Source organism: Magnolia sinica, chromosome 10, assembly GCF_029962835.1.
Source record: "Magnolia sinica isolate HGM2019 chromosome 10, MsV1, whole genome shotgun sequence".
NCBI classification, from domain to species: Eukaryota; Viridiplantae; Streptophyta; class Magnoliopsida; order Magnoliales; family Magnoliaceae; genus Magnolia; species Magnolia sinica.
Genome location: NC_080582.1, coordinates 5,311,555 through 5,383,643, shown reverse-complemented (window position 1 = coordinate 5,383,643; position 72,089 = coordinate 5,311,555). Strand labels below are relative to the sequence as shown.

At 39.9% G+C, this 72,089-nt stretch overlaps 1 protein-coding gene, 2 long non-coding RNA genes and 1 pseudogene across 3 annotated transcripts; all 4 read right to left on the bottom strand.

The window, feature by feature from the left end:
• Positions 1–11,470: 11,470 nt before the first annotated feature.
• Positions 11,471–13,015, bottom strand: LOC131257831 (uncharacterized). The gene is made up of 2 exons (XR_009177657.1): positions 12,578–13,015; positions 11,471–12,044 (listed from the first exon to the last, which is right to left on the bottom strand). It is a non-coding gene; the product is annotated as an uncharacterized LOC131257831 (long non-coding RNA).
• Positions 13,016–15,348: 2,333 nt separating this feature from the next.
• Positions 15,349–16,447, bottom strand: LOC131257830 (uncharacterized). The gene is made up of 2 exons (XR_009177656.1): positions 15,836–16,447; positions 15,349–15,734 (listed from the first exon to the last, which is right to left on the bottom strand). It is a non-coding gene; the product is annotated as an uncharacterized LOC131257830 (long non-coding RNA).
• Positions 16,448–34,637: 18,190 nt separating this feature from the next.
• LOC131257636 (coronatine-insensitive protein 1-like) lies at positions 34,638–42,674 on the bottom strand (annotated as a pseudogene).
• A 19,510-nt stretch (positions 42,675–62,184) lies between these two features.
• LOC131257828 (coronatine-insensitive protein 1-like) lies at positions 62,185–64,422 on the bottom strand. The gene has a single exon (XM_058258738.1). The coding sequence runs from the start codon at positions 64,211–64,213 to the stop codon at positions 62,438–62,440; it is 1,776 nt and encodes a 591-aa protein (XP_058114721.1). The 5' UTR covers positions 64,214–64,422; the 3' UTR covers positions 62,185–62,437.
• Positions 64,423–72,089: the final 7,667 nt, after the last annotated feature.

Below are 72,089 nucleotides of genomic sequence, written 5' to 3'. Positions count from 1 at the left end.
TGGCAAGTTCTCAGAAAGGGTTATTTCTTAGTCAATGCAACCATACACTTGATATTCTCAAAGATAGTAGACATTTTGGGGCTCAGCCTGATACCTTTTCTATGGAATAGAATTTATGTTCGACTGATGATTTTGACACTCTTCTTCTAAATACTTCCATGTATTGGCATTTTCTTAGACATCTCATATACTTGATCACCACTTGACCTAGCATTGTTTATGCAGTTAACATTTTCAATCAAATCATGAACAATCCACTCCAACCCCATTATGATGCAGTCATCCGAGTGTTCCAATATTTCAAGTCTTCTTCTGATAAGGCCATCGTTTTGCCCTCCACTAGCTCCCTCTACCTATTAGCTTATTATGATTTTGTTTGAGTTACTTTACAATGCTTGAGAGCAGTCCCATATCTTGAAAAACAAAAAACAAAAAAACAATCCATTGTATCTAGGTCATCTATCGAAGTAGAGTATTGTTGTATGGTCACCAACCCCTTTTTTTAGGTTTCAATTTCTCTAATTTTAGGTTTTTATCATCACCATCTATCTACGATGCTCAAATCTCTTAAACAATGAGATTTTATCCATTTAATCTCTGATAGACTGGACCATTTGTTGTTTTTTTTTTTTCTATAGTAGCTCATTTTTATGAAATGGGACAATAATTAGAGTCATCTACTATGGACACTCTCTAAACCATCTTCCATCTATTGTCATGTCCTTTAATTTAAAGATTGGATTCCCTGAATGTGGCCATACATCTATAGAATGAGAAATCAGGATGATATTCATGTTCTGACACAATAGTAACTGATGATAGTTAAAGTAGGCCACAAAATTTAAACTTGAAATTAGGACTACATAAGCATTCAAAACCCTCCAAATTTGCTTGGGGCCCATTTATGGTTGGATTTGCTTCACTTCTGGGACATTATTTCCCAGGTTGGGCAACTCTTTTGTCCCTGCATATATCATGGTGACCCCACACGCAAACTGGTTGTACTATTTTTGTTGGGGAATTGCAGAAGCACACAGAGATGAATCAAGCAAAGTACTCTAATCAAACAACCAAGTACAAACACACACACACACACACACACACACACACACACAAAAATTTTGAATTTTACATGGAAAAAAAAAAACCATGGCCTAAAGCGATAGTAATGCACTATGAAAGCAGAAACTTACAAAAGATAGAGATTACCGATTTGAACAAGACTCAAATCTTCCTCAAAAGCTAGGTTATGCCTTTGAAACCCGAGGAACGAATTTGGAAAACCTACAACACTTCTCATATTCTCCAAATCTCAATTACACCTATATATATATATATATATATATATATATATATATATATATATATATATATATATATATATATATATATATATATATATATATATATATATTATGGAAAAGGTACTATGCGCTCGACCTCACGAGTCCGTCCCATGAGGTCGAGCTGTGTGGACCCCATCGTGATGCGTTTCGAACATCTACCCCATCAGTCAGATGCACCATTCCATCGTGGGCCTAGGTCTCAAAAATCAAGTCAATCCGTGAATTTTGTGGGCCACACCACATAAAGAAGTGGGGAGGGGCCATGCACCATTAAAACATTCATAATCAATTTTTTTGGGCCCACCGAGATGTGGTTTGCAAATCCATCCCATCCATTGTGTTTCCCACTTGGATGAGGGTTCATACCAAGTTTTAACAGCATTCAAAACTCAGGTGGGCCCCACCAAGTGCTTTTATATGTTTTAACGGTGTCTTCACATGTTTTTAGATGGTATGGCCCACCTGAGTTCTGTATATGGCTGATTTTTGGGATATCCCATAATTTAGAGGGGACCCATCAAATGCACGGTGTTGATGGTCGACACTCATCACGGTGGGGCCCACACAGCTCGACCTTACAGGAGCTTATCGTGAGGTCGAGCGCATAGTACCTTTTCCCATGTGTGTGTGTGTGTGTGTATAGCATCACATAGTATCACAATCAAAATAGGAAACAAATCCAGCACTTACGCAATTCTGCGCGTGTGATCGATGACACATTTGATGGGACTTCGATGGCATTGAGTAAAACACCAAAACATTCCGATCTAACGAAAAAACATGGATTTTTCGGATTTTTTCGATAGCATCGAGCATCTGTCGATGGCATCAACATCTAATTGATGGACATCAACAACAATCTCCACCATGTCTTCAATCATCATTCTTAATAGCTTCTTTTCCTCATCTTTAATTCTTCCTATCATCATAACTCCACAGTCACTTCTCGTGCACACTCCACCTTACATTTACACCTACGCCAAGCCCAGAGAAGTTGCGTAGAACTGAACTTTTTTGTGAGAACCACCTTCATAAGTATGTTAGCCAGATTCACGCTTGTGTAAATCTTCTCTAGACTCATGCCTCATTCCTTAAGTACCTATCGGATAAAATGGTAACACACATCAATATATTTAGTACGTGAGTGATAAACAAAATTTTTAGCTAAATTGATCTGCTTTCGCTATCACAATTAACTGGCATAACCTCTTATTGAAGTCTCAACTGATTTATCATCCCCCTCAATCGAACATCTTCATTGAAGGCTTCTGTCACCGTCATATACTCAGCTTCGTTTTTCTACTTTTCAAAGTGCATAGGCTCGTGACACCCAAAGCAAGCTATCCCAGGAGGAGGGTTGTTTAGAGAAAGACCTTTTTTTTTTCTAACTAAGAAGCCACCTAAAATTTTATTGAAAAAAAATGAGTTAAAAAGCTCATTCCAGCAGGCCCACAAAAAGGTGGGACCACACCTATCATATATACTCTATATGCTATATAATAACAGACCAGATGCACCCTCAACCCCCTACCACATGCAAATCAAAGTTAGACCTTACTCTTCCTAATATCACCAATCCAAGCCTATCCAAAGCTAGAAGACCCCGATTCAATGCCAGGATCCCCCTGTTAGAAAGAAAGGTCATGTTGGAATATCCATTGCTACCATTTGGGCAAGGCCATCTACCACTACATTACCTTCCCGCGGGACATGGGAGAATTTGATATTCAAAGTGTAGCACAACCTCTTAACTTCACCAATCCTGACCTGAGAGCTGCTTCCACAATAACTCTGGAATTCATTTCAACAATAATATTAGAAAAGCCTCTTCCCCGACAAAGTTGGATGTCATCTACTATCACTTGTTCTTCTGTTATGGTGTCGTAAACCTGGTTGTTGTACTTGTGCAAAGCAAAAAGGACTTTCCTTTGGTGATTTCTACACACCCCTTCCCCTCTGCCTTCACCTAGGTTCTCTCTAGAGGAACCATCAATATTAAGTTTTAACCAATTAACATCCGGCTTGAACCATTTCACAATTTGAAGGCTTTCTTCATCTCTGTTTAAATAACAAGAAACTCCTAGGGAATGTAATGAGATTGATTTAGATAAGGATAGCCTTCCTTTACCTAGAATATGATTACTTGTTTCGGTCAACCATTTTTTTTTTTTTTTTTTTTACCTTAGCAACTGCTGGCTCCACCTTCTTATCTTCAAACTTGGCAGGAGCTAGGCCTCTAAAGCTCAAAAATTTAGAAGAGGAAGGGGCCCTAAACACCCATAATTTAATTCTTTAGGAGATAAAATACCAATGTTGGAAATAAAAATAAAAATAAAAATCTTATACACAGTGGAGGATAGAGGAAAATGATAATGAGATAATCAAATCTATCGGGTTCAAGACTCGACTTAAATAGTCAATTTCTGCAGATATATTTGTTGCCCTTTTTCTGGTAGTTGTAGCAAGTGTAAACGAAGGAAAACTACAAATTGTCTTTAGGATACAATGAACTCTCAATCCAAATTTCAACACAAAAGTTTGCATATTTAAGTGTTGAATATATCTCTAGTTTTGACATTGATATGCCTTTAAGACGTTTAGAAAAAACATGGCGAAAGGTCATATTTGATAGTATTGCATAGAAGATGATTTTATGATCTAGAGAATGAAGAGTATATCTTCTGGATTATAGTATCCATGATTTATATCAATTGAATGGTAATGGAGTTCTTCAAAAAGAGATGCTCATGTGTCTCTTCAAGACATCCATACCCATTCACAGCAAATAATTTTCTTTTATGAAGGGACATAACCCTTTGTTCAATGGTAGTTATTTTTGTACCTTTTCAAACAGAAACAGTTATCCAATAGTATAAAACTGTAGCCACATGTCCTAATAATCTTAATTCTTGCCATGAGTGACACTTGGCATAGGTGCCACATGGACAACCATGTAACAGTCACTCTAAATCAACACTAAGGTTAAAATACTTCATGGTAGACCCTATTTCAATTCAAGTTGCACCATGGCTCAAAAAGGTTTGCATCAGTGCAAAAAATACTAAAGGCTCTTTTAGCTCTATGGGCACGTGCGAAGTGCAAAGTGTGCCTAATAAAGCGCCCAATCAGACCATGCTGCGCGAGCACCGTCCTTCAGGAGATTTGAACTCTGATTACATAAGAAAAAACCCGATTACAAAAGCAAAAATAACTTCTCTTACCAATTATTTTTAATAAAACCTTTGTCTATATCATCAAAAGGGGATAGCACCAGGCTGTACAACTCTAATACTAAATATAGGCTAGGCCATCAACTCAAAAGGGGCCCGCCTATCATGTAGGACTAGGAAAAGAAAGACAAATAATAGAATGGGGATTAGACCACACGAAGGTAGCCCAACCCAACCTTGTCCAAAAACTTCTCTTACCATTTGACTCTATACTCTATTTATAAAAAGTTTTTATTAATCAATATATTTATTTACTTACTTAAAAATATTATTTTTATAAATTATTTTTTATTATTAAAACACAACCTATACCATGTGCGTATTAAAAATCATGCTTAAGAAAATCCGCACCTATGATGATGCAAGGAGACTCTTGCAAACCATGTGATCCAGGTCCTCTACATCAGTAGCTTTTCAGTTTACAGGCCAAAAGGCAGGGGACTTGGGAGAAAATTTCCTTTTAATTACCCAATGGTGGGAGCACATCACCATCTGGTGTAGACCCGACCACATATGACAGTTCCTGGGGCTTCATCCACGCCATGCAACATATGGGCACACGTGTTATCTCACCCATCCCTTTGTCGGGATAATCAAAGCAATGCAACATGCATGTGTCACGAACGTGCCACCCAGCCCTTGTTTAAGTGGCAGGTTTGGCACGTGTGAGTCACTTGAATGCAAAGTTAATGCGCTTGGCAACACCTGACTCGACTAAGTTGATTACTCGACTTGAGTCGTCGGGGGTGAATCGGCCCAACTCACCTTGTCAGGGGCGACTTGGGCTGTCAAACTGGATTGGGTCTGATGAGTCTGAGTTGACTCAGATGAGTTGTAGGCGACTCAACCGAGTCTTAAAAACCATTTGAATGAGCAATTTAAAGACGTTTGATGGTCAGCATATCTTACATTTCATTCGTTTCACTGAAGCTTTATTATTATTATTTTGCCTTCAGGACCTGCATTGCGTGACTTGCGTCATCGAGCCCGGGGTGAAAGAGTACTTTCCCGGATTCCCAGTCCCGTTGGGAATGACCTTCGCAATCAAGGTCCAGTCAAAGGACTCTAGGAATTATATGGTATTATACTACTACATGGCTTGTAATACTAAAAGAACAAATACATAATAAGTACCATTCCTTGGCATGGCCTATAGGTGATATGGTGTATGCTTCTAAGACAATTGAAAAAGATTGGAATAAGAAGGAAGAGGCAAAGGAAGCTTATCAGTTCATATAGGTGGGCCCATGTGACGGGTTCACTTTGTATGACCCATTCTCTCTCTCTCTCTCTCTCTCTCTCTCTCTCAAGTATTTTAATACATAAGATGTGGCTCATTAGATGGTTAATATTAGAAATTTTGAAATAGTTTTATGCGCAAGATTTTCCCAGTTCGTGTGCCATCACTGATCAATAAAGTTAATTGTTTGAATCACTAGGCATTAGATGACAGAGATATGATCATGAAGTAGGCCCTACAAATGTAATTGTACACAGGATATTAAAGGGATTACATACACTTGGACACTTCCATACGTATGGTATAAAGTTGGGAATGAGAATATCCCAGGTTCCCAACGATCGAGTTTCTAGTGAAAACTCCATAAAGAAATCCCCACACATAACTAATTGTCTAACTCCCTCGTTTTCTCTCGAATCTTATAACCGAATTACATTGGTGTGCAAAATGCTAGCAAGAGACCCGCACACATTTTATATTTGGTATGTACTTAATCATGGTAGACATTTGTTTTCATCTCTATGGTGAGCATGGTTCTAAACTCTTCTGGTTCACAGTTTCATCTCGATGGTGAGCATGGTTTTAAGACTCGTCCAAGTTGGGTTTGACTCGGATAACTCGACTCAGTGGGACTCGATCTGGTTCTACACCACAAATCACCCCTAACTTGGCAGAGTAGGGCTGATTCAGCCTAGACTAGGGTGAGATGTGCCTCGACTTAGCGAACAAGTTAAACCAAGTCACCTAGTTGTTTTAACCATGATGGTGAGTCCTAAAAATATAGATGCACAGTTCTGACTAGGGCTCTGCATCGAGCCGAGTCGAGTCGAGGTGGCCAAGCTCGGCTTGACTCTTGCAAGCTATACTCGAGTTCGAGCACAACATTGAAGCTTGGCTTGTTTGCCAAAGCTTTCGAGTCGAGCTAGTAGTTCGAGTCGAGTCGAGTTGAGTTTACCTCGGTAGGGTAAGGGAAAGAAAAAGAGGGAATGGGGATGGGTAGGGACGGGTAGGGTCAGGTAAGGTTTTTTAGTAAAAACTTTTAAGTTTTAACTTCTTTTTTTAAACTTATATATATATAATTAAAATATATTACTCGAGCCGAGTCGAGCTCGAGCTCGAGCTTCGAGTCGAGTCCAGCCGAGTCGAGTTGAAATATACCATGGTTGAACTTGGCTTGAACTCAACTCAAGTTTTAAGAAACAAGCTTGACTTGCCTTGAGTAGGCCTTTCAAGCCGAGTCAATCCAAGCTGAGTCGAGCGAGCTTTTTGAGCTAGCTTGACTCATGTACAGCCCTAGTTCTAACTTCAGCCCATCTCGTTTGAAATGGATTGGCTACTCCCCTGCCACCAGACTATGACTGGTGGTCAGTGCTCCGTGGCCCCACCATGATATATGTGTTTCATCCATGCCGTCCATGTATTTTTCTATATCATTTTATGGTATGAGACAAAAAATGAGGTATATCCCAATCTCAAGTGTACTTGCAGGAAACAGTGTTGAATGTATGTCGACCATTAAAAACTTTTTGGGGGCCATAAAAGTTTTGGATCAAGCTGATATTTGTTTATTTGCCTTCATCTAGGTCTTTATGACCTGATCAACAGATTGGATGTCATTTGCCTTCATCTAGGTCTTTATGACCTGATCAACAGATTGGATGTCAAATAAAACGTACAGTGGGCCTTAGGAGGAGTTGGATATCCAATCACTATTGTTTTCCTGCTGTGTGTTCCACCTATAATTTATATCCTTCTCATGTTTGGGACAAAGCCCTAAATTGATCTGTAAAAATGGATGAATGGAATGGATGAAACACATACATCATGGTAGAGCCCACAGGGCATCGACCATCACCCACCGGGCTGGTGGAAGGGAAGTAGCCAATCCGTTTCCTCACGTTTAGTTACAGTTGGATGGACACTTTATAGATCACAACCAAATCAATGCTGATTGATGTGGCACTGGTGGATTCGATCAGTTTTTATTTGCTAATCGTGCATCTCATTGTGATCTGTAGCTTATGGCAATTTCGATCTCTATAAAATGGCTTGGATGGACTGTTTCCTTCTTCAAACAGTAACTTCTTGCTGTCATCATGGTGGGGTCAACTGTCTGGAACAATGGTAGCAAAACTCATATATTATTCTCTTCTTAGTGAAGGCCTTTTTATTTTTAAGGGATTGCATTGCGTAGGTGGGGAATGGAGTTCTCGGCAGATAGAGTATCTGCAGGCCCACCTTGATGTGTGTGATGACCCTCTCTATCTCTGCAGGGCCCACCGTGATGTGTGTGATGACCCACTCTCACAAGTTAGGTCCAACCGTTTCTGGACCCTACCTTGATGTTTGTGATAAATTCACAAAGTACATCAGTTTTTCCATGTCATTTTAGGACATGGGACCAAAAATTAAGTAGATTTAAAACTTAAGTGGGCTGCACGATTGGAAACAGTGGTAGGAAAATGCCTACGGTTGAAAGCTCCCTAGGGTCCATCGTGATGTTTATATGGAATCCATACCCCTCAATGCCTACCGTTGAAAGCTCCCTGAAAACATGAATATATTAACCTGATCCAAATATTTTCTTACCCTACGAATGTTTCGTGGACGTTCAATCTTACTGTTTCCTGTTGCACGGCCCACTTCAATTTTGGATCTACTTCACTTTTCGTCCCATGCATTTCGTACAAACATCACGATGCGCCCATCTGAGTAAAGAAGGGTTGGAATGTTGTCTCCTGTGGAGTGGCTCACCTGATATTTGGATTGGAATGAACTGTGGCCAAATAGGAAAACATCGTTAGAATGTACGGAATGGATTTTATACACGCACTAGTATGAGACGTTTAAATTGCACTGTACAGTTACCTCAACTTATTAGCGCTTGAGTATATCTGGCCTTTATATATAAAGGTGAGAGCACACCACCGGGCTTGCCCCCAAAAGCAGGAAAGCGGATTGGCCGGTGGATCACACACTAGCGATATTTCTGGTGTGGGTACGTGTGTGCGAAGACGAGCGCGGACGCGGAAACGGACTGGCTACTCCCCCTTCCACCAGCCAGGTAGCTGGTGGTTGGTATGCTCCACCATGATGTATGGGTTTCATCCATGAAAAAACAAAAATCAAATTGATCCAAAACCATTATGGCCCTCAAAAAGTTTTTAATGGTCAACCTTCATTCAACACTGTTTCCTGTAATGTGGTCTACTTCAGACTCATTTTTGGTGTCATATCATAAATGATCTAGAAAAATAGATATACGGCATGGATGAAAGGCATACATCATGGTGAGGCCCACAGAGCACCGGGCCTATGTATTTATTATATTCACACTGTTTATCTATTTTTAGAGATCATTTTAGAACACGAGCCAAAGAATGAATCATGCCTAAATCTCAATTGGACCACACCACAAATAGCAGAGGGGTTAAAACATCTTTAGTGTCCACCATAATGTCTATTTTCCATCCAATCTGTTCATAAGGTCTCAAAGACTTGGATGAAGAGTAAAAACAAATTTCATATTAATCCAAAACTTCTGTGACCCCCAAAAGGGTTTCAATGGTAGACGCTTAAGCACCCACTTCCTTTTGCAGCGTGGTCCACTTGATATTTAAATTTGTCTTATTTTTCAGCTCAAGCCTTATGACGAGCTCACCAAATGGATGGACAGTTTGGATATAACACATACCTCATACTGGGACCCACAGAACTTACTGACGTCAATACACTAGATAGATAGCTGGTGTGTGGCACATCAGCCAATCGGCTTCCAAAAAAACAGGAGCTCGCCTGGCATATACGCCATGGAATCGCCTGTCATATACTCCATGGAAGCGGATTGGCTGGTGTACCACACACCAGCTAGCTGGTGTAGGTGCTGATGCTCCTCGAGCTCTAAGTTGAACGAATGGTTCAAAGGAGATCAAAGTTACATGGCCCCATAGTGATGTATTTATTATATCCACACCGTTCATCCATTTTTCGAGATCATTTTAGAGCCTATCCAAAAAATAAATCATAACCTGAGATCAACTAGACCACACCACAAATGGCTACGGGGTAATGATTTTCACCGTTAATTTATAGGGCCCACCATAATGTTTATTTTCCATCCAATTTATTCATAAGGTCACAAAGACCTGGATGAATAGGAAAATAAATTTCATATTGATCCAAAACTTCTGTGACCTCTAAAAGGGTTTCAATGGTAGACGTTCAATTCTCCACTTCTTTTTGCAGTGTGGTCCACTTGATAGTTAGATCTGTCTTATTTTTAGTCTCAATCCTTAACACGAGCTCACCAAATGGATGGACGGTTTGGATATTACACATACTTCATGATTAGACCCACAGAACTTGCTGATGTAAATACACTAGCTATATAGCTGGTTGTGCACAACAACAACTGGGACTTTCAAAATCCCCAAAAAGCGCTAGTTGTTATAATAGTGACGTTAATCAAGCGCCGATAAATGGGTATGTCGGGAAAAGTATTGGCGGTGCTAGGTGAGTTTTACAGGCGCTTTTTTGAGCGCCACTCATTGTAGTTTTTCCCGACGCGAATAAGCGCCGGCAAAAGTATTTTCTGAATACTTTTTCTAATGAAAAAGTGCCATAAAATTTCTACACAAGTGCCGCTAAAAGCTTTTGTATAGATTTGAGAGGCCCTAACATGCTAGTAATTTTTTTTTTATTACATATAATTCAATCAAAACCAGTATTTTTAAAATATTTGAAACATAAAAATGATGCCATACAAATAAAACTGAATATTTAACAAAATTTATATTACTAGACAATATATATATATATATATATATATATATATATATATATATATATATATATATATATATAATATTTATTACAATAAATTAAAAATGGTTTTGAATATAAATAAATAAATAAAAACAAATCCATCTGTCAAACAAAGTTCTTGCCCTCTCTTGGACTTTCAAGCTCCTGTTGCTAAGGAAATGTTTGACACTTTCCACAATTCCTGAAGCAGTTAAGCTCTCATCTAGAGGCAGCTTCTCAAGTGCTCCTAGCACTGCACTGATTGATTCTTCCACAGAACTGTCACTTGTGCCACCACTACACTTTTGAGCTTCCTGGAGCCATTGGTTGAGAAACCTATGCCCGTCTAACTGAAAAAAATGATTAAGGCAACCATTCTTCTCTATCGCTGACAAGGTACTTGCTACAATTGACATCCTTGAGGGCCTTTCAATGCACAAACTTGACCATGTTCCCACATCTGAGAGCTTCATTAATGACCTTCAATTAAAAAACATTAAAAATCATACACATCATTGGAAACAGGCTAGAAAGTGAGAAAAATAATAATAAAAAGAACAAGGACAGGTAGAAAAAGCAATAAACAAAAGTGTTAATCTAGCATGTGTTTTGCAACATTCATTAAAAGTAGGCTGATCCACTACAAAGCCTTTTAGCTTGAGTTTGACCTACAATTCTAGGTGTGGGCCCATTTTGATTTGTGTGTGACATCCAATCTAATTAACTACTTTGGACCTCTTCATGTTCTCCTGGGCACTCAAAAGAAACTCAGGTGGCTGTGGTGTGGCCGACCTGATCATTCAATAAGTTAAAATCATCAGGATATGATCCATCCACATTGGGGCCACGTGTACCATCTATCCAATCACTACCATTTAAGAAACCAATATAAAGTCATATATTAATCTATAGCCCTTAATTTAAAAGATTAGAAAGTTACACTTACATGTAGAGTAAACTCCATTTTCTTGTAGTCATCCCAGTTCAAGTACTCTTCTTTTCCTTCAACATTTCTTATACTTTCATGCTCTGACTGTTTCAAAAAAAAAAAAGGGTTTCTTTCATTTTCTCTCTTTTCTTTTTATAAAAAATTTCAAAGAAGGCCATTGAATTTCAACTTTTTTATATGGAGCTTGAAATGGCTAAAAGGGGAGGAGAGAGAAAGATGGTGTCTACCCTCAGTTGTTGCAAAGCAGCTGGTGATTGACCCAAGAAGAGAACTGCCAATGCCATGAGGAGGGAGGTGGTTTCACACCCACCCAACAAAGAATCCAGTACAAAGCTCACCCTTTCATCCTCAGACAGGCTATTTGCTGATAGGAGTATTTCAAGGAAATCACTTTTCTTATTACCAGCAGAGTTCTCTCCCTTTGATCTTCTCTCTTCAACTATAGCTTTCACTGTAGAAGATATTCTTGCTCTAGCCTGCATACACACGCACACAGTCAGTCAAAAGTTCTGGTTAGAAAGTAAAAGGAGCAAATATCTAATTTGAAATGACACCAATGGTGGTAGTTCACTAACAGTCTCAAAATGGTGGTGATCCATGCACCCTACACATGTGATGCATGTATCAGAATCAGGATCTTTCAAATTAAGTGGCACTTTTTGGTATAGACAACAACCTCAATATCAGACTGATCTGATGGTTAGGATCATTTGGGCAGCATCATTTTGGACTCTCAATCAACCATAATATGCCCATGGATTTCCTTACATATATGCCTAGTGTGGATAATTCACCACCCTTCAAAAATGGTGGTAAACTACAACCTTAGTCTTGTCAAATGATAAAGGAAAATGGAAGAGAGATGTTTACAACCCTGTGCCTTTCTTGCAAACACCCCATCTTTCTATTTATTGATAGTAGAGTAGTGCACTATAGGTACTGTAATAGTACCAAAACTAGAAGAAAATGGTGTGTGTGCATCAAAAAGATGGGTGTAAATGACACTTACCTAAGAAAATGGTATCTATGCATGAAAAGGGTCTGAAATATTTCTACTGAAATATGACTGGAAGTACCTGAACAGCTCTTACATATGGAGTGCCTGGAATATATAGTGGAAAGGAGATGAGTCCTTTCATGAAGTGAGGAAATCTTCCAGTATTTTTGAAGTTTGTGGCTCTTCTGGTGTCAACCCAAGAGCTTGTTTTACTATCACATTGAATGTGAACTGAAGAAAGGAACCAAAAAAAAAATCAGTGACTTGAATTTTATTATAATCACATGAGAGTAGAGGAATTGTACATCCACCCCAAAAAGTTGATAGCTCACCCCAATATGAATCATTTGACCACATAAGGTTTTGGAAAATGGGATGTACACACCATGCTTCTGATATATATACAAATATCCTTTTTCTATTTTTGGCATATGAGTGGTACGACTAACTACCATTCTTATACCATAAGCATGAGAAACCAAAACTATGGAAATGAAGAAGAACATAACAGAAATGACAGTAGTCTTTTCAAAAAAAAAAAAAGAAGAAGAAGAAGAAATATGTCTTATCGTACCGCAAATGGGATGTACACACCATCCTCGTTCACATGCATTCCTATATCAAGGAAATACCAAGCTTACTGTCAACCTGTGTTAAACAATCAGCTGAAAGAACCAAAACAATAAAAGATATATGTCTTATCTTACCGCAAAAATTCAAGGAAAAGCCAGGACAAGAAGACAAAATGAAGGGATCATCCAGTGCGAAATCATGTCCTTGTGACAAAGGAAGCAAAGGGTTTACATCTAAGAAACAACAATCTTAAATAAATAAATAAATAAAAAGTGTTGAAGGGTTGAGAATGAAATTTCAACAAAAAGTGTCCATGAATCAGGGATCAGGGTTGTTCGACCACTCTGATTTTGGGGCTGTGACTTAAAAATATCTGCTGAGGTGGAGTCTGGGTAGAAGTCTAGCAGATGAATCCCATCATCAGAGGAAGATCCAACTGCATTTATCTGCACAAGAAGACATAAGACATTACAAGATATTTTTTGCTATAACTGAATCCCATGGTTAATTATTGCTATAGTTCTAAGAAAACCACAAACACATAAGGTCATCGCTTGCTAAGTGTAGCTCTAATCACAATATTCACATACATGCGTAGGTGGCTAACATTGATCATTCATCATTCGCTAAATTAGGATTGTCCGAGAAATGTGTGTGTGCGTGTTTGTGTCTATATATATATATATATATATATATATATATATATATATATATAACAAGAAAGATTCAATAAATGCCAACCCAGCTGCATCACCCACATTGGAAGCAAAAAAAAAGAAAAAAAGAAAAAAAAACTGCATCAGCCTCAAACAGCCACAACACCTGCAGCTTGACAAAGGGAAGACCCAGTAGCCAACGTGGAGATTCACCATAGCAGCCAGATCTTGAAACAGAGACAGCTACTGATGGACTGCAACCAGAATTCGAACCCCATTAATCAGGCTAGAGACAGTCACATCTACCAACCTACTGTGGCTAATGCAATCACTGCACTTGCAGCATGACAGGCATATGGATGTATCAAAACAAACCCTTGGCCACCAAACAGATAACCATTTCTAGGATTCTGAAGAAAAAAAAAAAAACCTTGAATTTGCTCCAATTGATCCCAGATGTGCAACAAACAACCACTAGTCTACTCACCTGCTAGACGCGTAGATGTTGCTTTGGAATGCATGGTTCGAATTTGTGCTGCAAGCCATGTGTACTATAGGAGTGCAGCCACCATCACCACAGTTGTAGATTATGATATTGTTGCCAGGAGTGCAACTTTAAAAATGTGAATTGAATTGCGAACATTCAGTTTTAAAAAATGGAGTGCAACTTTAAAATTTTCAAAGAAAAGCAAAGGTTTCCTTTATTATTATTATTTTTCAGCAAACTTGGCAAATAATCTATATGCAAAAAGTTTCTTGACAGGAGGCAGCTAAGTTCCATGCCAGATACAAATAATCTATATGCAAAAACAGGATTTGGAACAGCTCATTCATAACATGGTCTTCTGCACACATAGCAATCCTTCATCATTATTTGCTACGGACCTTTTTGCAACACACTCAGCACCAGTCTTACCCCATGGGATCTCTTCAGGGTTCCTAAAGATTTCCACAGAATCAAGCAAATTTTAGTGACATGAGATTTCAATTCAAGGCAAGAACATGTAAAATGAAGAAACTACAGAGATATAAGCCACCATCAGATCAGCTGGGCTAAGTCTAGTTGGATCATCCAACTCAACCCATTGATAACTTATAGGGGTAGAACAAGTTGACTAGGGCTCAATCCAAGCCCAACCCATTTACTTAAAATTGTTAAGTCCACATAATTAGCAAAACTATGTATCCCGCAAACAAACAAGACGAATGGATGAGATGAATTCAATCTGCAGTTGATAGCGATTAAACAGGAGAACTAAGCAGCATTTTCAATTGCTTCAATGCATTTCAACACACTCCAAACCACTCAATAAGCTTCAACTCAAACTTGCCCAATTCCACCCAAAGAAAAAGAAAAAAGACTAAAGTGATCAAATATAAGGTGGGATACATATGTATCAGAAAATGAACAGTCATGTTGGATGCAGATATATTGTAATCAGAATGCTCTCCAACCAAAAAAGTAAGAGCCGCTAATAGCTTAACAACCAAAATCCCATTACTTCCCAATCAAGCTACAACCATTTAATCTTAAAACCCTTGCCTCAACAAGTAGACATGAAACAACAAATGTTACTGGATCATATGAATCATCCAATTACTTGAAAAGGTTAGTTATAATAAATTTTCTAGGTCAAACCAATGGGGCATCACTCAATTTTGGTCATCCCATGTGCTAATTACCTGCAACATCCAATAAATATTCAGTAACAAAAGTCAAAATAAACCAAATGCATTAGGACCCCAAAAATCTTCAATCCATCCAAAAGGCAGAGGCATCAAGTAAATCAACCAGCATTATGATCTCATCTTCAAACTCCGGTGAAAAAAAATCAAACTCTTTACTTCAATAATACTTGCATTCTTCAGAGAAGATTTGGGGTTGCTTCTCAGCAATGGAATCTAGCAGTTATATGTCCTTCGCTACCTGCTCATCAACACTGCAGGTGAACATAGATTTTGTATTAAATTGACACTGAAATTGACAAGTTAAAATCAAAGATACAAAAAATTGGGAGTGGGTTGTTCCTGAAAGGCAGACCTGCATAAAATCATTCACCAAAGAAACGAATATTTTACACCACCTTCAAGCAATTGATGAATGGAAAAAAATAAAATAAAAATCCTTCTATGCACTTCAATTATGCCCTGCAAAAGCCAAAACAAGCTTAACTTAACCAAAATAAGTATATTGTGTAGTTCACTACTGCCAAGACACAATCTCAAGATTAGATTGGTTGAACAATCCTAATCTCTGATTCACAGACATTTGTTTGCCAAAATAGGACAGTTGAAGATTTTCCATTTTCACACCAATACTCCCTGGTCAGTCACTAATCTTTGTTTGAATTTCTTTTTCTTTATTTATTTACATCACCATCATCATCATCCTAGCCTCATCCCACCATTTTGGGGTTGGCTGTATGATCATGCTTTGTCAATCATATACCAAACAGAAATTCTCATGATTTCATAGCTAAAGTTTTATGTCTGTGGTCTCCTTGTGTAATCGTGCTCTGGTCCATGGTGCAGGCATAGCGATGTGCTCCATGCCTCCTCACCTATAGCAGGTCCTGAAGAGCCTTAGTCCCCTATAGTTTCTGGCCTGATTGTTTCTCCTCACTGGGGCAAGTGTTTTCAGCATGATGGGAGAATAAAAGAGATGCATGTTTAAACAAAACATGAAAACAAAACCATTAAAAAAAAAAAAAAGACCTACCAAACCATTAAGAAAAACAAACATAAAAATTACACACATTTGTTTCAGGAATTTCGTCAAACATGTGACATGCTTATAGCTCAAATTCTATACAAGCATGCTTTGTGTAAGAAATAAGTGGCCTGTAAAATCCCAAATCCAGTGAAGTAAAAAAATAAATCCATTAGTAATTAAAAGAGAGGAAAAAAACCACCTGACCAGTCTCTTCGGTTTAGGCAGCTGTAGAGTTGGAATGTGAATAAGGTTTTAGAAGATTTCGAGAAATCAACTAAAATCTCTAGGGTTTTGGGAGATTTGGAGAAATCGGGAGATGCATGAAAGGAATAAGGTGCAGGAGAGAGAGAGAGAGAGAGAGAGAGAGAGAGTGAGAGAGAGAGATAGTACCGATCGAGTGTAGCGGACATAGCAAACACGTTCGGGTGCAGTGGCATCGAGCGACGTTTTCAGGGGTAGCGATCACAGATCGCCAGATCTGAAGGGATTGCTTCTTTTCAAACAAAAAGGAAGCTGGAGAGAGAGAGAGAGAGAGAGAGAGAGAGAGAGAGGGACGGGATCGAGGAGGAGGGAGGGAGAGAGACAAAAGAATAGGGCGCTACATCTAAAGGGGGAGAGAGAGAGAGAGAGAGAGAGAGAGAGCGTCGGGGGCGGTGAGAGCGAGAGAGTCGGGAGAGGGGAGAAAAACAGGGCTAGGGCTTTTGGTACGGTATATATACCCGATCGCTAATCGATGCCCATTTTAATTAGCGCCGGTAAATTAGCCACATAAATCGTTGGCTAATCCACTTTTTGTTGTAGTGGTGGTACAACAGCCAATTCCATACCGGTTCAAGGGTAAAAAGCAATCTACAACGAAAAACCAAAAAGACCCAGCCAAGGAGGCAGAAAGCACTCAAACCAGAAAAACTATATGGGGATCAAAACGGACTAAAATTGGACAAGAAAATCAGTTGCCACCGCATGCAACATCTCCTCAAAACTGCTACCCGTCAAACCAGAAAAACCATACAGTGATCAAAACGGACTAAAATTGGACAAGAAAACCAGTTGCCACCGCATGCAACATCTCCTCAAAACTGCTACCCGCACCTTTGTTGAACCAGCAGCAACAACTGCTGGTTTGGCAAAGAGATTTTTACGGACACACTATTACCTGTCTGTAAAACCCACTTTTTACCCATCTTTTCTAACTTTACTTTTCCAAACTAAACCATTTGTATGGACACACTATTAGCAGATGAAAGTATCCTTATGTTTGGTAGCACTGTGAAAGATATAGCTACAGATTATAACCGTAGCCATTGCAACCATGCATTTCAACGAGCTAAACTTATAGCTACGGATTATAACCGTAGCTATTTGGAGGCAAGCCTGCCATTCAACAACTCGTTGTATTTCATGTTTGCTGCTTCCAAATAGCTACGGTTATAATCCGTAGCTAAAGTTTTGGTTAGGTAATTTCATTAATTTCATGTTTGCAAATAGCTGCGGTTTTAATTCGTAGCTATAGGTTTCAAGGGCTACCATGAGTACATGGGTATTTTCATCTACAAATAGTGTGTCCGTACATAATGGTTTAGTTTGGGAAAGTAAATTTTGGGAGAGTTTAAAGAAGACGGTGGGTAAAAGGTGGGATTTACAGTTGGAAAAGGCTCTCAGAAAAATATACCGCACCTTACCCTAATATTGTGTTTTTTAGAATAAAAATAAATTTCAAAAATAAAAGTTATTTTTAAAAAGTAAATAAACATATTAATTATTTAAACTTTTCATAAATAGTGTGTATAGCCAGTCAATAAGAGAAGGAGTTTTTCCTTATGCAATCAGGATTCAAATCTCCTCGAGGACAGTGCAAAGCACCATCCGCACACGCACGTGGCGTGAGTTGTAGGGCTGCTTGGGCACTTTTTGGTGCTTTGTTAGGTGCACATGTGCATCGTCGTAAGGAACAAAAAGAGCTTTAGTCTTTGAGGCACACGGTTCAAACTTTTTCGGCCATGGTACAACTGGAATTGAACTAGGATCTACCCTGATGCTTTATTACCTTTTTGTTGATTGAGAGTAATTGTGAGATGATTGTACATGTGGCACCTATGCCACGTGTCACTCATGTGGATATAGTTTTTTCTGTTGGATAACTGTTTCTGTTTAAATAGGTACAGAAATAACCGCCATAAGACAAAAAGTCATGTCCGTTCATGAACAGCTATTGTTTATTGTGAATGGTTATGGATTTCTTGAAGAGGCACATTAGCATCTCTTCGGGAAGAAATTCATAATCTCTCAATTGATATAAATCCTGGATACTATAATCCAGAAGTTAACACTCTTAATTCTTAAGATTATATCATCTTCTGTGCAATTACACTTGATCCAACCTCTTGGTAAGTTTTTTCTGAATGTCTTAAAGGGATATCGGTGTCAAAACTAGAGATCTGTTCAACACTTAAATATATAAATTTTCGTGTTGAAATTCGGATTGAGAGTTCATTGTATCCTGAAGACAATTTGCAGATTTTCTTTGTTTGCACTTGCTGGAACTTCCAGAAAAAGGGCAACAAATCTATCTTGAGAAATTGACTATTCAAGTCGAGCCTTGAACCCGATAGATCTAATTGTCTCATTATATTTTTCTTTTATCCTCCATTGTGTACAAGAAACACTTAATTTCTAACACTTAGGATGGAACAAGCACCACCAAAACCCCTAAGAAACAACATATGTTGTTGCAGATTGCATCATACCAACATGTTTAGATAGCTGAAAGGTGGTCCTCACTCAATCCAGTAGAAAATCAAACATATTTTACATCTCTTACTCATGCACAACGGCAAGCCAGCCCTCCACAGGCCACCAGGTGTGCCCACATGCTTCATGGGTATCAAATCTGAGCCGTCTATCAGTGGGTCCATCATGTAAATTTCGATGTCTGATACTGAATGATGGACCAATCCTTTCATCTACTAGGTGACACAAGGAAGGACGTGTTGAGGTCGAGCACCGTCTTCCTAGGGGGATAATTACTTCGAATACACGAAGCTTCTCTGGTCTTCCTCAGGGGGATGGATAATTACTTCGAATCTATGGAGCTTCTCTAGACTTCTAACATAGATGCCTCAAATTCATGAGGAAAGATAAAAACTAGAAGTAATTCTAGAAATTTGAAATAAATTACTTGATACTCAAAAACGAGTTTACAACCCTTTAAATAATGTTGTGAGCCAACGGAGAAGTTTTGGAAACAAGATACAACTAAAACAATCTAAAATCATGACTTACTATAAATAGTAAACTTAATATTTATAGATTGACATGATTTATACTAGACCTCATGATTTTCGGCCAAAAATAGTAATTGTCCTATTTGGCTTAACCATGTTGTTCTTCTAATTTTTATAAGCACTTTTCGTGTTGGACACAACTCCTAAAGCTCAACGGATGAAGAGTTACAATCAAAATAAAACTTACTAAAAATAGTAAAAATGAAAATAAACTGGAATTTCGACTGCTGATCAAATGGAATCTCGTAAATTTTGTGTGGGCAACCTAGCATTGCAAGGTTGGTTGGCTAAAGTAGCTTCTCCTACCCTAAAATCATATATGACACGTCAAATGACTCATTCTAGTTTGCGAGATATGCCTATTTTAAGGTTCTGGTTGTCCGGATCACTTCCGTCTCCGAACGGGTCTTTTCCAGTCCATCTTGACCATGAGATTGTCTGGACCCGCTCTACATCAGTAGGCCATTGGTTTGGAAGCAATGGACAGCTTGATTTTGGCCAAGTAGCCTATATGGTGGAACACAGGTGCTGTCCCACTTAGATCTTTCATCATGTACCTCCTGGTGGACCACTTAGATCAATACAAAAGTGGGCCACATCAGTACAAAGTTAGAATCCGGGCATACTTCAATGTAGACGAGCTGAGGAACATATAGCTACTTCATAAGCATGAAACAAAAGTTCTAAAGTACTATAGGATCCACAATCAAGACTTTGCATAATATGCTTGGGTTTTTTACAACCAAGACTTTGCATAATATACTTGGGTTTTTTACAATGATAAGTGGGTCTACACGGTTGGTAGATGGCTCCTTCCATGGATGGAATATGCTTTCGATTTATGAACCTTAGTTTATTGAAAGAGGTCCCTTAAATGTCTTTTATTTTCAGTAGTTCGATAAAACGGGGAGGGCATTTTCTCATTTTCAAAAACTAATTAAATTATCAAATTGCGGTGAAGGAAATCTAATGAAAGGTATTGAAATGAAAAATACCTTAACTAATTAGTTATGTTAATGATTTTTTTAATTTAGAAAAGGTATTGAGATGAAAAAAACAAAATAATAAGGTAGTCCTTTTTTGTAAAAATCTTTTCTTATTTTTTATTTTATTTTATTTCACAATGTAACCGCTCAGTCATGCAGTGGAGGATTTATATCACATGTTCTGCAATGCATAGCTTGCATCTCATGTATGGGCCCACTTTGGCCGTTTACTCGTCTATCCATAATTGGATCATCCTCTACTCGAGTAGAGCGTGGCTAGTGTCATAATTAAAACCCTCCATGGCATGTTGTCATGTTTCATAATATAAGAAGTTTGGTAATGTCTGTAGATTTGGCGACAAAGCGGTGTTGCCAAGACATGTAATATACAAGGACGTTGGTGCTAGCTTACTGTTTAGCAAGAAGATTGGTCTCCTATCGCTTGGCATTAGGCCTAACGGCCGCAGGGCATGTGCAGTTGTTAACATAAAATGGTCTTAGTTTGGATCGAGGATGGGTTAACGTAAATGTTGATCGATCTTTTTGAGGAATCCTAATAAGGGTGGAGGGGGTGGAATTTGTAAAGACCACTTAAATGAAGTCATCTTTGCATTTCATAAGTTCTATAGTATGATAACTAACACTGTAGCTGGAGAGACAGCAGAGGATGTTGGATAAAGCAGAGGATGTTGAATTGGGTTCTATGCAATGTGGATGCAACTGTTCCAGTGCAGTTGAGCACAGGTGGTTTGGGTCAACCATTTGAATAGACTGCTGGGTGGTCCTCCCTGAAGACAATGTCCATCAGGGTTCAGCAACAGAACGAAGCTGCAAGGGCGGCCATGGATAACGAATGGAAGACAGTCCGCCATAGACGCATCAAGGAAGGAGAATGGAGCCTTTTTGTGGGAAACCTGGCATTCGAAACCACTGAAGAGGACTTGCAGAAAAGATTTGGACAATTCGGAGATCTCACAGACGTCTATCTCCCCGTTGCAACTCCATCCAGAAAGAAAGGAGGATACGGTTTTGTGCGATTCCGTCGAAAAGGGGAAGCTCTGCAAGAGAAAGATATGTTACACGATCGTTTTTTGTGTAGACGCCGAATGTATGTGAATGACGCCTCCCAAAGATCAACCCCCCCTGCCATTCGCCGAGAACCCAGATCTCCCAAGAACTCTCATATGCAGGGTGGACGGCCCCCTCCACCTGCGGATCTGCCCTTCAGGGAGCGTGGGAATCCCAATCTCATCCCGCCTACCGGCATCTCCAACAGGTCTTATGTCGATGCTCTCAGCCCTCCTAAACCCCCTTCGATCCCCAACTCTATTATTGTACCCAAATGGATATCGGACCAAGAAAAAGCTAAGATGAACTATGCCCTTGTGGGAGAAGTCCATGGCACCAGCGATGCCACACGCAACTTACACTAGGCTCTCCAATCCTCTCCTTTTTCCAGCAATCAAATTCAGGTAATACATTTCTCAGCAACAGCCTACCTGCTCAGATTTGAATCAAGAGAAGAAGTAAATGCTTTCTCAAAAGATCGCCTCCTTCAGCTCAAAATGTCGCTCAAAAATACTTGCGCTTGGGGCCCGGCCATGGCCATCCCTGGCAGGGGAACATGGATTCGCATCGACGGCATTCCAATCCATGCTTGGAACGAACACACCATTGGCCAAATTGCTGAGGAAATGGGTTCTGTTATTGAGCTGGACAGATGTTCGATAGATGGCCCGAACCGTTGGTTTGCTAGAGCTAAGATCAACCCTCATCCGGACACCCTTCCCATTAAGACAATCGCTCTATTGGTTGAAGAGAGATCCTACCAGGTTACAGTTTTCGTGGATCTTTACCCCCACCTAGGTGTGGAGGCAACGACTCTTGAGGCCCCGCCGCTATTTCGAAGGAAGGAACAAAACAATGGGTAGTCAGGACTTTCCCAGACAAGCAAAACCAAGCGGTGGATCTAGAAAACCAGACTTCAAATGGTGAACCAAATAGAAGGAATCCGACAGACCACCTGGAGATTGTACAAGGCCGGGCAGAGGTGATCAAACAATAGATCTCAAATGGAGAAGGAAATCCATGGAACCAGACAGACCACCTGGTGAACCTGCAACCTGTTCGCCAAATGGCCGCTCAGAAGGATTCTAATACGGAGGCTCTCCAAATCAGAGGGATCAACTCAGAACAGCACCTCCAAGCGGCGAATGAAGATGAGCCTCCTCTCCACCAATTCAATCACCAGACTCTGGACTTACTTCCTCAAATAGCCACAACTGTGCCTCCTCATCCATCCAAGTCCACCTACCTGGCCTCCTTTGATGAGCCCCAGCCCTCCAGACTGACGGTAAGTAAGGATATCGTTTTACTTGATGCTAACATACAAGAATTAGCCCGGACTTTCAATCAGTCGACCCAGGCCTATTCTTCAACTCCAGCCACCTGGATCAAACCTCCAACTGACATGATTGAGGCCTGGGATAAATGGCTATCGGTAGTTAAAGATCTATTTCAGGACAGTCCAGTGAGGCTGCTGAATATCACTCCCCCAACCCCAATCTCTATTGGTGTAGACCTCTCAGCAAACTCAAACAGGCAATTGACGACTCCCCGCAACGTCGCTGCTCCGGGAGACTTTCAAGGAACTTGTGTTGGGTCTACTGACAAGGTTGGGCAGGACACTCTCAAATTATAGAAAAATCAGACAGAAATATTGAATGAGGATCTGCAACTCTGGGTAGATATACAAGGCTCAAACAGCATGATAGAAATGTCAATTACTGTCTCTAGTTCTAAATCTCTTCACGACAAGCAAGGAAAAACTAGGAAGATGCAAAGGAAAAATCTACCGAATCGCAGCACCACTAGCAGAAAAAGTCAGAGACTGAAGAGCAGACAACAACGGGCTGAGCTAAAAGGCTGGGTTACTGATGATTAGTATCATGTCCTGGAATGTGAGAGGGGTAGGCAATGCTCAAACTACCCGGTTTCTGAAAAGATTGATTAGGAAGCATCAGCTGGATATCCTGCTGCTTCAGGAGCCGATGGTCAGGGAAGCTCGGAAGGCTGCTTTGGCTATGAAGCTGGGTTTCGCTAACCAGATTTCTGGAGATGCAATTGAGAACAAAATCTGGATTCTGGGTAAAAGCCACATTCATTTTCACCCAATTCGATCCTCCTCCCAATGCATCTCCATCATTGCCAAATTAGAAAACTCTCCAATCTTAGCAACTATCTCTGTAGTTTACGCTGCCTGCTCCAGGAGTCTAGGGCACCATCTATGGGATGAGCTTAGAGGGGTTTATAGAATCGTGAATGGCCCTTGGCTGGTGTGCAGGGATTTCAAATGGGAGCATGGGTCCCATTTGTACCAATCAATGGATGCATTAATTTTTCATATTCATGACTCAAAATAGTCCATTAAGACTCACATCATCCAGATCGGTGCCGCTTCAATATAAATCTCCATGAAAATCAGACCAATCCACAATGTAGGTTGGCCACAACAACAGGAATAGTTGAGAGGGGGATGCCTACCATTGATTCGAGGAGAGACCACTACATTGGTATGCAACTCAAGCATCTAGGCCAGATCTTTCATTTGAATGCATTGGATGGCACATACTGGGGACAAGAGGTAAGTCTTTTTTTAATGATTTTATACACGCACACACACACACACACAATTTTTCCTGATTTTACTTTTTATTATTTTTCTATTTTACATTATAGTTTTATTCAATTTGACAATGCGTCTGATACAGGATGAGTTGTTCCTATATGGGAACGAGTCGCACTCCAAAACCAAGATTTTCAACCATGTTCATGTTTGATACATGAGGAATCTATAATTCCCGTAGAACTAAAAGGATTAACTTAAGTTGTATCTGTGTGCACCTCAGGAATGGTAACCATGAGTATTAGATTGGGTAGAGTCAGATAGGTAAGCTCCACCCATACCAGCTCACACTCCACTGTATTCATTGAAGGGGTAAGCAGGATCGATCATCCTAGTGGGACAGATCAAAACCACAACGTGACTTTGCTTTATTTGAAGTATGAAACATTTTTTTAAAAATGATTTACGGAATGAAGCAAGGCAAAACTATGGAAAGCAATGGTCAGGAGGCATGCTTTCTAAAATAGAAGAGGACTTGATTCACCCTTGAAGGGTCCATTGCCTTCCCTTTTTTCATGAGCACCATAGGTAACCAAACCATCAATCTAGGAGATCATAATGCTAATGGCCAACCTAAAAAATAACCCACACCAATGAGACAACCCAAGCAGCTTGAGTTATCTCTGTTGCACAAAGACCATCTATCCTTCTGAAGAGGACTTGATTCACCCCCAAGCAGCTTTAGTTGTATGTGTTGCACACAGACCATCCATCCTTTTCTCTATAACCATTTGTTTGATGGTAGCCACTAACTAGAATAATATGACTGTAAAACCAATGTGATTTCTATTGAGTTACCCATCTAGAACGGCCATCATGCTGACCACTAATCAGGCAGGTCAAAATGTTAGAAAAAGGCAGACAGTCTAGAAAAAACTTGGTGAAGTTATTCTAACCAATCGATTTGTTATGTAAATATGACTTACATGAGGAGTATACTAGCCTATTTTTGAGCCAGAGAATCTAATTGGGTATGGCCAACCTGATGACAGGAATGGATCTAATTGTTTGCGTGCCAACCCAGTACACATAGAAGCATGTAGATAAGTTGCCTTGTACATGCGTGTGATCATAGAAAAGCTTAATATGAACTATCAAATATTTATGCAAGTTGTGTAATATATTTATTCTGATAGGGATAAAATTGGAAATAACAACTATGAATAGGGAAAAAGTTGGGAAGTAAAATGGTGTGGAAACTCTCTTTTTATAGTAGTACAAACAATCATGTCCCCAACCATGAGATTGAAGGGTTAAAGTGAGTCCAACACCTGTTCCATACCAGTACCCAAGACTCATATACACACCAGACTAACATAGATATGAAGAAAGAATAACACCAACATGTACTATAAATGGAATAGTTACTCATATTGGCTGCAATCTTCAGGTGAGGCATTGACAAAAAAACATACAATCATTTTTATATGAAGGTGTGTGATCTGCCTGCGACCCTATGGCTCAGTGGTGGACTCGCAAGAGTTTCAACATGAGGTTATGGGTTCGAGCACCCATTTTGGTGTGAGTGCACGGGCATGTGTGGGGTGAGTGAGTGCATGAAAAAAATAAAAAATAAAAAAAGGCACATGATCCCAAAACTTGTTACTGTGAAAAACTCCCTTGGATTATATGTAGCCTAATATCTTAAAATAATCAGGGACAAAATCTAATTGAGGCAAATAGAAAGAAAGGGTTGGCGGAAAATAAATACTACTTTGAAAACAATCAAAAGATTTTCAGACATGAAACTAAGATCTTTGTTGACATATGCAAGTACACGATTCACTATGTCTGTTAAGTGGGACTTGCATGCCAAAGCTTGATCCACAATATCTTGTACTATATTTGTTTCTGTAATCCTGCGAAGAAAAAGCCCATTTATGAAGCAGTTGTAGCTAAGATGTAGCGATGAGAATAGAAGATAACAAATTCACTAAATATATAAATTCAATTTTCTATCAATAAATTAGCATATCAAGCTCATGGGCATGGAAGAAGTAGGGAGATGATACAAATACAAACATTGCACAGAAAAACCCAGTGGTAAACATTGGAGAGTAATTCCACTAGACTACATAAGTTAAGAATTCTGCCAATATGAATAGCTTAATGGGGTTAGGACTACTAGCTGTATGAGAGGTTTTCCTGATTGGGTTCAAGCATGAGTCGGTGGATCTCCCTTTCGAATGGTCAAGTCTCTCCAACCATGTCTCTTCTTGGGTTTCTACAGGGTAGGTTTATAAGTTTCCAATTTTTCCCAGTCAAAAAGGTCTTCCTAAGACCGCGTCTGACCATTGTCCAGTTCTACTGGAAATGAAGGAAATTAATTGGGATCCTAAACCCAATTTTGTTGGGTTAGACTTAAAGGTTCCTAGTGGAATACCAAAACCCAACTGAGGTACATAGCCAAACGCCCATAGGTTGATGTGAACACATGCTTGAATTAGAATTCCACAGAAACCAAACAGCACCTATATGTGCATCTGTGCTCTGTTTGCCTTCTCAGTTTTCCAACTGTGGGACACCAATCTCAACATTCAGATCTATCCTCCAACCTGAGATATTTTTAGGGTATCCCCATCCATGGTAGGGCCCATCATATCAAGCATCTTGATCATCAAATCATGTGCCCTACATGTTTGGAATTGAAAGTAGCAGCAATATGTGCATTGGCTAAGGCTGATGACCCAACAATTAATTAGAAAAAAAAAATGTAAACTCAATGATCACTAAGTGAATTAAAATGATACTAGATTTCAAGTAACAAAAGAAAAATAAACAAGTCCAATATAAGAACCACCTGCCCATGCTATTATTCCCTATAGGGGGCTCGATTAAATAAACTACATAGGATCAAAGATAGATATTTGTAAGATTTGTAAAGATCTATACCATGATTATTTATTGGTAGCATAGTTGCATGATGAATATTATAAGACAGCATGACATAGCCCAACAAAAAGGAAAAATATGACAACAAGCTAATAGTTAAGGAATTGTTCATGTGATAATAATGGGGAAACATCTTCTTTTTTTGGCTAAAAAATGACAGAAGGATATTATATGGGTTTCAGGAATATATATATATATATATATATATATTGTGTGCTTTATATCCAAATATGTATAGAATGCATTGTTTCTTACCCTACATAAAAATCCCTGGCACAACACAGAAGTTTGTTGAACATCTTTAGTTTAGGGCATGTTTCCCTAGATATCTGTAAGAAATGATGCCAAATTTAGTTAGTTACAAAGATGCCAACTTCTTTAAATAAACTAATTTATGACTAGAACATACCAAAGGATGCCTGCCATTCTTTTGCCATGCCTGCATTAGCCAGTGATGGCCTCATGCATGAGAGATGGTACCTAATTTAATGAATCAAATCCACTCATGAGATACTTGAGAATAGTAATCAAACAGAAAGTAGAAGCTTTACAAAAGTGCAAATTGGTGCAACATAAACCGCCTCCCAACAGGGAAGTTTCTGCATATAAAAAACAAGGTAAATCAACCTACCATCATATACATGAAATGCACATTGATGCTTTTAATCGAATTTATCATTATATTGAGTAGTGATAATAAAAAGGGAATCAATGTTAGGTTTTGACCTGTTTTAGTCCCAGTGTATTCCAAGAATAGCTTAGATGAATAACCTTTCTACATTTTGGAAACTTTTACAAGATTTTGCAAACAAGTGCCTTCTATATGACACTATCTTAAAGATTTTCACTCTTCAGTTTCGCACAAACCAAGTTTCACACTTTTTTCGACAAAATTTACAAGACATTATGGGGACCACAATGGTTTTAACATTTAATTTCTATCCAGATGAGGACTTCCAGTGCAATTTTTAAACTTAAGTAGGTTTAGGGTTTGGATTTAACAATTTATGATAGTTTTTTCCTGCCAATTGACAACTGAGTTGGATAGGTGATGCTTCTATCCCAACATAGAGTTGATGCACTGGTCTGACATGCTAAACCGATTATGTACCCATTGATAAACCCATATTCATATTGCCTTGTCCCAGCAATTTTGGGGTCAGCTTTACAATTTTACTACTAACTCATAGCATGAAAAGTCTACTCAGCCCTCTCTCCTTTCTTTATAAATGCGATAAAGTCTTTAATGTGTTGAAAGAAAGTTCCCTCTGGACAAAATGCATTCCATGACACTTTGGGACATAACCAATCTTTTTTTCCTTTTCCTTTATCCTCGCATGTGGTTCTTGATGCTTCTAGTAACAAGCATTGTGATTACCTGATCCTCTCTTTATCTAAACTACGATCTGGCCGGAACATGATTCCAAATTAAGTGGTTGTTGGATGTAGGGTAAATTTCGTCACATATAAAAGAAGACAGGAACAAAAAATGCCAGACAAGCTTGGTCTCGTACAAATTCTGAACTCTACTTGGTAAACAGAATCTGCTAAGTTGGAACAAATTTGAACTCCATTTGTTTTTTTTTTTTAATGTGCTCTTTTGTAATTGAAATTAAATACAAAAAATACCGTTGATCGGATGTCCACCAATTTGACATTTAAGATGTAATCTCAATTTATTTATTGGTTTATGATCCATCCAATGCAGGACCCATGACCTGGACCAAAATTTTGAATTATGGTATCGGTGACCATATTGGTCAGGCCCAAATGGAAAACTTTTTCAAGTAAATCTTGTTGAAGAACGATCATGGAGAACTTTTCCTCGATTTTCAAGAAACACTTTTTTCTCAGGAACCATTGTTTCCTCAAATCTTCTTCCACGAATCCAAACAGGCCTTAGAGCAATACACTGCATATTAGCCCGTACATGTAAATATTCATTGGTTTTGGAGCCCAATGATATGTATTTGATACTGATATTTTGAACACTTTCAATGCTTACCCATGGGGTGAAGCTTCATATATGGTTGGTGTGAACATTAGACTAAAGTCACAAGGATGAGGTGTTAGGCAACACCTAGTCAACACCTAGAAACTTTAGGGAAACATATTCAAATAATGGTATATAGATAAGACAATGAGATCAAGTTTGGATAATGAAACTATGGGCTACACCTATACAGCAAAAGATGCAGCACTCCTACACGTTTCATCTCCCAAAAAAAAAAAAAAAAAACAATAGGTCTTGAACTAGGGATTCTTATGACCTTAGGAAGTATTTAATGGTGGGCATTCAATCACCACAGTTTCCTATGGTGTGGTCCACCTGAGATTTGGCCCTAAAATGAGCTTTTTTTAAAAAAAGAAATGGCCCGCATACACATATTATGGTGGAGCCCATAAAGCATTTTTAGATTTCAGAAACAGAGAGAGGGGAATGCGGATTGAAGGATTGAAAGAATACATAGGGATGGAAGGATTCAAGGCGACATGATCAGTTTCCATTCGTAGGGAATCATAGGGATTGAAGGATTGAGCATCCAAACGCAACAGATTTTAGAAACAGAGAGAGAGAGAGAGAGAGAGAGAGAGAGAGAGAAACTAACCGTGCTTCTTCTTCTTCTTCTCATTCTCCTTCTTCTTCTCCTTCTTGCAGGGAAAAGGGGTTTTGAAAACAGAGAAAGGAGAATGCGGCCAAGAGACAGGGAGAGAGGGTGAGGGAGAGCAGGAGATCAAGAGAGGGCAAGGGAAAGAGAGAGGCTGAGTGTGAGAGAGAGATGGAGAGAGAGATTGAGAGATGGGTTTTCGTCTGCTGCGCGTGAGAGAAAAGGGCGGATGGACGGGTTTTGTTTTTGGGAGGGCGCTTTGGTTTTTGGAGGGGCGCGTGACGGACGGCCCCTTTGGGACGTTGGGTTTTAGGACCATGGGGCCCACTGTGATGTATTTTATATATCCACTCCATCCATTAATTTTAAATTATTATTTTAAATGCTGATACAAAAAATGAGTCAGATCGAATCTGTAAGGAGACCACACAATATATTAACAGTAAAATTTTAAGTTTTATTATTTCTTATGGTGTGGTCCACTTAGACATTTAATCTACATAATTTTTTAGCTCATCCACTGAAATTATATATCACAATTGATGGGCGGCTTAGATCAAACACATATATTCCAATGGACCCCATGGAGCCCCTTAAGCACCATCTATGTTTAATAAGGTTTAGGTGAGGATGTACGCTTTAGCTATAGATCAATTAGGCTTTAGCTACGGATAAAATCTGTAATATAATTACTACGGATTTAATCCACGGCTAAAAGCTTTCAAAGTCTGTAGCTTTTGCTCGATTTTTTGGTAGTGACTTGATCTTTTTATAGGCTTAATTTTTGGGTTAAAGCCATAAAATTATGTAGTAAAATGGATGAATGGATTGAATAAAATGTATGAACGAAGGCGGGCCCCCATAGAGTTTACTCAATACGCTTAGGGTACTGAGTTACTCAATACGCAATCCGCTTCCTGACACTCCTTGAACTCTGAGTTGTACGAATGGTTCAAAAGAGATCAAAGTCACATGGCCCCCACGGTTATGTATTTATTATATCCACAGTGTTCATCCATGTTTCAAGATCATTTCAGAGCATTATCACAAAAAAATAAAATAAAATCATGTCCAAAGATGAACTGGACCAGACCACAAATAGCAGCGGGAAAATTGATTTTCACTGTTAAAAATTTCACAGGGTCCACCCTAACGTTTATTCACCATCCAATCTATTTATAAGGTCACAAAGACCTGAATGAAGAAGAAAAATAAATTTCATATTGATCCAAAACTTCTTTGACCCCTAAAAGGGTTTCAATGGTAGTCGTTCACTCCCCCACTGCTTTTTACGGTGTGGTCCACTTAATAGTTAGATCTGTCTTATTTTTCGTCTCAAGCATTAATACGAGCTCACTAAAGGATGGACGGTTTGGATATAACACATACTTCATGATAAGACCTAGAGAACTTGCACTAGCCAATCTAGCAGGGTAAACTAGAAATTGAGCAGGGCAATCTGGAAATTGAGCGGGGTAAACTGAAAATTGATCGGGGTAAACTAGAATTTGAGCGGGGCAAACTCAAAATTAAGTGCGACAAACTAGAAATTGAGAGGCGCAAACTGAATATTAAGCGAGCCAAACTAAATATTGAGTGGGTCAAACTAGAAATTGAGCAGGGCAAACTGAAAATTGAGTGGGACAAACTCGAAATTGAGCGGGGCAAATTGAAAATTGAGTGGGGCAAACTAGAAATTAAGTGGGGAAAACTGAAAATTAAGCTGGGCAAACTAGAAATGGGCGAGGCAAGTTGAAAATTGAGTGGGGCAAACTAGAAATTAAGCTGGGCAAACCAAAAATTAAGCGGGGCAAACTGAAAATTGAGCGGGGCAAACCAAACATTGAGCGAGACAAACTAGAATTTGAGCGAGGCAAACTGAAAATTGAGCGGGGCAAACTAGAAATTGAACCGGGCAAACTGAAATTGAGCGGGGAAAACTAGAAATTGAGTGGGGCAAACTTGAAATTGAGCAAGGCAAACTAGAAATTGAGCGGGGCAAACTGAAAATTGAGTGGGGCAAACTGAAAATTGAGCGGGGCAAACTACAAATTAAATGGGGCAAACTGAAATTTCTAATAGTATGTTTGGTGGACCATGAAATTGTAATCAACAGACCAAATTTACAACGGATGTCATTCACTTGTACACATATATAAGTAAAATGTCACATGTAAATGGTGTATATAGATGAACGAGATAGACAAATACATGCATCAATGTGGGGCCCACATTTTTAATGAATTTGAAAATCCACAGAAATCATGCATGGACCAAATGCATACATCAGTTTGCCCCGCTCAATTTTCTATTTGCCCTGTTCAATTTCTAGTTTGTCCTACTCAATTTTTAATTTGCCCCGCTCAATTTTCAGTTTGTCCCGCTCAATTTTCAGTTTGCGCTGCTCAATTTCTAATTTGTCCCGCTCAATATTCGATTTTCCCGCTCAAGTTCTATTTTGCCCCGTTCAATTTTCAATTTGCCCTACTAAATTTCTAGTTTGCCCCGCTTAATTTCTAATTTGCCCCGCTCAATTTTCAGTTTGCCCTGCTCAATTTCTAGTTTGCCCCGCTTAATTTTCAATTTGTCTAACTCAATTTCTAGTTTGCCTCCCTCAATTTCTAGTTTGCCCTGCTCAATTTTCAGTTTAACCCGCTCAAGTTTCAGTTTGTCTTGCTTAATTTTTAGTTTGTCTCGCTCAATTTTCTGTTTGCCCCACTTAATTTCTTGTTTGCCCTACTGAATTTTCAGTTTGCCCCGCTCAATTTCTAGTTTGCCCCACTCAATTTTCAGTTTGCCCTGCTCAATTTCTAGTTTGTCCCGCTCAATTTTCAATTTACCCCGCTCAATTTCTAGTTTGCCCCGCTCAATTTTCGGTTTTCCCTACTCAATTTCTGGTTGCTCAATTTCTTATTTACCCCACTCAAATTTCATTTTGCCCCACTCAATTCCGAGTTAGCCCCACTCAATTTTTGGTTTGCCCCGCTCAATTTCTAATTTGCACCACTTAATTTTCAGTTTGCCCCGCTTAATTTCTAGTTTTCCTCACTCAATTTTCTGTTTGCCCGGCTCAATTTGTAATTTGCCCCACTCAATTTTTAGTTTGGCCCACTCAATTTCTAGTTTGCCCCGATCAATTTCTAGTTTGCCCCACTCAATTTTAGTTTACCCCATTCAATTTTTAGTTTGCCCCGCTTAATTTCTAATTTGCCTTGCTCAATTTTTAGTTTGCCCTACTCAATTTTCAGTTTGCCCCGCTTAATTTCTAGTTTGCCCCGCTCAATATTCGGTTTGCCCGCTCAATTTCTTATTTGCCCCGCTTAAATTGTAGTTTACCCTGATCAATTTCCAGTTTACCCCGCTGGATTGGCTAGTGCAAGTTCTGTAGGTCTTATCATGAGGTATGTGTTGTATCCAAGTCGTCCATCTATTTGGTGAGCTCGTATTAAGGCTTGAGACTAAAAATAAGACAGATGTAACTATCAAGTGGACCACACTGTAAAAAGCAGTGGGGGAGTGAACGTATACCATTAAAATCCTTTTAGGGGTCAGAGAAGTTTTGGATCAATATGAAATTTGTTTTTTTTCTCTCTTCATTCAGGTCTTTGTGAGCTTATGAATAGATTGGCTGGCAATAAATGTTACGGTGGACCCTAAAATAAATAGTACATTGGGCCTTAGGAGTATTTTAATGGTGGATATCCAATCACTATTGTCTTAGTATGGTGTGGTCCACCTGAGATTTTTCTTCTTATCATTTTTGGTATCGAGCCCTAAAATGATCTATAAAAATGAATGAATGGAATGGATGAAGCAAATACGTCATGGTAGGGCCCATAGAGCACCGACCATCAGCCAGGGCTGGTGGCAGGGGAGTAGCCAATCCATTCCCCGGACGCGGATTAGGTACCGACAAGTTGAGCAGCAAATTGGCTACTGAAGTGGCGTCACCAAGTTCTATGGGCCCCATTATAATGTATGTGTTATATCCACACCGTCCATCCATTTTTAGATATCATTTTAGGGTATGAACCGAAGAACAAGGCAAATAAAAATTTGTAGTAGACCCCACCAAAGAAAACAGTGGGGAGAGTGATTTGAAACTATCCTAAGGCCCGTCATAATGTTTATTTGAAATCCAACTTGTTCAAAAGTTAAAAAAGACAAAATGAAATAAGGGAAAACACAAATATCAGCTTGATCTAAAACTTTGTGGCATTGGGAAGTTTTTAATGGTGGGTATCACTGTCCCACTGTTTTCTGTGCTGGGGTCCACTGGAGATTTGGATTTAACTCGTTGTTTCGATATTGCTCTACAATGATCTCTTCAAATGGATGAAAGGTGTGGATACAAAACATACATCATGGTGGGGCCCACGAGCGTCAGCGCTCGTCTTCGCACGCCGGCCAATCCGCTTACGAAAGGAAGGCAGGGGTATTTTGGTCTTCAAATGCTGGTCCGTACGTCCAACGTCTAAGTTGGTCAGTTAAGTTTCGTATGATTCATAGAAAACGCTGGATAAAAGGTGATGTCTACAGTGGTAAATTTCTCCCTTTTTTTTCCTCTTTTCTTTTATTGATAGCCTCTTTCTTCAAGTAGAAACGTAGTGTGAAATTCCAAAGCTACAGCTACAACAACAATCCAGAGATAAAGAAAATCTAAATCTACAACAGCAACAAATCCTATCCAGACCCTCCCTACAATGGCTCCTGGTATCTGTGTATGTTCATGCAAACTCATTTCTCAACGAGAGAGAGAGAGAGAGAGAGAGAGAGTGTGCAGAGTCAAGCACCTAAGAAAGATGGGTAAAGAGGAACGACCGTTTCAGGGTAATCCGTCCTTCGCCCTGCAAGGGAATAGTAAGCAAGGAATCCCGATTCGTAAGCAAGTATCTGAGCTGGCTGCTCCGCAAGCCCACCCCACTCCCTGACGAATTAATTCTATATTCCAGTACGGACGAGTCATCGCCAAAAGATCACCGCCTGTTTTGGATGCTCTGTATCGTTCCGCCCATATGTACCTCAACGACTTCATCTGCATCACGGCCAAGGCCAGCGCCCGCTCGCTGAACCAACAGCTACTCATCTCGACCTTCTGCAGCTTTGGACATCCCTTCGATAATTCCAAAAGCCCAGCGTCAGAATCTCCCACAGAAGCCAACAGCAACCACCTGATGTTGTTGCCGTACTTGCCGATATAACCAAGACCAACGTCCGTCAGACCCCCTTGTGGTAGACTGAGGGCGAACCTCCTAAGCTTCTGGCAACCCATTAACACAGCACGGACCCCCATTATCGAGTGGTAGCTCCGATATTTTTCCTTCCTTGTCCAGTAACACCAATCGGAAATCAGTGAGGTTTTTACTGAAACTGCCAAAACATTCCAAGGCAGCATTCGTGATATCGGATACAAAGCGAGCCTCCGAAGCTTATTACAGTAGCGAGCAACAATTTCTAATCCGCTGTCTCCAATCGCATTCCTCACTTCGAGAACTTCCAAATTAGGGCATCGTTGAATCAGCTGGCAATGATCATCTGTATCAAGCAATGTATATTGAAGGTCCAGCTTCTTAATTAAAGCCGCACGTGGAAACAACATAGGCATTTCATTCTTCCCCATGTAGTTTAGACCCACACAACGTATGTTTGGAGGAAATGACATGCTCGAATACTTGTCGATTCTATCTTCTACTGCCTCATTGTTGTTGAATGAACCTCCACCAAACTCTTCTAAATTTGATGCTGCACGAAAAAACCCACCTAGATCGAAGATTTCACAATCACTGATTTTTAAACAAAGTAAAGAATTACAGTTCTTGGCTATCAGTTCAAGGTCTGTGATGTTAATGAATTTGAGGTCTGTCATATAAAAATTCAAAGTCTCTAGGACCCTGTTGTTTACAGCAAGTTCATGAAGCCAGTCACCATCTTTCTCAACAATGGAGCTCTCTCCCAAAAACAAGGTTCTTAGGCATCTGCAAGATCGGGTGACTTGCAATAATCCGTCCGTCGAGAACCCAGAACACTTATCTAGCTTAAGCGCCTGCAGCAAATGCCCATGTGAACGGACCAGCAGACTGAGATCAGCATCCCGCACGATCATCCGCCTGAAATCGAGTGATTTGAGGCAATTGAAAGCTCCTGAGATCTCATTGATCCAGGGCACGACATACCCTCCCCAATCCTCAGCTACGATGCCGAAATTGAACATGGCGGCCCTTGGCTTCCCTTTCAATTTCAACGATTCGAGGTGTGGGAACCGCATCCGCAGGCGGATGGGTGTAGTTGTGTAGCAGAGAGCGATTGTGATGTGCTTCTGCGTCAGGGAGTCGATGTTGTACCACTTCGTGGGGATCGTCGATGTACGCCATCACGCACTCGAGAGCCAGATCCGGTATGCCAAGCTCATCGCCTGGCGGAAGCTGCGATTCTCCATCGAGATTGTGGAATCCCGAACTTCCAAGGCCCAATCTAATGAACCGAGCTCCGAATCAGCGAGATGGGAAATATATACGGCTGGGATGGATCTCGGGTTAGAGTATCGAACGGTGATGAGTGCAGCACAACAAAAAGATAGACGAAAGTAAGAGAGAAAACGAAGGGAGAGACCGGGAGGGGGTGTGTTAAATCATCGAGGTTGGTGGAGTGAGTGTGTAATGTATCAGGTGGTCTTGTGTACCATCAAAAGGACAAATGTAGTAGTCTGCAGGACCACACATACAGAACAAACTCCATCCTACCAAGGTAAGTCATTGATCCCAATTTCCTCGAAATTTCTTAAGATGATCAGATTCTTTGGTTCATTGGCCCACAAAATAATAGTTAAGGGATTTATTTACTTTTGTATTCTTCTTCTTTTATTTTTTATTTTTTATTATTTTTAATCATTTACCTATGTGATGCAAGGATGAACGTAATGAGGATAACCGATCTGATCGGTGTGTTGACGTCATCAAGTTATGTGGGTCCCCTCATAAGGTATGAGGTATATATAATATCCAAAACTGTCCGTCCATTTGGTGAGCTCTTCATAAGGCTTGAGCTGAAAAATAAGACAAATTCAAAGATCAAGTGGACCATACTAGAAAAAGCAGTGGATGATTAAACATCTACCATTGAAACTCTTTTTGGGTCACAAAATTTTTGGATCAATATGATATTTGTTTTTTCTCTTCATTCAGTTCCATGTGACCTTATGAACAGATTGGATGGAAAATAAACATTATGGCACGACCTATAAATGTTTTAATAGTGAGAATCATTGTCCCACTGCTATTTGTGGTGTGGTCCTATTGAGCTCTAGATATTACTCATTTTTGTGATTAAGATATAAAATGATCTCACAAAATGGATTGACCGTGTGGATATAATAAATACTTCATTGTAGCGCTCACCTTCACACCACAGGTACCCACACCTGTCAGGCTGGTGTACACCAGCCAACCTTGTGTTGAAACTCCGGTGAATTTACCACCCAGGCATGAGTAACTGCCCAAGTGGATGGCTTGGATTTTTGGGTGAATAAGCATTAACTGGATGTTAAAGTCACTTCATATACATTGATTTACCATCAACGACTTCAGCTTCTAGAGTAAGTGGTTGATTCACATGAACCGCAGTGAGATAACCTATCTAAGATTAAGAGGAAGATCCGTGAACTCTTCCACGAACTCGTACATGTACCCAAGCATGCCAAGCATGTGTGTGCGTGTGTGTGTGGTGGTGGGTATGTTGGCACCTGAAATGGTCAATCTCATGCCAGAGAGTCATGTTGGACGGTGTAAGGATGGTGATGTGAGATGTATCTCTTTATTTGTGTGTAAGAGCGCATGGTGAGATATGAGATCGGAGGATGAAGAACATTGAAAAAAAATGTTCAGAAAATAGAGAAAGCTATTTCAGAGGGTTCTCCGTGCTTGCATTCCAGTCCTTGTAGCCTTGCTTGGGTCATGGTCTCTCATGGTAGAATCAAGGAGCACTTACTTCCTTACTCTCCTCCAAGGTACGTGTACATCTTCCCATTTTGAAATACCCACTTTATCTCCTCTTCAATCAGATAGGATGCTGTTAGATATCGGCCAGAGGATCTTGGTCGTTGGATGACTTCTTCGGTCATCATGAGCAATTATAAAGTCTCGGGGAACGTGAATAGGTATTTTACACGATTTTGTTGGAAACCACATTTAATGGGTAGCTGACAACGGAAAATCACGTATCCCTTTATTTTGACTCTTTGATTGGTTGCCTGAAAATAAATGGACCCACACAACCCAAGAAGAGTCCAAAATAACATCCATGGAATGAAATGGTGAGGATTAATTTGTTGAAAAAATAATTCAGAAATTATATTTTTTTAAATGGATAAATGGAAAATATCATGACAAGGTTCCCGGCAAATAGCTTTTAAGATATGACGAGCTTGGGTGTGGATTTGCATTCAGCAAATATGAAGATCCACCAATAGAACTTTGTATAAAAAGTTTTGACAGATAAATAAAAAGGAAAAAAAAAAAATCCAGAATCGAAAAGAGAATTGAAGAATTTTAGACCACTGTACTGGTCTGTTCCTTGAGTTCTCTTGGCCAAGGTTCGAATGAACCTTATTGACTGCTAGAGTACGCTGGTTGCTCTTCCTGGTGGTTCATATGAGTATGGCTCGAGTATTTGTGATGGATTGAGAACAATCCAAGTACTGTTTATATAGGCTAGGGTGGCTGGCCGTTTTGGTCCAGGGCCATTAACCCATGTGTCCATTTTCTAGTTATTGGTGAGAAATTAGTTGTTATTGACATTTCTAACCGTTGTGCGTATGGTATAATAGTTGCTGTATGCTGACCATTTAGACTCACTGACTAGTCATTGATAACTGTTGGGCTAGCCACATGCATCAGTTCCTGCATTATCAGATTTAATATGCGTGAGGAGTTACACCTCACTCCAACAGTGCACGAAGTACAAAGTGTGTCACTAGTGCCTCTACAGTCACATTGCCTTACATGCTTATGCCCTCGCACCAAGCCCATAACCATGACCGTGACTGAGACCGAGTTTGAGCCCGAGCCTCCACGGACCAACGAAATAAACATTATAGTACTCCACATTTCTCATGTAAACTCAAAATTTCTCTTTCTTTTCCAATGTGGGACTATTCCAAAAAACATAAAAACACGGATTTTCGTAAAATTTTATATATATATATTAATCAACATTTTTATAACAATCCCCCACTTGATTGGAAAATAAATTTTATATATTTTTTTTAGAAAAAATATCTATCAGAATAGAAACAACTTATATGCATAAAGAAAGATATCTTTTGATTTGAATTTTTCCTTAATGTAAGTATTTTAAAGATCTATTGAAATTACAGGTAGCCGTAGTATTGAACCAGTTATTTCTATATAACAGAGCCGGAGAAAATACACATATATTCACTTTTGTGTTTATTAGAGTTCTCACAATCTTGCTCAGTATAATTAATTACCATGTACTTATCCTATTTCATGAACAATCTCGAGATAAACTCCAACTCTCATAAGAGACGACACTATCTCTACGTTCACATAGGTGAAATCCTTCCAATGTATTCATTACTATTAAGACACTTGTCATTTAGACTGAATTTCATTAAGAATTCTAAGATTCATTCTTCTTTTGTAACGCTTAGCACTAATCTATTATGAATGAGGTTATATATAATTTTAGTGCTGAAACTAAAACAGTAACTTGTTTTTACTCATTGAACCTGAAATTAAAGATTTTCTTATTTTTAGGTTGAGTTACCATCACTAGTGAAACTTTGGTTGAAGAGTTTCAACCCCATATATCTAGAACTTGCCTTTACTACCTCTCTCGTTAGAGATTTAGTAAAAGAGTCAGCTACTTTATTGCTTGATTTCAAATAGAAAATTGCAATGATTCCATCTTCTCCACCAAACTTTCCTTTAATTGAGCACTAATCCCCACCAAAAATTTATCTTTTTTAAGTATGATTGTGCTAAAATTTTCAGTAGAATATATCCTTTACTTTCCACATCATTATTTGATTAACACTTCAATACATCTTCGCAAATCAGAAGATAATGTACTAATCCATTGTAATTAATGGCTATATAGTTACATCAACAAGGGCATTCTTTAAAGACACAAAAACATGAAAGAAAGATACCAAAATGAAGAAGGTAAGGTTCTTACCTTTTCTAAAATCTTATTTTCCTTTGGATAGATCTTCATCAATTAAGTTGTTGGAACTATCCTTGATTTTCGGGAAGCGACCAAGCTATTAGAGTCGTCATCCTCAAAGCTGAATGGTGAGTATCATATTGCAATAGATTAGGATGTATTTGAGCAAACCTATATTGGAATCATAAAATTGAGTTTCCTATTTATTACAAATAGAAAATTTTCCTATTTGGTACCTAATTTGTGCATATATGGCCCACTGTCGTGACTTGACTGGAGATCGAATGAGTTGATCTAAGTCTAAAAGATGAATTATATACTTGCAATAAAAGTAATATAAAATTGAAATGTTATCAAAGCATCCAACACTTATATTATTAAAATATCAATTTTCTCTCTAAAATGATCTCGTTTCTACTTACATTCAAATAGAAAATTTTAAAACTTAAGATTTCAGAAGTGAGATAGATTGTAACATGTACGAATGATTATCTTCATTAGTTCATTTAATATCGACAGATAGTTAGGGATTTTTTAATATATATTTGAAACCATTAAACTCATCATTGTAAATATTATTTTAATATTCATTTTTAAATATGTTGTGCAACATTTTTTTTAATAAATATAAATAACCAAATGCATTAAAAAAATATTTTTCCCAATGGACTCTAATGCTCTTCGGCAAACCATTATCGTGTTTTGGTAGACCTTTAGTGGCGGTTCGACATGTCTTTATTGGTGGTCTACTATAACCTTTACCGGCAGTTTGACATACCTATACCAACACTTGTAGGACTTTTTTCAAGTGCTTGTCAGTCTTTTCCTAGCATGTAAGAAGACCTTTAATGGCATTTTTCCAGGCTATAATGGCGGTTAGAAGAAATGCTGGTAAAGGCTGCTGGCTGCCAGTAAAGCGCCCTTATAGCGGTGGTCAGAAAAAGCACCATAAAAGCGTGATGGGCATCGGTAAATGATTTAGCGATGCCCCCCTTTTCCGACACATGCTTGGCCTCCTATAAAGGCTCTGCTGACAGTTTTTGGGACCTTTACCGTATGTTTTGGCTGCCAGTAAATGTATATTTTCTTATAGTGGTATTTGAATCTAAAAGTTATTTTTTATACCCATCAACTATGAGACTTATGATATAATCAATTTGAATCGTTGATGCATGCCCCAAATATAACAGACATAGAGCATTGTATCAAACTTTCGAATCTTTGGAACCCATCTCTCATATGAAAGGAATAAACGCCTTGCAAGGTTTGACAAAATAGATCTACCTATTCGTATTGAATACAATGAGAACATGGTCCTTAAAATTGAGGTTGTTGGAGTGTCGTGTGTCCTATATTGGGTGGTCATGTAGACTATTGAAAAGAAAAAGTGATAGCTTGCAAGACCACACAATATAGTACAAACTCACTCCAACAAAGGTCAATCAAGGATTGACGATAATGAACTATTTATATGAAGGGCGCATAGCCGAAGATAATTGCCTTGAAAATCTTCATGATCCAAATATCATAAACTTCTTATCAATGGCCCAAAAATAATGCTTGAGAAGTTTGATTTTGTATTCTTATTTACATTCTCAACAATGAGGGTTCTGTCTTGTTCCTTGTCTTTGCTGTTCATAAAGCTAATGGAATTTTTCTAGTTTTAGCCATGCGGTTAGTCCTAGAAAGGAGGGTTAGTCTTAGAAAGGAGGGTGAACTTTTGATTTTGAAAGGAAAATATGATATGAATGGCCTTTTAATGTAGGGAAGGACTTGTAGAGGTCGAGCATCATCTTCCTTAGGGGGATAACTTTTCCTAATTCTCGGAACTTCTCTGGACTCCTCACAAAGATGCCTCAAATCCATGAGGAGAGATAGAAAATAAAAAATAATTATAATAAAATTCATAATAATTTGATTAATGATGAAAAATGAGCTTACAATCTCTTAAATAATAACATATACTCTAGAAAGAAGTTTCGGAATTAAACTAACAAAAACGCCTAGAAATCATGACTTACTATAAATAGTAAACTTACTATTTATAGACGCTCATGATTCCTACTAGTCAGCATGATTTTAAGCTAAAAATAGTACGTGTCCTATTTGACCCAACCATGATGCTCCCCTAACTATTCTAAGCACTTTTTATCTTGGGATCAACTCCTGAAGCCCAATGGATGAAGAGTTATACTCAAACTAAAAATTACTATAAATAGTAAAAAGGAAAATAAAACAGGAATTTGATCGTAGATTTGATGTATTTTGCAAATTCAGCGAGTAGGTGGCTAATGTAGCTTGTCCCACCCCAAAATATATATGCATGGCACGATGGATGACTCATTTTGGTTTGCGAGATGAGATACGTTTGTTTTAGGTACTAAAGGTTCAGATCACCTCCGTCTTTAATTGGGCTTCTCTAGTCCATCTTGGCCATGAAATTATCCGCTCCCGCTCAACATCACCTATCAATTGAGAGCATTTTGTATCATTTCGTTTCTTTCGTTTCATGCAAACAGTGTAGTCCATTTCTCTTCCCCTTTGCATGTAGCCCGCACCCTGGGACGTACATTCCGTACATTTGTTGTACCATCATCTGTTGCATCTAGAGCACCGCAGACAATTTTGAAAAAATAATAATAATAATAAATTACAACATCCGTTTACTATGTACATGCATCATGGCCCACTTGAGGAGTGAAAATGCATAAATTTCAGAAGTCCTAAACAGGGTAGACCATCATATTGCAAAATCCAAGCTATGAGTGCACGGCATGACTTCCACACGCGTATTTGAAAAATAAAACACGGATGTTCACAAAGTCGGAAGAAGGCTCTTGTATTCCGTGTAAAAGTCATGAACATCCATGAGAGGAGACTTGGACTTGGACTATTATACCCTGTGGAAATCAGGTGCCATTTACTGACAGTTCCTCTCGAACATATCTTGGCCCAAAATCAGTCATCACGAGGGCCACGCGTGTGTTGGCCTCATAAACTTGCACTTAGTTTTCTATCCCTCGCGATTTTTCTTACACGTGAACCATTTGATTAGTGCTCCGGCCTGATTTTTGCACCATGGAATGTTTATATTATAACACACCGGATGAACTGGTTGGATCTCCCAAAACACTGCTATGTTGGCACATACAACGCAAGAGCACCCTCAGTCTTACGGGAACGATCGAGTTGTATTGTCTGGAAGCCGATTAGGTGTTATCCAAGTTAGTTAGTGTTTCCCTGACCATGGGACCTACCTTGATGTATATGTTGTATATCCACACCGTCCATACAGCTTTTTAGCTAATTTTAGATTATGGTTTCCAAAACTGCAGCAGATCCAAATCCCAAGTGGACCAAAGAGTAAAGATTGAATTCCCACCGTTAAAACCTTCCTGGAGTTGTAAAAGTTTTGGATCAAGCTAATATTTTTATTTTCCCTCATTCAAGTCATTGTGACCTTAGCAAATAAACATCACGGTGGGCCCAAAGAAGGTTTTAATGATGGACATTCAATTACCACTTTTTCCTGTGTTGCGTTTGACTTGAGTTTTGGATCAACTTGTAATTTGGATCATGCACTAAAATTAACAGAATAAATGATGGACGGCGTAGATGTAGAGATGCAAAGCATACATTAAAGTGGGCCCTACCGTAAAGTCAACGACAACTAACGTGTTAACCCCTAATCCGCTACCTTATTTATGTGGAAGCACGCATGGTGAGAAATGAGAGCGGAGTTTCAAGGGAAGACAACAAAAAAGAGCAAAAGCAGAGAAAATGGAGCGATTTCAGAGGGCTTTGCGCATTTGCATGGTAGTCCTTGTACTATGGCTTGGATCATGCTCTCTTATGGTAGAATCAAGGAGCACATGCTTCCATACTCCTCTCCAAGGTAGGTGTATATCTTCCCATTTTGAAGTACTCACTTTCTATCCTCTTCTTCGATCTTTCGGACAGGATGGGCTGTAGTATATCTTGGCCGTTGGATTGGTTTTTCTTATCAGCATGAGCAACTAGAATATCTTAGTGCATTAAAACGTGAAATAGTGTAATTCATGCTAGTTTGTACTTCTAGGACCCATGTTTCATGGATCCAAACTGTTCATCTGAAAGAAATCAGATATGTTGAGTAGTGGACTGAAGGATCCCATAATAGTTTATTCTGACCCTTTGATTGGTTGCCTGAGGATAAATAGACACAAAATGCAACGAGTCACCTAAATAACATTTTAGGTAATTTTCCATCAAAGCGGGCCCATCAAGTGGTTTATTTTATTTTATTTTTTATTTTTAACATGATACTATTCATATTCTTATGCACATCAGGACCTTCTCATTCCTCACCTACGTTCATTTAATGGGTAGAATGCACCAATCAAACGGCTAAGATTATCATATTATAACAATTCTTAGGTTGAAATGGCATTATTAGGGCAGCTCTAGGCCCACGCTCAGAACAAAGCTGGTTGGAAGTGGAACTATTGGTTAAGACGTATCAACACGTTGATGAGTGGCGGTCACATCGAATTTGCTCACATCTTTCGGGAATGGAACGCCTCAGCAGACACATTGGCCCTCCTAGGCAGTGACTCTCAGAACTACTCCTCCTTTGACCTTCTAGAAGATCTCCCGGCCCGTGGTCTGGTTTTTCTTGACAAGGTAGGGCTAGAGACGATCAGACAGACCTAGAGAGGTTTCAGGGCCGCCCTCAGCAAATGTGGTGGTTTTGTTGGCCCATTTCTTTTGTTGTTTAGAGATATGATAGGTTTCCCATGTCCTTTTTCTATTGGGGAACCCCGAAATCAGTCCTCTGTAATCCCCCTGTTCATCGATGATGGATACGTGGTTTGTAAAAAAAAAAAGGCCCACCTATTACATTGAACTTGAAACTAGGATAGCGCCTACCCTGCTTATTGGTTGTTCAAAAATTCTCTCTCTTCACTCCGACCCTTTTGTTTACGAGAAAAGTTGGATATTCTGGTGGACTGTGATCGACGACGGGCAGGCACTTAGATATTACGTAAGACCGGAGGCGGCTTCAATGGATCCCCGGATCCGGAGGTCGGTTGATCTCTGACTGTGGGGCCACCATGACGTATTTGTCTTATATCCATGCCGTTCATCCATTTCTCTAGCTCGTCTTAGAGCATGATCCAAAAAAATTGCAGTAGAGACAAATCTCAGATGTGCCACACCACAGGAAACAAACGATGGTTGACCATTAAAAATCATTGTAGACCACAAAAATTTTGAATCAAGCTGATATTTGTGCAGTCCGAGGTCTTTGTGACCTTATCAATGGGTTGGATGGAAAGTAAACATTCCAATGGATCTCAAGAAGTTTTGAATGGTGAGCGTTCAATCCCTGTTGTGTGGTTCACCTAAGATTTGGATCTTCTACAGATTTTGGATCATGTCCTGAAATGAACTGGAGAAACAGATGAACGGTGGCAATATAATACAAATACGTTATGATGGGCCCTATAGTCGGGATCCACTGACCTGAGGTGGATCCAGCCGCGTCCCATTTAAGATATGTTGGTAGCATACAAGTAGTCAAATCAAACAGTTCAAATTATGTTATCAAGTGTAGTTTATAATTAACCAAGTATTAGGGGCTTGTTTGGAAGCTTGTAAATGTAGATAAATAAGAAATAGAGTTGAAGATAAATGAATTGAGAGTAAATAGTTTTTTCTTTCTTTTTTATTTTTTAATTATTTTTTTATTTTTTAAGAAACTATATTAAAAGTCATAAAGAAAAATACAGACATTCGGGTGGGCCCCACTCAGCAGAAGATGTGCCACACCTATCCTATTAGCAACAACCAAAAATTAAACATATAAATGAATTACTTAGTTGTGTTTGGATGTAAGTAAATGAAATGCATTTGTAGTCCCAATATTTTCTTTGGAGGGGAATAAATGGGAGGAATGGAAATGCATTGAAAATTTTTAATATATTCACATAAACATATGCCATGTCTTAAATCAACTTTAAACACTCCAATTCACTTCTATCATATTGGACAGTCCAAATGGCGGCCGAGCGAAAATTGCTGTTCATTATCATTGGACAGTCCAAATGAGGGGGGAGTGTAGGGTGCAATTTATATATACAACCGACTATTCTACATGTAAGGATATTTATGTCATTTCAATGGAAAAAAATCAACTATAATATCCTAAATTAGTGTACATACTTGATATATTTAAAGAATGGTTGATGAGTCTTTACTCATGCCTCAATAGTAGACTCACCGGAGTATCAACACGAGATCCTGGGTTTGAGTAACTATTATGGTGAAATCCCATTGGGTCATGAGTACATGGGTGTGTGTGGGGTGTATGACTTGGATCATTCTATTGATGTGATTTTTGTGATGTATCTGATAATTGGATTGTTTCAAAGTATTATCAACACGTTTGCCTCATCGGAGAGTAGCATGAGTAAACAAAAAAATGGCACTACCCACATGTCCACCATACACATGGCATGTTAACAATACTCCGAAACAATTCAATTATTGGTTACATCACTAAAATCATACTAATAGAATGATCCAAATTGTCTAAAGGTTGTCCATCTAAATGGATGATTAAAAAGCTCTGGCAAGTGGCTTATTTGTGACCCACTTGAGGTTCAAAATTTTCTCTTTTTTTTTATTCTTACTAAAGTGTATATTTTAATGGGCTTATTACCATCATTTTATTTTTTTTAGCCATCATTTTGTTAAATGTCACATTAAAAAAAAAAAAAAGAAGGTGGGGCATGCCACCAAAATTTATTAAAAAATAACGGACTGTACAGCCTTTTGGGCCGACATCGACAAAAAGATACAGGCTTGGCCTATCATATAGGAGCTTAAAGAAGATACCTATCATATAGGAGCTCAAAGAAGATACTTACAAAAGGCCCCACCTGTGTTCAAACCTTTCTAATCAATCCTAAACCAACTTTGTCAAGAAAAATCATACCTCAAACCTATCGTGGAAGCTCTGATTGATTCGTGAAAGAAGCCTGAGACTGAGAAGCACAACTTAAACGAGCCATAAGATCCACCGGCGAATTTCCTTCCTTGAGGGCGTGCACAACGCTGGTATTGCCCCTCCTCCTCAGGTGATTGATCCTACACAGCCACGCTTTCTATTTCCAACCTGGCTGTACCACTCCATTGATGAGATCGACTACCAGACGCGAATCCGACTCAATAATGATATGGCTAAAACCCCTCTGAAAACCGATATATAGTCCATCATGCACCGCACGAAGTTCGGCCACTGTGTTAGTTCTAAAATTGTAACCAGCTGAACAGGCAAAGATGAACTCGCCCCTCGCCCCTCTACAAATTCCCCCTCCACCAGAACTTCCCGGATTTCCTCTAGCGGAACCATCAACATTTAGTTTAACCCATGTGGGCAATGGCCTCTCCCACTTGATCATAACTGTGCGGCCAACACTTCTGGTATGGATCGGTGATACATTATTTGGGCGCCAAGGCCTATTCCCACGATTATCACTGCTAGAATCAGTAAGTAAAATCGCCCACCATTTAATCTTAGCAACCACACGATTAGAGCACACCAACCTACCTTCAAAAATTGCAACATTTTGAGCTTTCCACAGCTCCCAAATTATAGTACAGGGAATCAACATCAGATATACTGATCTGCATTGCATAGACTCGACAACCGCCCACCATTGTAAAAGCCTTGCCTCAATCGACATTGCTGGCAAGACGCTAATCCCCAGCCAACTACCAATAGTCGATTAAACTGATTGCGCTAAATTGCTATTAACGAACAGATGAAGAGAAGTTTCGATGGCAAAATTTTGAGTGGCCCGACTATTGCAACAAGCACACCTGGACGCGAGGTGGACACCTCGTGATTACATAGCACAATCCACTGGGACTGCATCTTGAATCGCTTTCCATGCGAGGAGGGAAATTTTGGGAAAAAGCTTTGTATGCCAAACCCATCTTGACTAGCTCCGACTTGGGTTAGGGGCCCCGGACAACGACCAAGCTGATTTAACAGAAAAATCCCCTGACGGCATTAACGGCCAAAAAGGAACATCCAAGTCCTCTGAGGTACAGAAACCGGCCTGAAACAAATGATCAATGACATTCTGAGGAAGGAAGAGGAGTGCAGCTGAAGGGGGAAGAGGCCCAAAAGATCTAATCACCTGACATACTTGGACGTCCTGCAGCCCAACCGGCACTTCTGTTTCAGCTAGCTAAAGGAGAGGGCCCAGACCAATCCAATTCACCCTCCAAAAGTTGCATTTTCCTTCACCTATTTGCCATTGGACATGAGATTCTACTGCAGGAATAAGATCCCTAATTCGCTTCCACATGGGAGAAGAAAGATGGCTTAACATAGCCAGCACACCAGGCAACTCGTGAGGATGATACTTCGTCGTCATAAAGGATTGAAATATTAAAGCTAATCCAAGATATCATATATTTTTCTTACGAATATATTAAAAAATCTCAATTCCTCACATTTAGTCTAATCCAAACAAAATCTTTAGATTTCAAATGCATTTCATTTACTCTCGTGCAAACACAATTGAGTAAGCTATTTACTCCTAATTCATTTACTTCCAATTTCATTTCCTATTTACCTCCATTTACAAGCTCCCAATGGGTCCCTAGCAACATGGACTAACTCGATTAATCTTGACTTGAGTCGTGACTTGACTGAGTCAAGGTGAATCGGCGTAACTCACCTTTTATTTTTTTTTCAAAAGAAGGGCCATGCCCCTATATCTTTGTTAAGAAGGAACAAATGATCTACAAGCTAGATTTTCGGGTGGGCTCCACACAAGATTAATTGAGCCTCACATATCATATTGGCTAAACAAATAACATAAAAACAGAGCAGAAAAATAGAAACATCACTATTGGCCCAACTCACCTTGTCGCGACTTGGGGTGTGGAACTGGATAAGGTCTCGCGAGTCGACTTAGACAAGTTGCATGCACTCGCCCGAGACTTTAAAACCATTTGAATGAACATTTCATTGACGCATGAGGAGTTAGCATACATTGTATCTTATCTCTTTCATTGAAGCTTTTTAGTTTTCAGGGACTACATTGCGTCATTGTATCTTGGTCAATAGACAACCTTCCCAGATTCCTCCCGCTCCGACTAAGAACTCGGGACCTCATGGAGAGGTGCCTCGTTGACCTGTTACACTCCAGGAATTATATGGTATTATAATACTAAATGGCTTGTAATAAAAAGAAACACCAACATCTTCTTCTTATAGCTAGAGGAAGGCTTTTCTAGACCATTTACTTCAAAATCATGGACTTTTATTGTGCATCCTTTTGACTTGGACTATCATGTAGGAAGGAAAAAAAAAAGGTGCCAATCGTTATTCAATCCCTCTTGTACACATCTTGGATCAAAATCAACCCATCTACACATCAAGTAGGCCATGCGAATATGTTGAACTTGGAAAGTCAATCATACTTTTCTATCCGTCCGATTTCCTCTTACGATTGTGTCCCATCCGATTATAGTGGACCAACCTGATTCTTAGACCATGGTATGTTCACATTATACCACACCTGATGAACTAGTTTGATTGCCCAAAATAGTGTCACGTTGGTATGTCTAACCCAAAGAAAAATCATCAACTAATGGTACATGAGAGTAAGCATCACAACCAAATGTACACAGTTTCGAGTAGTCTACTTGCGGACCACTCCACACTTTATCTAGAATTTTACAATCAATGATAGCATAAGGGGACCGATTCACCAAGTAACAAGTCACATTAATGGCCTCAGTCCATAGTTCCTTGCTCAACCCAACATTACTAATCATGCATCGATCGGACCCTCTCCAAGAGAGCTGATTCATTTACACCATTTTGCTCAGGTGTGTGGCACACTGTGTTGTGTCTTACGATTCCTTTATCTTTACAACATTGATTGAATTCCTATGAAGTGAATTTCTCATCGTTGTCTGTGCTTAGCACTTTCACCTTTCGCCCATATTGTTTTTCCACCATTGTATTCCATTGCTTGAAGTTGTTGAAAATATTAGATTTATTTTTCATAAAATAAACTCACACTTTCGTGGAATAGTTGTCAATTGACATGATAAACTATGACGACCCTTTATTAGAAACCACGGGTGCCGGCCCCCATACATCAGAATGCACATAATCAAGAATACTCTTATATACATGTTTTCTAAATTTAAAAGACATCATAGATTGTTTATCATATATGCAATGCTCGCATATACTAAATTCAAAGATTTTAAAAATAGAAATTAAACAACGGTCATAAAGTACCTTTATGCCCCGCTCGCTCATTTGGCCTAAACATGAATGTCACATACGTGTAGATGTGAAAACCGCTATTGATGCCGTAGTTCCACCCGATGATGTACTCTCGATCAACCTGTAAAATTTATTGTTCCTCTGTGCCTTCATGTCAATGAGTGCCCATTTTGAAACTTTAAGGGCACGATCGAACCCGGTGAATTTCTACCCAAGAGCCTTGAATGCTTCAATAGATATCAAGTTCTTTCTTAGCTAAGGAACGTGTCTTACCTCAGTCAGGATACGCTTCATCCCATCAAACATTTTGATGTGCACCGATCCAACACTAACTACTTTACAAGCATTATCATTACCTATAGAGACCTGGCCACCATCGCACTCACTGTATTTGGTGAACCAACTCTGATGAGGGATCATGTGGTACAAAGCCCTGTATCTAAAATCCATTCTCCGTCGAAGTACCCAGACTTAGTTGCAGTTAGCACATCACTACTGTTCATCTCATCACTGGATTCTACTGTGTTGGCCTCCCTGGAAGAACCCTCTGAATTCTATTTTATTACCTTATGATTTGTGTAATCATTATTCATGTGCCCGAACATCCCACAATTCTAGCACTTTAACTTATCTTTGCCTTTACCCTTGGATTTAGACATCGATCAAGAAGATCAACTATCTCGGTTAGAATTTCGCCACCTCATCGCTAATGCATCTATAGAAGCACCAAGTCACAGCTTTTCTTTCTCTTCACCTTCGACTGAAGGGATGAGATAGAGGTCTCGACATTAATAATGGATCTACCGATGCACAATGAGTCTTAAAACAACTCATACGAAGCCGAGAGAGAATTCCAAAGGATGCATGCCTGATTCTCATCTTTCATCGTCTCCTCCACATCCAACAATTTACAAATCAAATTGTTGAAGTTACTAATGTGGGCCTCAACATCAACCCCATCTACAATCTTCATATTGAAGAACTGAATCTTCAAGTACAAAGGATTTTTAAGAGATTTCTTTGTGTAGATATTCTTTAATTTTGCCCATATACTTGTTGTAGTTTTCTCTCTCATGATATCATAGAGGACCTCATCCGTTAAGTATAATTGAATAGAGGTTCTTGTTTTCTTATCCATCTTTTTTCATTTATCATCTGTCATAGATTCCGACCGCTTCTCAAGGAGAACATGTCTAAGCCTTGTTGAACTAGGACACCAGTCATCTTGACTATACTTCAAAATTATTTTTCTTAAAGTATTTTTCCACATCGAACTTCGGGTTAGATGCCATTGATGTTATGCTTTCAAATTTGATATACCTCCCAACATTAGCTTTGATACCACTTGTTGGGGAACTACAGAAGCACACAGAGACGAATCAAGAAAAGTACTTTAATCGCATAACCAAGTTCAAACACAAACAAATCAAAATTTTCTTTTGCAAGAAAAAAAACCACAGCACAAAGTGACAATAATTCACTATGAAAGCAAAAAATTACAAGAGAGAGATTATCGATTCGAACAAGCCTCGAATCTTCCCAAGATATGCCCTTGAAACCCTAGGAACAAATTAGAAAGCCTCTGTGTTCTGCCAAATCCTGATTACACTCATATATATAACTTGTATGAGAATCACAATCAAAATAGGAAACGAATCCTGCACTTACACAATTTTACATGTATGCTCAATGGCACCTTTGATGGGACTTCGATGACATTGAGGAATGCACCAAAACAATCCAACAATAAAATATGATTTTTTAAAAAAAATTTCTGATGTCATCGAACATCCATTGATGATATCAACAGACCCTGTTATTTACATATTTAAAACATCAACAACAATACTAATGAACATGAAATCAAAATTTAAATTTAACAATGAGCAGACCCTCGCTCTGATATCATATGTAAAACATGTTGTGGTGCATCGGATAGAAGCCATTATTAAACCTTACCTATTAGTGTAGCTTTGTCTACCATTAATGGCGGCACTAGAGGTCATCGGAGAGTATTACCAATCTAAAATCTCCCCCCTCCCCCCCACCCCCCCATTATTAAACCTTACCTGTTAGTGTAGCTTTGTCTACCATTAATGGCAGCACTAGAGGTCATCGGAGAGCATTACCAATCTAACTCGTTTACAACAATAGGATGTAATGTGATTACTTAAGTAGGAGAGTCGGATACTGGAGCTCCATTTTAATCCTTGATCGAGTTGGCATCAAAGTCTTACCAATCATCAACTTGTCATTGACACCTTCATCTGCACGCCTCTCTCCTATAAGGGAGGGACATACCCTTTCTATCTTAAACTCTTTTAGAGTTTGGTACTCTTATAGGGTATTTGGAACTTTATACACACCATACACCAGTGGACCCCTGCAGGGAATCATCATATGATCTAAACCGTCCCATCCATGCCTGGTTGCCGAGTGTTACGAATGACCCACTATTTCCAACATTTCATCTTTAGCAATTAGGGTTCTCACTTGTCTCTTATCTCTAACATTATCTCTGACAATCATAAAGTGAGCACATTTGGCTAAGTTTATCCATGCAACTAGTCTCTGCAAGGGGCATGAAGTTGAGATTTTAAAATGAAAATGGGGGTATGACTATCCCTTCAAATTGAGGGCATTGTCATCATTTCATTTCTTTCATGGGAACAATCCAATCAGTGGCTTAGTGGTCGACTCACAAGAACACTTTTCAATACTAAGGTCTTGGGTTCGTGTACCCATTGTCGTGTGTGGGTGGCTGCAATTAAAAAAAAAAAAGAAGACTGAATGAATGAATGAAGAGAGAGAGAGAGAGAGAACAATCCATGTCTTCTTCCTTTGCGTGTAGCACATGCCTCTGGAGGTGTACATGAACCGAGCTAGCTCGGTTAACTCACTCGACTCGACTCGAAAAAGATCGATTCGACTCGACTCAACTCGGATCGAACCCAGCTCGAATCGAACTTGGATCAAACCAGTTTGGTGACTCAGTTACTTTGATATTGATGTTGCCCACCAAGTGTTTGATGAAATGACTCAAAGAAGTGTGGCCAGTGGCAAGGAAGGTGTGTATATGAAACCAACACCCTTTTTTCTTGATTTTTATGTTGCTTAGAAGGAGTTTGATAAAATACCTGTAAAACCATTGTTGTTATCTCAAATATAATGAGATTTTGAAGGTGTAGTTCAAGTGATTGTGAAAATGTTGCAATGACGAACTCGGTTCAATCTTGGCTTGAACTGGCCCCAGCTACTGATCAAACCAAGTTGAGCTGGCCAGTCAGGCTCGAGGACGGAGCCGAGTTCGAGACTTGGTTCGACTCGATGTACACTCCTACATGTCTTAATGGCGGGGTTTCCATATACATCTCCAAAAAAAAAAAAAAAAAGAAATGAAGAAGAAGAAACCAAACAAACAAACAAAAGATGATACTCTTGATAAAGCTGGAATAAAGGTCTTATATTTCATTGGCTTGTGTCGATCAAAATCAAGGACATTTGTGATCACAAACTTTGACTTGGACTATCACATCGGTGGAGAAAAGGGTCATTTGTTAGTCAGTCCTTCAAAATAACTCAGCCAAAGATCGTCCCATCTACCCATCAAATTGGCCACGCATGCTTGTTGACTATGAAAAGTCAGTCATACTTTTTTAACCTTCTAATTTTCTCTGACAAGCGTGTCCCACCCAATTAGTGGACCGCCCTGATTTTTTGATTATGGCACGTTCACATTGTACAACACCTCGTGAACTACTTAGATCTCCCAAAATGGTGCCACATTAGCACGCAAAGAAAACAATCAATCTCTTGCAAGGGAGCCGTGTTGGATGGTGTAAGGCAAGCAGGGACCTAAGATGAATCCTTTTGTGCAACCACGCATGGTGAGAAATGATAGCCAGGAAAAAATAAAAATAAAACTAAGCTGAGAAAATGGAGAAAGTATTTTATAGAGTTCTGCGAGCTTGCATTGTGGCCCTTCTGTTGCTCAGATCATGGTCTAGTAAAATCAAGGAGCACTTGCTCGGATCATGGCCTTCTGATTTTTGCCTTCTCCTCAGGCTATGTGGTGTACTCCAATAATATCGCAGAAGCGAGGGCTATGCATGATGGAATCAACTTTTATCTTTTGAGGGGACTAAAGAAAATCGTCGTCGAATCAGCCTCCGAGTTTACCCTCAACCTCATCCTCGGGAAGTCCCGAATTCCGTGGACTATGAGACCTTGGGTCTTGCAGATTCTTTCCCTGCTTAAGGGTTGTTCGGTGTCCTTTTCCCATACTTTCAGAGAGAGGAATGGGCCAGTGGATGCCATGGCTCATATGGGCAATGAGAACTAAGTGGACTCCTTCCACGTGCATCCTAACACCCTTCCATGGCATCTGCGGTGGCTGCTCGTTCTGGACAAGACCAAGTTGGGGACCCTGAGATCATCTCCTCTATAAAGTGTGTGTTTCCCGGTCCCGTTGAGGTTCTTTTTGGTTTTTGTGGTGGGCTATCCTTGAGTGGTCCGGGGGGTCTTCGCGCTGCGTCTTAGACTTTTTGGTTTTTTTCCTGTTGATATGTAGAGCATATGATAGGAGAGGTCCGGCTTTTTTTGTGGTTGCCCTCCTGAATCAGGTCAACTGTAAATTTGTTGATTACACGTAAATGAAATTTTGATTTTTTTTTTTTTATAAAAAAGAGAGAGAGAGACCATGTATGAAGCAATAACTTCTTGTTGGAAAAAAAAAAAAGGGAGCACTTGCTTTCATACTCCTCTTCAGGTACATGTATCTTCATAAAAATCCCAGATAGTTGATTCAAACTCTTTTAATTGGTTGCTTGAAAATAAATGGAGATAAAGTAAACACAGCAGGGATCCAAAATAACATCTATGGATGAGATGGATAGGAGTGGCCCATGTACTAGGGGGGAAAAAGATTAAGAAAATTGTTTATTAAAGGTTCTACCCCAACATGTCAACGGTGTGGATAAAAAATGTAGTCAGAAATTGTACAAAATAGATGCACCACAACCATATAATTCCTCCGTTAGCATCCAATGTATTATGAACATGATACTATTCATAATCCTATGCATAAGGACTAAAGCTGAAAGTCGGGCATATTAGGTCAAGTTGGTGCTCAACCCTAGCCCAACCCAAGGTTCTTGTACCTCAACCCTAACCCAACCTCGGGTTGGGAATTCTCAACCCAAGCCCAACCCAAGCGGTTCGGTCGGGTTGGTCGGGTGGATACATGTTAATATTTTAATGATTACATTAGTTTATTATATTTTAATACACATCTTATTTTTTATATTTATAATTTTATTAATTATATATGTTGTTATTTATCGTAAAAAAACTTCATTTATTCTAAACAAACAAGCTAAATATAGGACAACTACTCATTTAAAAGTCGTGTTGTGTAGCACACAATCTATTTGGGAGAGAGAAATCCAACATTTCTTATTAGCTTGAGTCATCGGAAATGATGTGGACAATGAGATTCGACAACACTGGAATGTCCTTTCGACAACATTTCTTGTTACCTGTCAACTTAAGCCCAAATAAGAGCAATCTGATTTTCATGTGGAAATATCCTTTCGAAAAAAAAAATAATAGCACAAAGTAACAAGTAATGCACTGTGAAAGCATGAATTACAAGAGATAATGTTCTTACCGATTCGAACAAGCCTTGAATCTTCTTCAAACCTTATTTATGCCATTGAACCCTTATGAATGATTTAGAAAGCCCTAATACACCTTAGCAATACCATAATCTTGATTACACTCCATATATATAGTATCACAACTTGATGTAAAGCGAGTCATGAACAATTTCATGGCCAAGATGTATCAGAAAAGACTCGTTCGACAACAGAAGTCAGCTAGACCGTCAGATCTTAGATTGGGCGTATCTCGCAATCCGAAATAAGTCATTGGGCGTAAAATATATGATTTTTGGGGTAGAACGCCGGGTTGCGCAAGATGGATTTGCGAAATACCCTCGAATCGATGGTCGTTTCCCTATTTTAATTTCGCTTTTGCTATAAATAGTAAGTTTTAGTTTGATTATAACTCTTCATTTGTTGGGCTTTAGGAGTTGCGCCCAACGTGAAAAAAGCTTAGAATAATTAGGAGAACAGCTTGGTGAAGCCAAATAGGACACTATTTTTGGCCGAAAACCTTGCGCACTAGTAGACATTATGACTTTCTATAAATAGTAAGTTTACTGTTTATAAGAAGTTAATAAGTTGCGATTTCTAAGAGTTTTAGTTGTAGATTGCTTCTATTTTCTCTCTCATTGCTTGGAATCCCTATTTAAAGGGTTGTGAACTCGTTTGTTTCAATCATCAATTAATTTCAAATTTTATAGAATTTATTTTCTATTTTGCTTTCTTTCTCTCTCTTGGATTCGAGAAATCTCTACAAGGAGTCAAGAGAAGTTTTGTGGATTCGGAACAGTTATCCCCCTGAGAAAGATGATGCTTGACCTCACATCCTTCCTTACGTCAATTGGTATCAAAACAAGGCTTTTCCTCGGATCTATGGCTTCTAACGACAGGTCGGGCAACAATCATGTGGACGGTGCTCCATGGGTCATCTTTTAGCAGGTTTCGAAGAAGCACAACGAGAGAATCGATAAGCCATGTAAGGGATGCAGGCTTCCATCTCTCTCATGACGGAGGACATAGGGCAACTCTGTTTTTATAATAGTAATCTTCCACCACCAATTGTTGAAACTTGTAATCGCCCTGATCACGAGATAGTGCCAATAGCACATCAAAGGATCATTCTTAAGGAAGGGGGATCTAGTAAAGAGGAGATCGATGTCATAACCCTCTAATATCCCAGACAAGGCAGCGATCGAATAGATCGAACAGATCAGGAGTTCAAGATGAATGTCACTATTCCTATCTTCAATAGTCAACTACACATTGAGAATTTCCTCAATTGACTTTCTGAAGTTGAGCAATTTTTTGACTATATGGACATCCCTGAAAAAAAAGAGGTTAAGTTTGTGGCCTACAAGTTGAAGGGCGAAGCTTTAGCTTGGTGGGAACAACTGCAACTCACACAGACTAGACAGACAAAAGCATCAATCCGCACATGACAGTGGATGAAGCAATTACTACGGGCCCGATTCCTCCCTAACGACTACGATCAGGTATTATTCCAACAAAATTAGAATTGTCGACAGGGTAGTCGGCCGGTGAGAGAATACGTAGAAGATTTTTACCACCTAGCAGCACATAACGATTTGGTAGAGACTGAATCCCAACAAATCGCCCTATTAAACGGTGAATTGCATATAGTGATCTAGGATCAAGTCCAGATGCATTCCGTTTGGATGATGAATGATGTAATCGAGTTGGCTACCCAGGCAGAAGTATAGCTTGAACGTTTTAACACACGGACCTATCATACCGCAAGAGTCACCACGGCAGGTCCGATCCACCCTGGAGTCAATCCAGCTCCCCCTCTAATCAGGCAAATCTACCACACTTGCAGGATGATTTGACTCTAGAGGGGACTGTTCCTCAACCCCAAAATTGACATTTCCCAAATCCACCTATTCACGCATGATTTTTGTTCCCCCTTTGTTGAGGGCTAACTGATGGGGGGATAGGTCTATAGCTAGTTGTAGTTGCTTATAAACAAAAATACATCCATCTATTAGGCCCTTGAGAGGGGGAGAAACGATCCCCATATCATGAAGAGGCCTTGGATTTAGACAGGGGGAATTCTCTGAATCATATCACTCATCATCATCCCTATCGGAGTAGGGGGAGATAGGAGAGTTGGTTGATTATCGGGATTGGGTCCTGATAAAGAACTTACCACCAACCAGGCTAGCTTGAGGTAGTGGGGATCTAATAGCATATCCGCTGCCTAGATTAATAGGAATCTGGTCGATAGTGCGATGAGACTCATCTATTTCTTGACCTGTTTACTATGATCGGCTATGAGAAGCAGGGCCTTACTAAGATCTTTGTCTGTAGAGATGGAATGCTTTGGACCAACAGTATCTTTGTGTTGTTCTGCAGCGGGGGAATCCTTCAAAGTAGCTGGGCATGGGACTATAATATCAATCGGCATTTGGGATGCCCCTGGGGGGGGGGGGGGTGTTCTCTAATGACAGTTTCGCTGCTGAGAATCTGGTCTACCTGTGTAAGAGATCTGTTCTCGTTGACATTTCTACAAGTAGGTAGACTGAGTGGGTTTTTACAAAAGCTAGAAACAACAAATCCCTCATTGCCCCTACTTTGAGTAGCTATAAGAGCATTCTTTTCTTGCTGATTACTATTCGGAGGGTGGGCGTTCCTGTCTGAATCTTCTTGCATACCTCCCATCCAGGCTTCGTTTCTGATTTGCCTTCTAGTTGAATCCAGATCTTGAAAAATTTCCGAGCAACCTGAAGCTGAAGGGGGGAATTGAAGGATGATCCAACTCTCTGGATAATCTTAACCCTGATAAACATCTAAAATATACTGAATCTTGACAATGTATCTATCTGCGTCACCTTTCCAAAGTAACTCCCAAGATCCCGATTTACAGATTCGAACCATGTGTGTGCTGGGATACCAAAGATACATATCCATGTTTCTTCCTCTTCAAGATGAATCTCTGGAGACCATGAAGAGACTTCTACAAGTCCTAGCTTCTGCCAGAATTGAGAGTCAGCTACAAAGTCCATGAGCTCTGCCCTCATTTTGAAGGAGATAAGGAATCTACAAAGGGAAAGTCTAGCTACATCAATCGCTGAGGATTTGAAATTGGATGCCCTGAAGCCATCGATAATATGGAGAATGGAGATCGATTTTCCACCTATAAAACCAACCAGACCTAGATCCAAATCTCTGAGTTTTCGGGAGACGAAAGAAGGGTCTGTAATCACAAAACAGTTCGTCTGGCGATTTGGGATAGGGCGAGCCTCGATCTTTTCCCAACCTTTATTGGGAGGTCTCCTGACATTCAGATCTGCAGAAGTTGGATTCGCCTCTTTCGGAAGAAGCTCTGATTCCTGAATGGGGGTGGACCTCGGTATATAGATGGATCTGGGTCGAGCTTCCTTAACTGAGACCACCCTCCCATCAATCTTCTTGCCATCAAGGATGCCTCTAGTGGCTTGCGCGTCATCTTCATAGAGGTATCTAACAAAACCGTAACCCTTGGATTTGCTCGTACCTAGGAAATGTGGAGGAATATTTCAGAAACCCTACCGTATTTTACGAAAATTTTGTAGAGATCTTCCGATGAGCAGTTGAAAGGAAGATTTCCTATGAAAAGGCTGTGTGGATCTACTCTCATCTCCTTGCGGCCGCGCACAATCGATTTCAACCTCTCCCTAGCGAGGCCCCGATCTCTCGGGGCCCCCTCTCCTTCCTCATCCCTTTGAAGTGAAAAAATCTGCATCCTGTAAATCATCATAGAGACTTGCATGAAAGCATTCCAGAATCATTTATTATAAGCATGTAGGTATGACGCAAGGATGGACGTGATGAGATCGATCACTGTCTTCCTCAATGCAATAATTACTCTGAATCCAAGGAGCTTCCTTTGGAATTCTTACATAAATTCCTCGAATATACGAGGAAAAATATAAAATAGAAATAAATTCTAATAAATTCAAAAATAGATTGATTAATGATTAAAAAAAATTTACAATCCTTTAAATAGTAATACTAAACTTAGGAAGAAGTCTCATATTAAACTCCAACTCAAACTCCCTTAAAAAAATGTAACTTACTATAAATAATATACTAACTATTTATAAACGGTCATGATTTCCACTAGAATTCATGGTTTTCAGTCAAAAATAGTAAGTGTCCAATATGACCTAACCACATTATTCTCCCAAAATTTCTAATTAAGCCCCTTTCATGTTGGGCACAACTCCTAAAGCTCGAATGATCAAGAGTTATAATCAAACTAAAACTTACTATAAATAGTAAAAAGTGAAATTAAAAAGGACTTTCCACTGTAGATCTAATGGAATCTCACAAATTCGGCATGGGCGTATGCCGGAGTTAGTTTGCTAAAGTTGCTAGCTTCTCCTACCCAAAATCATGTATGGTATGTCGAAAACTTATTTCGATTTCCGATATATAGGCCTGTTTTAGGGTTCTGACGGTCTTGATCGCTTCTGCCTCCAATCAGGCCTTCTGGTCCATCTTGGAGATGAAAGTGTCCACAACCCACTCTACATCAAGGTACATATTACTCCAAGTAGACTTAGGCTTCGGAAATAGAACCGGCAAGGCAGCAGGCTGTCGGTAGTAGTGAGGTGGCTCAAAGAGGAAGAGGAGTGGGTTAAAGTTAATCTTGAGGGCTGGGTACACAGTAACCCAGGCCTGTCAAGCAGTGGTGGGGTAGTTAGAGATTGCCTAAGAAATCTCACTTCTGCCTTTTCAGGGAGATATGGCTTGGGGACACCTGAGCTGACGTTCGAGCTTTCGCTGAATGGCTGTCATTTTGTGTGGATGGTGGTTGAGAGTGATTCCAAAATTGTTGTTGACATGGTTAACAAGAGCTTCTCTAACACGTGGAAGATGTGATACTGGAATGCTCTGGTAGAGATCCCAGGCGTAAAGCCAATGTTAGAATGAGGCACACACCACGGGAGACTAATAAGGTTGCGGGCCGTTTGGCCAGATTAGGAAGTGAGTCCCAGGTGATTAGGCTCTTCCATGATGTGGCAGAGCTTTCTCAAGTCATTCGAGGGATCCTCTTCCTCGAAGGGGCGGGCATGGGGAGCATTCGTTAGGACTGGACTCCTTTTCGTTTTTGTCTTCCTTTTTATTTTATTTTACTGTATATGATAGGTGGGACTAGGTATTTTCTGGCTTGGGGCAGGCCAGAATGAGTTTTTTTTATTTTATTTGGTTAGCTTGTTAGTACACCCACTGTCAGTTCACGCTTCGCTGATATAGAGTTATTATTATATAGGTGAGGCCCAATTAATTTGTGGTACCCTCCTGTAATTTGTGTAGTCTTTTGGTTTTATCCATGGAGTTACCGGTGGTATGCTCCCACATTTCTAAAAGGAAAAAAAGATAACTGAACAGCATTGAATCATAAGCGTTTCATGACCTAAGAAATAGCTGGTTCTATAAACAGATGCACCACACAATAAAAAAATGGAGGGTTCATGCACCATGTGACATATACAACGGGCCCACACAAACAAACTTTTCGCAACATGGATGACAGGCTTCGAGTTCATTAAGACTGATGAAGACCATCCATTTAATTGGCCCACTGACCATGACTTCGGGGTAACTTCATAACAAGAGGTGCCTTGCAAAAGGGGTCACAGCGACCAGGCCCAGGTACTGTTTACCAAAAACACAGGTTTCACAGAGACATAAGCCCATGTGTGGGGCCTGATACCTTCCCAATGCCCGGCCGGTCAGGATCTGTCGTGGGTCATTCACTCGCTGCCTCACATTTCCTGTGCCTACGTGGACTAATGATATAGGATGTGACACATGCGTTCCTGTAATGGTTGGACTAAAAAGGAAGTGAACTTTAAATTGGCCATAACTTTTGATCCAAGTATACCTATCAACCTTTACTGCAACGAGTCACCCATTTGGTTGATCCATTGATAAGATACAGTAGAAATGAATCTCGGGGAACATTGTAACGGTCTATGCTGATAATCAAACCTTCCTCGTATAATAGAAACATACCTTTGAAAAAACTACAGGTGATCAGGCCTTTTGACCCTTTGCTTTTTTCGGGAAACGTGGAGTATTATTAATAAAAGGGGGCTGTAAGACAGAACCCCATTACATATGGCCTGTTCTTAAAGTAGAAACGTAGTAGGAAATCCCAAAGCTACAGGTACAACAACAATCTAGAAACGGTGAAAATCTAAGCTACAACAGCGACAAATCCTATCCATACCCTTCCTGCAATGACTCCTAGTATCTGTGCGTGTTCATGCCAACTCATTTCTCAACGAGAGAGAGAGTGTGTGTGTGTGTATGTAGACTCAAGCATCTAAGAAAGATGGGTAAAGAGGAACGACCGTTTCAGGGTAATCCGTCCTTCGCTCTGCAAGGGAATAGTAAGCAAGGAATCCCGATTCGTAAGCAAGTATCTGAGCTGGCTGCTCTGCAAGCCTACCCCACTGTCGCTGGCGAATTAATTCTATATTCCAGCACGGACGAGTCATGGCCAAAAGATCACCGCCTGTTTTGGATGCTCTATATCCTTCCACCCATATGTACCTCAGGGACTTCAGCTGCACCACGGCCAGGGCCAGCGCCCGCTCGCTGAACCAACAGCTACTCATCTCGAGCTTCTCCAGCTTTGGACATCCCTTCGATAATTCCAGAAGCCCAGCGTCAGAATCTCCCACAGAAGCCAACAGCAACCACCTGATGTTGTTGCCGTACTTGCCGATATAACCAAGACCAACGTCTGTCAGAACCCCTTGTGGTAGACCGACGGCGAACCTCCTAAGCTTCTGGCAACCCATTAACAGAGCACGGACCCCTTTATCGAGTGGTAGCTCCGATATTATTCCTTCCTTCTCCAGCAACGCCAATCGAAAATCAGTGAGGTTTTGACTGAAACTGCCAAAACATTCCAAGGCAGCATTCGTGATATTGGATACATAGACAGCGAGATATTCCAGCTCCAGACAGCCTTGTGCAACTGCAGCTATTCCCCTTTGCGACACCACACCTTCTTCATCCTCCCCATTCTCAATCCTAAGCCTCCGAAGTTTATTACAGCTGCGAGCAACAATTTCTAATCCGCGGTCTCCAATCGCATTCCTCACTTCAAGAACTTCCAAATTAGGGCATCGTTGAATCAGCTGGCAATGATCATCTGTATCAAGCAATGTATATTGAAGGTCCAGCTTCTTAATTAAAGCCGCACGTGGAAACAACATAGGCATTTCATTCTTCCCCATGTAGTTTAGACCCACACAACGTATGTTTGGAGGAAATGACATGCTCGAATACTTGTCGATTATATCTCCTACTGCCTCATTGTTGTTGAATGAACCTCCAACAAATTCTTCTAAATTTGATGCTTCACGAAAAAAACCAGCTAGATCGAAGATTTCACAATCACTGATTTTCAAAGAAAGTAAAGAATTACAGCTCTTGGCTATCAGTTCAAGGTCTGTGATGTTAATGAATTTGAGCTCTGTCATATAAAAATTCAAATTCTCTAGGACTCTGTTGTTTACAGCGAGTTCGTGGAGCCAGTCACCATCTTTCTCAACGATAGAGCTCTCTTCTAAAAACAAGGTTCTTAGGCATCTGCAAGATCTGGTGACCTGCAATAATCCGTCCGTCGAGAACCCAGAACACTTATCCAGCTTAAGCACCTGCAGCGTATGCCCATGTGAACGGACCAGCAGACTGAGATCAGCATCCCGCACAATCATCCGCCTGAAATCGAGTGATTTGAGGCAATTGAAAGCTTCTGAGATCTCATTGATCCAGGGCCCGACATACCCTCCCCAATCCTCAGCTACGATGCCGAAATTGAACATTGCGGCCCGTGGCTTCCCTTTCAATTTCAACGATTCGAGGTGTGGGAACCGCATCCGCAGGCGGACGGGTGTAGTTGTGTAGCAGAGAGCGATTGTGATGTGCTTCCGCGTCAGGGAGTCGATGTTGTACCACTTCCGGCACACCAGAGAAACTGCGTTGCGGTCGTGGGGATCGTCGATGTACGCCATCACGCACTCGAGAGCCAGATCCGGTATGCTGAAGCTCATCGCCTGGCGGAAGCTCCGATTCTCCATCGAGATTGTGGAATCCCGAACGTCTAAGGTGCAATCTAATGAACCTCACCTACCGAGCTCCGAATCAGCAAGATGGGAAAGATATACGGATGGGATGGATCCCGGGTTAGAGTATCGAACGGTGATGAGTGCAGCACAACAAAAAGATAGACGAAAGTAAGAGAGAAAACGAAGGGAGAGAACGGGCGGGGGTGTGTTAAATCATCGAGGCTGGTTGGATGAGTGTGTAATGTATCAGGTGGTCTTGTGTACAAATGTAGCCAGTCAATGATCCCAATTTCCCCGAAATTTCTTAAGATGATCAGATTCTTTGGTTCATTGGCCCACAAAATAATAGTTAAGGGATTTATTTACTTTTGTATTCTTCTTTTTTTCTTTTTTTCTTTCTAGAAACGAATTAGTTTCGGTGGGAGGATTGAACTGTGGGCGTCAGCGGATTAGCTGGGGTACCACGCACCACCGATCTGACCGGTGTGTTGACGTCGTCAAGTTCTGTGGGTCCCATCATGAGGCATGAGATATGTATAATATCCAAACCGTCCGTCCATTTGGTGAGCGAGTAGTAAGGCTTGAGCAAGACATCCAGAGATCAAGTGGACCACACTAGAAAAAGCAATGAGGGATTAATAGTCTACCGTTGAAACTCTTTCGGGGTCATAGAAATTTTGGATCAATATGATATTTGTTTTTCCTCTTCATTAAGTTTTTCGTGACCTTATGGATAAATTGGATGGAAAATAAACATTATGGTGGGACTTACAAATATTTTAACAGTGAGAATCATTGTCCGGCTGCTATTTGTGGTGTGGTCCTCTTGAGCTCTGGATATTACTCATTTATTTGGATTAAGATCTAAAATGATCTCACAAAATGGATTAAAGGTGTGGATATAATAAATTCATCATTGTAGTACTCGTCTTCTCCCGACATGTACCCACACTAGAGGCTAGTGGTATGTGGTACACCAGCCAACCTTGTGTTGAAACTCCTGTGAATCTACCACCCTGTCATGACTAAGTGCCCTTGTAGATGGCCTAGATTTTTTGGGGGATAAACATTATTGGATATTAATGTCACTCCATATACACCGATGTGCAATTAACGACTTAATCTTTTAGAGTAAGTAATTGTTTGGCATGTTTACACAGCAATGAACCCCGGCAAACCCTTGGACGATGAAGGAGATCCACCATAGTACCGAATTATATATATATATATATATATATATATATATATATATATATATATATATGGAAAATGTATTATGCAGTCGATCGCATGTTACATTCCCAAGAGATTGAGTACTGGCAGCATGTAATTCCTTCGATGGTGAAAATTTCAAATTAACGGTGAGACTTTATAGGGAAAGTAGAGAAACAAAATTGGTGAAACCGGTTATTAAAATACTGCCTCCACCTCTCTCTATCTCTCTCTCATGTGTATTTCTTGTGAAAGCCTTGGGTTAGAAACCTAGGTAGGGCCTACCATGATTTTTTTGAGAAATCCACCCCGTCCATACGTTTTTCCATATCGTTTTAGGACAAGGCCAAAAATGAGCTGGATCCATTTATGTTTTTCCCTTGTCTTTGTTTCATGCCTTTGCAATTTGAGTTATTTGCTGTATCAGATTGTCTTTGATTTTATTTTATTATTTTTCATGCATGACTTAGTTTTTGAGAACTGCATGCCAATTGAATTGGATTATAGTGTGTAAGACCTCTGTGTTAATGATGTAATACAATGTTAAGCTACTTTTAGAAGCTTGGGATATTTGCACTTGTTTGTTGAAATAGAAACATTAGATTGTTTTTAAGTGCCAAAAAAAAACAAAGCTTGGGATATTTTGAGTTTCAATTGCCATGTTTGGGCTGTTGATGCTTTTATTTCTTATGGAGTAAAGTTTCAAACTCTGGCAGTGTGCTGGATGATACGCAGGCACTTAGAAATTGCATGATTGGAATATGAGTATTTCAAACTAAAGGAAATTAAAAGAAAAAAGATACAAGATTTGATTCAGGGTTATGGTTTAGGTGTTTTAATTTGGCGTTCAAGTTGGGGAAATGTTTTAATTTTCTTTAATTTGTACGTGCTTTGTTTTGCTTGGTTGATGATGCATTAATTTTGACTCTATTTAACAAGCTTACTTTTTCCTCTACAGTTTTTTGAATGCTTATAAATTCTTGATATTGTTTATGACTGTATTAACAGGAAATTGGTGCTTATACATTAATATGAAATTACAAGACAGCCCAAGATTAGGACGAGACACGAGGCTTAATATTTAGGAATCTCTTGTATCATTTTGGTTTGTGACACTCACACAATCCAGTTTATTTTTCAATGTCCTGGAGTGTTACAAATTTTTGTCCATGTATTACAAAATTACAGATTTTCTTTGTCCATGAATTAGGATGAAGATTGGTATATAGTGCATCAAACTGATCTGATATTTCAAAACCTGGTTAACAAATTGAGGAAGACTTTTCTGGATCAATTGTAACTGTTTCTCACTTTTAGATTTTATATGCAAAGTCTAATGAATAGAATGATTTGGTTTCCATCTTGACCATTTTGACTTACCTCAATGCTCAAGATTTTTGTTTTCTTGTGGTCTAGTGGTTAATCTATTGAAAAAGCCCATCAAGAGGCAGCAACCTCCAATTAACAGGGCATGCAAATGTTTAGTTTAATTAATTTGCTTATTCCTCTTTACATCAATTTTCATTTTGGATGAATCTCAATCAAATCCCCATTTGGTTATTGTTGGATTCCGTAGATGGCACTGATTTTTATTTTTTTTTAAAACTTTATATCAAATTAAGAAAGCCCATCTAGAGTCTAAATATGCCTAGTGGAAGACGGGGATCGACCTCATCATGCCCATCCCCCCTTATTTTTTTGTTAGCTTATTAGCACACCCCACCATTTCACTGTTAGCCACCCCCACTAGGGATCGATACCAAGACCTTAGTGTTGAAACGAGGTATCTTTCACTCAGTCTACCACTTGAGCTATAGATCAGGGTGTGGTTCAAGTAATGTTATGATGCAGCATATGCTAGGCTTCGTGACTTGGGTTAGTATTCCTCTTTCCTTCCCCCACCCCACCTTCCATTTCAGTAAATATTGATAAGTTATACGTCCCGTAATGATACCCGAGTCAAAAGTTTATAATCAATTTACAGTCCACCTTCTTTTGATCCAACCATGTTAGGAATATATGTGTCATGTTATACATTAGATTTTTCGAACAAAATGACAAGCAATGATGGAAAGATCCCATGTATGGAATTATTTTGACCCCACCATCAATAATATGCAACAATGGATAGTCAATATCAAGGTAAGAAAAGTAAGTACAATCACCCACTTGAAATATCTATTAGATTGTTCTAATTTAGGTAAGTTATGATTCCCACTAAATGCTTTAACCACTTGATCATAGCCATCCAATCTTGGACATGTAATAGGGACAGCTCCAAAATAAATGACCAGCATTCCAAGGATTTGGATAATCTAATTTCTGTTTTTAGGCTTGTAGTTTTCTCTGTTCCTGTGTTTTCGCTTTGCTATCTTAGCAGGCCTCTTGTTTCCTTTTCTTTTTTCTAATATATTCTCATTGCTTTAAAAATATATTCTCATTGCTTTAAAAAAAAAAAAAAGATTGACGGGAATCGAGTAGAAGCTGCCGCACAGAAGAATAACACGTATGCATGAGGCCTACTCTTTGGCCACAATAGTAACCATCTTATACATTCTAATATTGCATTTAGTTTGTTGGATTCATGGGATACACCTTTCTTTGGCTGATTTTCTCTCATTTTCTTTGGTATAAAGAATTTGACATGCTCATGATACATTCATCCTTTTTCAGTATATTTGGTGCTAAAATTTTAGTAGATTATTTCCTTCACTTTCCACATCATTATTTGATTAATAATTCAATACATCTTCGCAAATCAAAAGCTAATGTACTAACCCGTTATGATTAACGACTATATATAGTTACATCAACAAGGGCATTCTTTAAAGGCACGGAGACATGGAAGAAAGAGACCGCAATGAAGAAGGTAAGGTTCTTCCCTTACTGCTCTAAAAATATATTTTCCTTTGGATATGTTGCGGCACACCATGATGGTGATAACTATTTACACCCTGATCCATAGCTCAAGTGGTAGACTGAGTGAAAGATACCTCGTTTCAACACCGAGGTATTGGTATCGATCCCTAGTCGGGGTGGCTAACAATGAAGTGTCAACTGACAGTGTTGTGTACTAACAAGCTAATTTGAGCCCTTCTGGACAAAATTTGCTTGAGAATCAGCGGGTGGAAAAGTTGTATTTTATCTCAGGCTAGTAGACTGACCCTCATTAAGCACGTGATTGCCAACATCCCGCTTCACACTCTGGCGGCCACAGAAGTCCCGACCTGAATTTTACGTGACCTTGATGTAGCTTGTGCTGATTTTTTCTGGGGTTGGGAAGGAAACAGCAAGCACTGTCATTGGCTCAACTGGAAAAAATGCGCGCTCCGAAAAGCTGAAGGCGGCCTTGGCCTGAGAAGTCTTAAGCTAGTCATGAGTGCGTTCCGAATGAAGATGGCGTGGAATGTTCACTTCAGGGGAAATTTTAGCTGCTGGAGCAACTTTATGCGTCGTAAATACGCCATAGATTTTCAGTCCATCAACGGGTCCAGTCATTATTCCTTCGCCTCTCCGTTTTGGAAGCATATCTGCTCCCTTAGTCCATCTGTGGCTGCCCAGTCCCATTGGCTCATAGGCAGGGGTGGTTGCACTTTCTGGGTGATTTCAGCGTTGCATTAGCTCAGAGGTGCTCAAGATTGACTGGCCAAGTCCAGTCCTAGTCTAAATGGGTGTAGCACTCCAAACTGCCACAAAAAAATTGCTCTCCTTACTTGGAAAATCCTCCGTCGTGCTCTCCATGTGGATTCAAGAACGCAGACCAAAGGTATATCCTTGACATCGAAATGCAACTGCTGCCCAACCCCAGTGTAACCGGCTATTAAATCTATAGATCACATCTTCTCCTCAGGCGCCCTAGCTTCGAAGATTTGGGAAAGATTTGGATCTTTCAATGTCCGAGGCCCTTCAACAACGTCGACTGTTGGGAGGTCCAATCCCTGGTGGGCCGCACATGCCTTATCGAGATCCTTGTTTCTCATGAGGGGCCTTCTCTCCGTTTTATATTATGGGAACTTTGGAAGGCAAGGAACTCAGTCAAATTCGACAACAGTCCATGCTCTCTTTAATCATTTCCAACATCCTTCACCTGGAACCAAAACTCGCTAGGGGGCTCTCTTTGGACATTGTCATCGATCCAGATCGACGGTGGGGCCCTCCATGCGTACATGTGTAAGGGGCGGCGCGCATGCGCGTGATGTCCCCATCAATCAAGCCCCAACAGGGTTGGATCAAGATCAACATGGATGGTTCTGCGTTAGGCAATCCGGGTCCTTCAGGTGGTGGAGGAATTGGTAGGAATTCTTTCGGTGGTTTCCTTTTTGCGTTCTCGTCTGCCTATGGGTTCAGGTCCAACACGAGAGCTGAGATTAGGGCCATGTTGGATGGCCTTGAGGAGTGTGTGCGGCAGGGTTTCTCTAAGGTAGAGGTGGCAAGCGACTCCAAGACGGTGGTCGCTGCCATCCTAAACCTTGCGTCCTTCTCATGGCCCATTTGGTATTGGAAGGCGAGGATACGTGCTATCATGAGAAATATTGATGTCCGTATCACCCACACCCTTAGAGAGGCCAACTCCGTGGCGGACACTCTGGCCCGTTTGGGGAGCGAAGGCCAGTTGGGCAAGCGCTTCTAGTCCTCGGGAGATCTGCCCTCTCATATTCGCGGTCTCATGTTCCTAGATAGAGTAGGCCTTGGCAATCTAAGGATTGCCTAATTCAAGGCAAGCAATCAACGGGTTCGAGTCCAATACGAAAGCAGAGTTTAGGGCTATGTTGGATGGCTTAGAGGAGTGTGTGTGGTGGAGTTTTTCTAAGGTAAAGGTGGTCACTGTCATCCTTAACCTTGCATCCTTCTCATGGGCCATTTGGTATTGGAAGGCGAGGATACGTGCTATCATGAGAAATATTGATGTCCGTATCACCCACACCCTTAGAGAGGCCAACTCCGTGGCGGACACTCTGGCCCGTTTGGGGAGCGAAGGCCAGTTGGGCAAGCGCTTCTAGTCCTCGGGAGATCTGCCCTCTCATATTCGCGGTCTCATGTTCCTAGATAGAGTAGGCCTTGGCAATCTAAGGATTGCCTAATTCATCGCCTCTTTTATGTTTTCTGCTTTTACGATAGGCGGGCCCATACCATCATGGTGGGTGTTCACTCCCCAAGTATAGGGTTGTGATGTAGTAATAAACTCGGTAAGATCGAGGTCAAATCCCAAGGGACTGAAACCTATACGTAATCTGAAACTAGGTAGAATGAGAACCAGATTAAGATGAAATCTAAATCGAATGATTTTTGAGGAATAATAGTGAAATACTAAGCTAAAACTTAATGAATTTAGAGGAAGAAAACTAGGGATTCAGAGGATCCACTTGTAGAAATCAGGGAGATCTTATGCCTACATCAAGAATTATGGAATTTAAACTGAACTTTCTTGATATAGTTTTCAAGAGGTGAAAGGTATATGAATTAGAATGGATTCCATCACCAAACCATGCCCAGGAGACAAAGCAAACAATAAAATTCAACTAATTGGCAACCAATCATTGATGTATGAAGGTTAGGAAGGGTACCGTCATCCAACCATGCCCATGAGATGATGGTGAACAACAGGGCTTCCTGACGTCATAGACATCAAAAGGAGGAAGAAATACTCAAAACCATCGCAGATCTATAGTAATTTCAGTCACAACAAATCATAAAAAAAACTGAAAGTATTCTTTTTAATTTGAACTAAAAATCAACATCAACCAGTCTAAACAAAAGGCACAAGCGAAGTCTCTCTCATCAGACTACGAGCTTCACCTCTTAGCCCTAGCTAAGAGGTTTAGCTTAACAACATCATTAGGCTAACTCTCTTAACAAACATAAAATAGACAAAAGAAAAATAAAAAGGAAAAGAAGACAACCCTTGTAATCTCTCCCTTCTTTCATCCTTCAGGTCCTGCCCCAGCCGAGCCTCCCCTCTCTCTCTCTCACGTCTTTCTTTTATAAGACCACCAAGGTCGGTCCACTGGGAGCGTGGAGAGGTGAAGTCCACGAAGGAACTCCGTGCGCCAAAGACAGCCAGCTGCACTCCTTTCGCAGCAACAACTCCTCTGCGTAAATCTTGCTATGCCGTCAAGAAACAGTGCCTCTACTCCCACTTTTCTTGCTTTCTTTCTAAAAGGAGAACGTCCTCTAGGAGTTTTTTGGCAGACCTACATGATGAACGGTTTAGATCAGCCGTCCGATCGCCCCCAAGAGCGCACAACCTGCCGCGAAAGCCGGACAGCGTCCGGCTGCGAAACAGAGTGCGTTACGCACTTACACTGTCTGATGGTGGGGTCCACAATCAGCTTCAAATGATCAATCCACATCGTCCATTGAAATCCTCGTGAAAATCCAGTCAGAAACGAGTGATTTTGGCAGGTTCTTGTGTGGCCCACTGGATATTGTATTCCGCCGTCCATCCTGAGTTTCAACGGACGAAATCCACTACACGCTGCTTCCTAGAAAAATTCCACCTAGGTCAAGGCTAGTGGACCTGTAGAATTCTGATAGACGGTCCGGATCGGACCTTCGACGCATGGTGGTGGCCCACAAGAGTCCAACCGAGACTCAGTTTCACGCCACAGGAAACGTGGTTTCCTATTTTGAGCAGGAGACTCGGTCAAACTGAGTTTTGACCGGCTCCCTAGTATGG

Excerpts from the sequence above, each read along its gene's own strand:
- LOC131257828 (XM_058258738.1), bottom strand. The coding sequence starts at position 64,213 with ATGGAGAATCGGAGCTTCCGCCAGGCGATGAGCTTCAGCATACCGGAT.